The sequence below is a fragment of the Rutidosis leptorrhynchoides genome, chromosome 2, assembly GCF_046630445.1.
Source record: "Rutidosis leptorrhynchoides isolate AG116_Rl617_1_P2 chromosome 2, CSIRO_AGI_Rlap_v1, whole genome shotgun sequence".
Taxonomy (NCBI): domain Eukaryota; kingdom Viridiplantae; phylum Streptophyta; class Magnoliopsida; order Asterales; family Asteraceae; genus Rutidosis; species Rutidosis leptorrhynchoides.
The window spans coordinates 41103162-41175250 of record NC_092334.1 but is presented as its reverse complement, the minus strand read 5'-3'; the positions used below and the strand labels follow the sequence as shown (position 1 = coordinate 41175250).

Below are 72089 nucleotides of genomic sequence, written 5' to 3'. Positions count from 1 at the left end.
ATTATTATTAATATTAGTATTAGTATTATTAATTTTATCATATTAATTATTGTTATCATTAATATTAATATTATGAATGTATTATCATTATTACTAAAAGTATTATAATTAGAATTCAATACTTATTAGTATTATCATTACTAATATTATTATTGTTAATATTATTATTATCATTATTATTAGTATTATAATTATAATTATTATCATTATTAGCTTTAGTAATAAAAGTGTTACTTTTAGAATTATTATTATTATCATTAATATTAGTATTAGAAACAATTAGGAATTATTATTAATAAATGTATTATTATTATTAAAAGATTACCATTAGAATTAAGATTGTTATAATTATTATGATCAAGTATTAAGTACAAATATCAAAAATTATTATTTTCGCTACCATTATTATTAAATTATACAGTTTATCAAAAACTACTGATATTATCATTATGAGAATTATAATTAAAAACTATCATTAATATTATTATTAACAAAAATTATTAACTTTAATATACTTTATTAGTAACACTAAGTATTATCATGATTATCATTTTTACCCATATTAATATTATTTTTAGTACTATTATAAATACTATTATAATATACAACTGATATATATATTAAAAATATATTAATACACATATAACATAGCAAAAATTAATATCTTTATATAACAAAATGAAATAAATGAAACATATATATACTAATAATATAAAAAGACTAATAAATTTATATATATAATTGTTTGATTACAACTATGTATATTAATAAATATACAAATGATATAGGTTCGTGAATCCGAGGCCAACTCTGCATTGTTCAATATAGTCATATGTATTTTTACTACAAAATACATTAGGTGAGTTTCATTTGCCTTTTTACCCTTTATATTTTTGGGCTGAGAATACATGCGAAATTTTTATAAATGTTTTACGAAATAGACATAAGTAATTGAAACTACATTATATGGTTGAATGATCGAAGCCGAATATGCCCCTTTTAGCTTGGTAGCCTAAGAGTTAGGGAACATCACTAATTTTGAGAATTAGTGCACGCCTAATTGACGCGAATCCTAAAGATAGATCTATGGGCCCGACGAACCTCATCCAAAGTACCGGATGCTTTAGTACTTCGATGTTGTTTTATCATGTCTGAAGGATTTCCCGGAATGATAGGGGATATTCTTATATGCATCTTGTTAATGTCGGTTACCAGGTGTTCAATCCATATGAATGATATTTTTGTCTCTATGCATGGGACGTATATTTATGAGAAATGAAAATCTTGTGGTCTATTAAAATGATGAAAATGAATGATTATGATAACCTAATGAACTCAACAACCTTTTGGTTGACACTTTAAAGCATGTTTATTCTCAGGTATTAGTGAAACCTTCCACTGTGCATTTGCTCATCTCTAAGATATTACTTGGAGTCATTTATGACATATTTCAAAAGACGTTGCATTCGAGTCGTTGCGTTCATCAAGATTGTTATTAAGTCAATTATAGTTAGATATATTATGAAATGGTATGCCTGCCGTCAACTTTCGATGTAATGAAAGATTGTATTTTCAAAAACGAATGCAATGTTTGTAAAATGTATCATATAGAGGTCAAGTACCTCGCAATGTAATCAACTATTGTGAATCGTTTATAATCGATGTGGACTTCTTCCGGATGGATTAGGACGGGTCATTAGAAATTCCGTATTACATTTTATTTATCACAATTTTAATTCTCGCAATTTTATTTATCGTCATTTAATTTCTGTTATTTATTTTATGCACTTTAAATATCGTCGTATAAATCGGGACACATATACAATGTTTTGACATATCATATCGACGTCATATATATATATTATTTGGAATAACCATAGACACTCTATATGCTGTAATGCTCGAGTTCGCTATACAGGGTTGAGGTTAATTCTAAAATAATATATATACATTGAGTTGTTATCGAGTCTGAGACATGTATATAATGGGTCACGACACGTATTAATTAATTCGAATATTATATATTAAACTATACATGAATTGTTGAACTATTAAATTGTAGACTACTAACTGTGGACTAATAACATTGGACAATTAAAATGAATTAAAATATTGGTTATAACATATGAAACTAAACATTTCTTCAAGTTTGCCACTTGATTTCATCTTAAAACTCATTTGTATCTTAACGATTACAATCTGCGTTCAAACCTTTCATGATTCTTGAAAACACCTCAATCGAGAGGATGAACCAACCGCACTTCATCTACGGAAGGAAAGATTTATGCATATAGTTATGCACCTGAAAAACTCTCAAAAACTGAGTAAACGTTTAACACGTAGCTGTGCTAATTCCTTAGCGTTATTATTACCGAAAATAAATTTACAACTCCTGTTCAAGATAGCCAGTTTTGTCACAGCTTCAGCAAATCAACATCGAATTTTTGTTCGAAACAACCTTATTATTATAACCTTGATATATATGCGTGCTCTTTTATTGTTACCGGGGAACCTTTTATATTTCACCATATTACCAGCAGACGTACCAGCAACCTCGTTGCTCTTTGGCTTAAATCTTTCCGACAAATCACTATATTTATCTATTGAAGTCTAATCATGAACTCATCGGCATCTTGTAACGATAATTACCATATCAAATATCGAGAGGCATCAATCGATAATCTCGAGATGTACCAGCAACCTCGTTGCTCTTTGGCTTAAATCTCTCCGACAAATCACTATATTTATCTATTGAAGTCTTATCATGAACTCATCGGCATCTTGTAACGATAATTACCATATCAAATATCGAGAGGCATTAATCGATAATCTCGAATTTCGAAGAGTTCCTACTTCAACAGTTATATATCTATATAACGTATATCTTCGGGACTGATGAATTTATATTCATCATCATTCATCGATATTAGAAATTCTAAGATATCATCGTACCTCTCATTATAAATATCCTCGATATTTCTGAAAATATTTTCATAACTATTCTTATGTGAAATCATATATCTCTTCGCGTTATCTGTATTACATCATAAAGGAAACTGTTAGTTTCTAAATTCTGAAACCTTCAAGTTTAAAGTATGAATGCTTTGAAGTAGTGTTGAAAATTGATGCATGAGTTAGTATAATATAATAACACTTGATTAACGTGATTATATTACAGTAAATCATGCTGAGTTTCTAATGAAACGTGATGATTCACAGATTATAATGTCATCACGTGCCATGTTACACGACTCTTACATTCTATCTAATCTATAAACATATCAAGAACATATTTTCTTGAAAGTTCTATCTTTTCTCTTGAATTCTGGTAATTTAACCAATCAAGATCGTGCTATTACAATCTCTATGTTAGAACATTTTTCATATTCATTCGAAATTTCATACCTACTAATTCTGGATCATTATTCGCTTGACTTAAAGTCGGGAAGAGAAAACAAAGGTATGAAACTCCAAAATATAAAAGAAACGAAGAGGGTGGATTTATAGTGACATATCAGACAAAGCAATCAAGACAGATTATCGCATTTAATTAGAGAGATCCTAAATTCCTGAATTACCGAAGAATCAAATCTTATATAGATTCGAAGATTAGCTTTAAATCCCTTGACCTCCGAAAATCAACCCTATCTACATCAAAAGATACGACGAGACTTTATTCACTATTTTGTGATAGCTTCATTTGTGCTCTTCGAAAAATCAAATTATTTTATCCATATTACTCAATGATGATAAAACTCTAATTTATAGCTCATATATGTCATGAAAACATACTAATTGTCAGCCATAACCATCCCAATTAAATTTCGGGACGAAATTTCTTTAACGGGTAGGTACTGTGACGACCTGAAAATTTCCGATCAAATTTAAACTTTAATCTTAATATGATTTCGATACGATAAGCAAAGTCTGTAAAGTTGAAGTCTCAAAAACTTTGAACTGTGTCCATGTATTCATTTACCCTTTGACTATTCTCGACGATTCACGAACATTTGTTTGTAAATAAATATGTATATATAGATATATATAAATATATATGAATCCTATGTACAATTATTATCATATGTAATGTATATTGTAATATATATATAAAATTTATAAATAATAAATATTCAATAAAGGTCATCATATAATATATGATTATTAAATATTGCACAATTGATAATATATAATATAAATTAAAATATAATTATTATATTAATGTTATTACTTTCATTATCAGTATTAAAAATAAATATTAATATTAATATTAATCTCAGTATTATTAATAATATTAAATTTGATACATTTGATTTATTGTTGTTAATATCATCATTATTATAACTAATAGTAAAGTTCTAATGTTTGATATTATGATTAATAATAATAGTATTATTATTAGACATTAATATCATTAACATTATTAGTATACCATTATTGTTAATATTGGTATTAGTTAATATTATTATGAACATTATCATTATTAATTATTATTATCAGTATTATTAATTATTTGTTATTCTTATTATTATTAATATAATTAGTATTATTATTAAATTATTTAATTATTAATTATTAATTATTAATTATTTGAATTAATGATATTAATTATCATTATTATTAGTTTTATTATTATTATTATTTATAAACTCATTATTTGTATTAATATTATTATTAATACAAGTATACATTTAGTAATACAGATCTTAACCATATATGTATACATATACACATACCAAATATAGTACGTATATACTCAGATACATATATAAATACATATATATAAATACGTATTTTTACTTAAGAGAATCAATTTCATATTTACATCTCAATCAATTACTGTATTTAATTTTGTTTGAATCTCCTAATTTGTTAAACGTCCATATCGTTAGTACAAATCTGTGAGAATCATACTCATCTTTTATATATTTTTTTCTATTTTTCTGTACCAATTGATGCTGCTTGTCGAGACTTCCTTGCTTTAAAGCAATCGAATTTTTTAGTGTTATTATTTTAACTCACTAAGTTCCTTTCATCACCATTGTCAATTATCAGGTTAACTAACCCAATTTATCCAAATTAAATAGAAATAGGCGATGAACCCATTCAACTGCTCTGTTATTACATCTATTTTCCAATACCTCGATCACGAATCAAAATTCAAATTGTAATAATGCAATTGTGTTAGAAATCCTTTAGTAAATCATCCTGCAATATTCCAAGTTCCAATTCTTTATATCGAGCTTTAATTTTGAAGTCAAAGTTTAATTTTTAAAAGTTAAATAATTTGTTCATGGCTAAATTCGAGCGCATCGTAATGTTTTAAGTTTGATAAATGATCCAGATAGTTTTTAATCACCATTTATGATCTTTTTTATGTTATGATCGTGGTCTAAAACACTCTTAAAATTGATTTTGATGTTGGAGTTTGTTGTGTTCATCACGAGTATTTACTTTCTGCTGCTACTGCTATTTTAAATTTTTTTCTGTTATAAACCAATTCAAACCCTCACCTGGATCGTGCCTATTTCAAGTACAAGTCAAAAATCAAACAATCAAATTGAAGTTAGGAAGTTGCAAATCGATTGAATTATTAAAGAAGAAGAAGAATAAGTTATACGGGTTATATATATTTGCTCAGAGAATAAGAACAGAAAGACAGCATTGGAGCCATGGTTTAGGGTGTTTGCGTATTTGCGAGAGGTCTCGGGTTCGAGCCCGATCTTGGGCAATCTTTTTATAAAAAACGTTTCAAAAGGGTATAACCTCTTATTTTATTTCTATTATTATTATTATTATTATTATTATTATTATTATTATTATTATTATTATTATTATTATTATTATTATTATTATTATTATTATTTTAGTTGTTATTATTATTATTAGTATTGTTATTATGATTATTATTCATTGATATTATTATTATTATTATTATTATTATTATTATTATTATTATTATTATTATTATTATTATTATAGGTTATTATTGTTAGTGTTATTATTGTTATTATTGATATTATTACTAAGTATTAGTATTATTATTAGTATTGTTATTATTTTTAAGTATTATGAATATCATTTATTACTAGCATTACCAATATCAATATTGTTAGTATTAGTAACATAATGGTTATTATTACAAATATAAGAACTAGGATAAAATTTATTATTAATTTCAATAATATTAGTATTAGTATCATTTTTATTAGTATTATTAACATATTTAAAATTTGTAATATCATTATTATCATTATTATTATAACATGTATTATCATTAATATTATTATAACTATCATTTTTAATCGATAAATAATGTACATAGAATATACTTATTATATATGTTCTAAATATATAATCATATATCAAACATAATAACATTTTTATATAAATACTTATATATAACAAATTAGTAAATTTTAAATCTAATACTAAACATATAGATAGATATAGATATGGTAATATAATTAAATGTATAAATAATAATTATATATATATATATATATATATATATATATAGATACCAAATAAACAGATATAACATAAGATATAATATATATAAATAAAATATATATTTTTAAATGGAATTTAGTATAAAATTTATATAACTACAAACACATAAATATTATATAATTAATTAATGAAATTATGAAATTTCCATTATATGTTTTAATAGATATACAATTGATATAGGTTTGTGAATCCGAGGGCAACCCTGCATTGTTCAGTTGTTCAATGCCGTCATATGTATTTTTACTACAAAATACAGTATTGTGAGTTCATTTGATTCCCTTTTACTCTTTATATTTTTGGGACTAAGAATACATGCGCTGTTTTTATAACAATTTTATTAAATGCTTTTGAGATATATTTTTGAACTGAGAATACATGAACTGCTTTTATAAATGTTTGGCAAAATAGACACAAATATTAAAAACTGAATTCTATGATAGAATTATTTGGATTCAGAGGTTCGATTTCTATAAAGATTGTATTATCGACCATCGGTGAGATGATTTTGTCATTGCACGCAAGCATTAGCTCCCGACATGGTTCGATTTAGTAGTTAGTAACCGAGAGATGATTTTGCATTACACGCACGCATTAACTCCCGTTTTAGCTACCATCGGTGATATGATTTTGCATTGCACGCACGCATTAGCTACCGATGTATTTTATTGTATTCGATTTTGTAGTTATCAACGGAGAGATGATTTTACATTGCACGCACGCATTAGCTCCCATTTTAGCTACCCTCGGAGAGATGATTTTGCATTGCATGCACGCATTAGCTCCCGTTGTAAAATTATATTGTATTAACTACCACGGTGAGATGATTTTGCATTGCACGCACGCATTAGCTACCGTTCGTGAGTTGTTTTGAAAGGTTCCGGTGTTCTTCATATGAATGATTTTACAGCAGGAGTAGACCTGCACAGATTGTTTTCTAAATATGAGTACCTTGTGGTCTATTATACTATTGGGAATAATTATTTATGATAAACTAATGAACTCACCAACCTTTTGGTTGATACTTTAAAGCATGTTTATTCTCAGGTATTAAAGAAATCTTCCGCTGTGCATTTGCACATTTTAGAGATATTACTTGGAGTCATTCATGACATATTTCAAAAGACGTTGCATTCGAGTCATTGAGTTCATCAAGATCAATATTAAATCATTCATAGTTTGGATATATTATTAAAAAGGATATGCATATCTATCAACTTTCGATGTAATGGAAGTTTGTCTTTTAAAAACGAATGCAATGTTTATAAAATGTATCATATAGAGGTTAAGTATCTCGCGATGTAACCAACTATTGTGAATCATTTATAATGTATATGAACGGGTCCTTTCACAGTAGATTAAACGACTTCCGAATACAAAAGTACGACTTCAAACTCCAGACCACTCCTAATACAATCTTCGGCGTTCTTCTACGGGTACTAGGATTCTTGCACGGAGTCGAAGACCTTGAAAGTATGATTAATATTGTACAAGAGAGAAAGAAGTGAATTGAAGTGTGTGTTGGAATGAATGACAAAGACCCTTTAAATGAGCATAGATTTTGCCTGCAAACGGCTGGCAGGCCGTTTGGCAGGCCGTTTGCAGGGGCCGTTTGCCAGACCAAGCCGTTTGCAGGGACCGTTTATCATGGGCGTGTGGCAGGCCGTTTGTGAGCCAGGCAGGCCGTTTGGCAAGCCGTTTGGCTTGCTGATTCGCTGGATCGTAACTTTATTTCTTGTCTTTTACCGTTTTCGCTCTAGAATCTTCGTTTTAGCTCCGATTCTCTTGATTCTTTTTGCACCATCTTCAATTCTAACCGACAAAGTGGGTATTTTGCCTATAAAGTTTGAATCTTTCTTGTTTTTGGACCTTAATACTGGGGTGAAAACGTAACTTTTTAGCCGAGATCAGTCTCACTTAAGAATCTTACCCCCTTGTAATCCACATAATTAAATTTGGCCATCGGCTTAGCTGTACATCCCTTCAAGTCAATCCCCAAGTGATAAGTTATCCGGGTCATATAAACACCTCCCACCGTCCCCTTCTTTCCCTTGTTCCCATGTTTGTCACACAAATAATCGGCTAAAATGTACGGAATGTGAACATGGGCTTTGTTGTCAATTCGGCCAGTTATCCAAATGTCCAAATAGGACATTTTTTGTTGCTATGGTAACGTAAGTTAACCGTGTTAGCAACAAAATGAGCTATGACCCGAAGTAGGATGGTCCTTAAGGTGTTGGCTACGGTCTTTCCCAGGTTAAACGCTCTGGTGCTCATTCGGTGCCAAACACCGGGATAATCAAAGTTTTTGTGGTTAGTAGTGGGGATTTCACACCCATTAAGATAGTTCGTAAGGATCTCAGTGCGGTTCTTAAACTCTTTGTATATCCCCAAAGCTTTAATAAATTGAAGCATGCTCATGCTTCAGGGCTTTCCCGCAAGTTGGAATTGCATGTAGCTCGGATAATCAATTGAGCTTACCTGAAAGTTGACTCTCAGGATGGATGTGAATTTTAGGGTTGGGACAATGTACACTGGTTCATTAAGATCGAAAAGTGGGATCTAAGGTCTAAGTTCTAACCCATTGTAGTTAACCTTAAATAAGTTTTCACACTCAATATGCATACCCGCCTCGTCTAAAATGGACCAATCAATGTACTTTCCCAGGTAAAATTCATCACGAAGCCTAAGCTCAAGGCCTGCTCTATAGCTTTCATTCATCAAGATTTGCTGTAACCAAGGATCAGTTGAGAGCCTTTGGATATCCTCAGGAATCGTTGTTTCTTCATCCTCCTCATCATGTTGTTAAGAGGGTACTGGTCGCTTCCCTCTCCCTTTTGTTCCAATTATTTTTTTTCTTTTTCCACTACCGGATGTACCGTGTGTTCTTGGTGGTTCATTAGTCTACAAAACAATACAAGCAAGAAGAACATTGTGGAAAGGTAAAGGTTATCATATAAACAATTTGCGTTCAAGTCTCAATCATCATCACCAAGTTGATTTCAATAATTCACAATTAGTTTCACCATGCAAATTATGTGCGTAGATATTATACATGATTAAAACAATTGCAATTTGAACATGGTAAAGCATGAAATCAAACAAGGGTAACCCATGTGGTACAATCTCAAATTCTTCAAAAAGTTGCAAAATTTAGCTCATGCAATTGATTTTCAAATTATATGTAATATCATAAGCTAAACATGCTTTATCATTAATCATCAAGCTTCACTTTGTCAAACATGGTCAACATGAACCAATTGCAAAAAATCAACTCTAGTCAAAGTCTAATTTGTTCATAATTTGGCTAAGACAAGGAGTATTCATCAAATTATTGCAATTATGCATGTTATAACATTCATATGCAGTAAACAAGTATAATCATCACTAATCACGTGCTTAAATTGGTCAAACCAAGTTAAACCCTAACTTATGAACCCTAATTTGTAATTTCAATTCATACAAGCATGAAAGATGGTGTGATGACCCGAAAATTTTTGACTTATTTAAACCAATTCTCTATACGATTTATTATTTTAACACGCTAAACAAAGTCTGTCAGATTGAGTCTCAAAATTTTAGAACTGTTTCATATATACAATTACCTTTGATTACTCTCGATGATTCATGAACAATTATATGTATGTATATATATATATGTACAAGTAAAAATGACTTTCCTACAGTAAAACCCTATTTGCTACAGTAAAAATTACTTTGCTACAGTAAAACACTATTTGCTACAGTAAAACACTATTTGCTACAGTAAAATACTATTTGATGTCGACGAACTAGCAAACAAAACCGAAAAAGGTGGCCATGCGATCGCATGGCAAAAACCCTGAAAACTCATGCGATCGCATGAGCTACAGTAAATCGAAAAGTACTGTAAAAGGCCAGTTTGTTCGACGATATAATTCATATTTTATTTTCATATGTAATTTAAATTTAAATTTATAATTATAATTATAATTTTAATTTAAGTTTAATAATAATAAAGTATATTCGAGGGTGTTTTAATTCGGGTTTCAAACCGCTTTAAGCTAAGGAAATATTGGGTATTGTTCGGGGTATTGTTCTTGAATCCAAGGCCAACCATACAGTCGTCTACTATCATTACGTCTACGCAATTTGCCAACAATATTGAGTCTCAATATTGAACTGTGAGTTATAGATCCCTTTTTAAATACTTTAAATATTTTTGGGCTGAGAATACATGCAATTTATTTTAAACGCGATAAGACACAAGTACATACTAAATTCTACACTGAGTTAAGCCGAAAATCCCTTAGCTTTGGTAACTAGTAGCTGCCAGTACATAGGATATGGACTGGTGGGCGCGAATAATTGTATATGGATCCATAGGGCTTGACATCCCCGTCCGAGCTAGAGCGCTAGCCTTTTAACGGACGTATGTTATTTGAGTTTAAGACACGTTGGTTTGCATGTATTAAAACGAATGGGGTAATTATCACTATAGCGTTAAGTTTAGTTACCAGGGTGCTCTGTTACGTAGAATCTATTGATAAACTTTTGATGAAATCTTGTGGTCTATCTTTATATATGTTTATGACTCGAGCAATTAAACCTATAACTCACCAACATTCGTGTTGACTTTTTAGCATGTTTTATTCTCAGGTCCTTAGAATGCTTCCGCTGTGATGTGCTTGTTGCCTGCATGGAGTCTCTCATGCTTTGTACAAAGTTTATTGCATTCAAAATAAAACTGCGTTGTGTAATAAATAATTGGACTGTGATGTCAACCTGTAAATTAAAGACCTATGTATTTCGGGGTTTTGCTTATACCTAAGCACTCGCCCACATGTTTATAACTTTCTATGTTTAGAAAGTCACTTATTTTAATGAATGCAATATTTTATCAAAGCGTATCATATAGAGGTCAAAACCTCACTGTGGAATCAATGATTAACGTGCCGCGTCAATAGCGATTTTGACGAGTCGTTACAGATGGATTCAAAGCAAGAGAATCATGGTAAACTATCAATTAAGCATCAACAACATCAATTACAACTCTAATTTGGCTCAGAATCAAAAACCCCCAAATTGGATGAACCCTAGAATTTCAAAGTCAAAATCAATGTAACTAATCATGCAAATCATGTTAATAAACATCTATGTATACTAGATTCATTAACAATTTGACCATTAACATCATTAATCAAGCACAATCAACAAATTAAGAATAAAGAGAAAGATAGCAAAAATCAAAAGAATCATGTTAAAGATTGAGTTTAAGTGATGGATTCTTACTTTTCTCAAGTTAATAGTTGAAGATTTGCAAGAAAATTCAAGTAATTTGAAGTTTGGTGGTGATTTGGGTCCGTTAGGGTTGCTAAAGTGCCGTTATTAGAGTGGATGAGTTGTGGGTGAAAAATGAGTGGTTTGGTCGGGCAGAATTCTTAAGTAATCAGGTCCAGGAGCATCGCTTTTATTTTAAAAGCGCCGTTCCTTGTGATGTGTGCGAGGTGTACTAGGAAATAGTAATATTTTTACAATGAAATACTATTAAATACGATACAATTTTACACAAGATATTTATTTATTTATAGAATGGATATACCTAAACCTTGCTACAACACTTATAGGCAGTGTACCTAATCGTACAGTAGTGTAGTTTTTAGTAAGTCCGGTTCGTTCCACAGGGAAAATTAAACAAGCTTAACGCTATATTAGTTTTAAATTTATAAAAATACAAATATATATATATATAAGTAATATTATTATTATAAAAAGGGGGTTTTTACCATTTAATGACCGGTTTGTCGATTTTAAAACTTTAGTCGCAGTTAAAATCTAATGTAAAATATATAAATATAACTTAATTTTAAGCGTAAAGTAAATAACGATAATGAAATTGCGATAAAAGTGAGATAAAATAAAATTGCGATAATTAAACAGTACGAAAATAAAAAATGCAATTAAATACAATGACAATAAATAAAAGTGCGATAAATTAAAAGTGCAATTAAATATGAAATAAAAGAATTATGCTTATTTAAACTTCCGTAATCATGATGTTCGACGTGTTGATTTTTAGTTTATTCCCATGGGTTAATTGTCCTTTGTCCTGGATTATTTAATATGTCCGTCTGGTTTTTGTCCATAACAGTCCATCAGTCATAAATATAAAGTACGAGTGTCCTCGTCAAATTATCCTTATATCCAAAGTCAAATATTCCAACTAATTGGGGACTTAAACTGTAACAAGGTCTTAATACTTTGTTTAATAATTACACCAGGATATCGAATACGTGTAACCCAAGGTTTTAATACTTTGTTAACAATTACGTCAAGTGTCCTTGTACATAATTTCACCCCTGTTTTAGTAAATCTATTAACTATTAATCCATTCCCGTGTCCGGTTAAATGAACGATTATTCGTACATATAAATATCCCGCCCATCGTGTCCGATCGAGTGTATATGGTTATTTATAGGTACGTCCAATTGTAAATCTTTATATTAAATTAACAAACTATCATTTAGTTAAACACATATAAAGCCCATTAATAGCCCATAGTCTAATTTCCACAAGTGTCGTTCTTTTGTCCAAAACCCAATTATTGTACAAAGCCCAATTACCCAATCTTAATAATTTAGCCCAACATCATGATTACTTCGTCTTAAATAAGCATAATAATAATTTAGCTACGAGACATTAAATTAAAAATAACATTAACCATAACTTACAGTGATTAAAAAATAGCGTAGCGTTACACGGATAGAATTTCGACTTACACCCTTACAACATTCGCTAACATACCCTTATTATTAGAATTTAAAATTAAAATTAAAATTATAATATAAATATATATATATTTACGTTTGTAGATAGAGAGATGGATTGATATATGATGAACCAAAGCTGCGAATTTATAGGCCTGTGGACTGGATTTTAGGGCCATGTGATCGCATGGATTTTGTGCCTCCAGGCCATGCGATCGCATGGTGGTAGGTATCAGCTCAAAATTCTTTGTTTTCTTGTTTGTCGACGTTTATAATATATAATATAATATATAAATAATTTATATAATTATTTAAATATTATATTATATTCTTGTGCATAGTTGACTCATAATTTTTAGTCCGTTGCGTCGAGCATGGAGAGTTGACTTTGGTCCCGGTTCCGGTTTTTCGAACGTCCTTGCGTACAATTTAATATCTTGTATTTTGCGTTTCGCGTCTTGTACTCTTGTAATTTTGAGACGTTACCTCTTTGATTGTACTTTGTACTTTTGAGCTTTTTGGTCGTTTGCGTCTTCAATTCGTCGAATCTGTCTTTTGTCTTCACCTTTTATTATTTAAATGAATATCACTTGTAAATAGAACAATTGCAACTAAAAGCTTGTCTTTCTTGATGAATAATACTATGAAATATATGTTCATTTTTAGCATTATCAAATATTCCCACACTTGAGCGTTGCTTGTCCTCAAGCAATATAGTCTTGAAATAAAAATACTAGAATCACTTCTTTATTCTTCACACTTTGTACATCAGTGATTTCTATACGGCGGTATAAACAATGGTAGTAACGATGTGGTTTACAGTCATATATGACTATGAAAATTTAGATCCATTAAGGCAATTGGATCTTTATGAAAACATTTGATCTTTTGAAAATTAAATCTAGCTTTTACCCTAGATAAGTTTTCTGGAATAACCCTTCACCGGTGTTTGCAAATTGTTTTTGTGGGTTTGGTGGGTTTCAGATTTGAAAATTTAGCTCAAAACTTGTGATTTTGTGTCACCCACTTGCTATCCTTGTATTGGGAAAGTAACACGTCCAATATACTTGCTCCGTATATTACCTTTCGGTAAACTACCGTCCGGTTATAAAGGAAAGCGTTGAATAAGCAACTGTTAAGGCAATGTCCCCTGACATGCTTTTAATTATGGTCTATAACGTGTCGGATGCAATTACTATCCTTGGTAGGAGCAATAGTAAAGCTCACCCTATAATTTTTTGGTTTGGCACAAGATCCTGTCTTCGATCATACTATGCAACCACCGTTCTTACGGTTGACACCCGATTTGGTTCAGGTGACCTAATGAATTTCAGGTGAATTCTTAGGATTTTACTTCAATGGTAATGAACGCATTAAAAATGGGTTTTTCAGAAAATAAATTGGTTTGTAATTTTGATCAAAATATTTTCTCGTTCAAGCTCGAGTTTAGATATCATTGAATTCCATGAGTTTGTAATTCTCAATCTTTAAGGTCAATCTCAAGGATTGAGTAATATCAGTCTTAAAAGCTGATTTTTAATCTTTAAGGATATTATCCTTTCTGGGGGTCTGATTCATTAGTCTTATCAAGCTAATTTGCACGGCGTCCTCCCCATTTTACAAGACAGATCCTCTCATGGTTAGGATAAGTCTGACCACTTGGCGACCCTGTTTTATGCTGAGGTCCGTGGATTTCCTGCTGATTTTAGTGATGACTTTTCTAGATTTTTCGTCAACCTACAGCTGGTCTGGACGACAACTTCATGACCTAAATCAAGAAGCGCGTTTCTTTTTCAGAAGACTTTACTTCCTTTTAATGATGGAATTGATTCATCGTGTAGACTCATCTATTCTTTCAAATATATTATAGTAAATCGGGTGAAACTGATTAGTTTAGTCTAAAGCAAAAGCATATTCAGTTATTTGTTACAAAAATATGTGATAAATGTTCAAAATAACTTGGTAAATTTTTCCACACTTGGCTTTTATTTTCCTTTTTATTGTCCTCTATTCCATTTTAAATGAATTCTAACATTTTGATTTGTTTCTCAATTTATGTCCTTTCCGAGGTAACAATAATTTCGGTGTTTAACACCTAGTTTTATCGTTCATAAATATGTATAAACATGATTTTGAATTCATTTAATTGAAAATTTTGAAAAATTTTACTAGAATTGGGTAGTCAGTATATAAGACTAGGGTTGTTCTTTATTATCAGAGAGCACTAGATTCTAATACAACTACTGCTTTACTAGTATTTTTAATGGTAACCAAGTGTATAAGTTTAAATTTTAAAAATCCGAAAGAATTTAACCCCTTCCCACACTTAAGATCTTGCAATGCCCTCATTTGCAAGAAATCAGTAACAATTTAAATTATTGAGGGTAATTAGCGTAGAAAAATGATTAAATTTTACCAAAGTTTCCAAACATATTGGCGTTTGTTTGTTGAATGATAAATGGTGCACATCATTTGTTCATTCCGTCTTGTTGTTACATTACATTTCTTTTTCATTTTGTCGTCAAAAGTACTAGCTTTTGCTGAACTTAATGTCAGTCTTTGAAAATGCGCTGTTTTACCCTGTTTTGTACAATTGACAATATACATACATACAAATATAAACAAGCATGGCAATTTGAAATGGGACTTAAAATCCCACTTTCAAATCAAATATGAAACATTAGTACAACAAATAAAAATATTAAACATTACAATAAAAATATCATAATATAATGTGTTTAAACATAAATAAACAGAAATAATAAAAATTAAAAATCATATAAATTACCAACCGAAACTAAATCAATCTGGATAGGGGTTCCAGTTCATGTCGTCATCCGAGTTCCATGGTTGGTTATAGGTGTACTGGTATGCCTGGTTAGGGTCGTAGAGAGTATAAGGTGGTCTCATCTCGGGCTGGTGTTGAGGATAGTAAGCGGGTCGGGTCGGAACGTAGTGATCCTGAGGTGACAACCGGCTCATAATCTGACGCTGATGATAGTCCCATCTATCATGCTGTCGTTGCCTGGAATGTTCGTAATCATTCCGGGCTTGCCACTACTCCATCCATCTAAATCTCTTCGCGTTTGTCATATCTACCTCATCTACACGCTGGTAGACATCAGTCATAGCCTCCCGAATGACATCCCTAATGTCACTCGCTTCCTCCATCTCCTCATTTGAGCCTCTTTCTACCTGCAGATGACTACCTTCATAGGGTATTGCCTGGTTACGTCTACTCTTCAATACCTTAGCACCCGCATAAACTCTCAATCCTAAAAGCTCAACATGTTCCCTACATTCTAAAAGTGGACCCCCTTGGTCGTTATCTACACCTAAATACTCTCCAATGAGAGTAACAAAAATACCTCCTCCAATAATCCCCCCTTCCTGTATTCCTTCAACCATCTTAGATAAATAAAAACCAACACAGTAAGGGATATTAACAAAGCCTCTTGGGTCTCGAATACACTTTAGGTAAAATAAATCATGTAGGGTCAATTTTTCCTTGTTGTGACCTCTCTGTGTAATCGAGTTAGCCAAAAATCTATGAATTATACAAAGCTCGGCTTTGTTAATATGTAAGTAGGTATGTGTTCCTCCCCGCCCAAAAACATCATAATCAGACATACGCCTCCAAACGGCGTTCGCATCAAAATTCCTATCTACCCTTTCACCACGATAAATCAAATTCATACAATCGGGTAGTAGTAATTCAGCGGGCGTATATATCTGTAATGCCCTGGCCATGTCCAGCATGGACATCCTGTACATCCTACCGCCAAATATAAACCTAAGAAAACTTCTATCATCTAATCTATCTACATCTACATTTAATGCTATAGTACTCATCAGCTCAACACACCATTCCTTATATACAGGTCTACGAATAGTGAATAGACGTTCCCAATCGGTAAAAGAAGAACTGCCATACATTTGAATCAGATGCTCCCTAACACAGTCAGCTAGTTGGACCCTTTCCAAAGGATCCCAATCAATTACCCTAGGCACCTCTGCATCTTTCATTACTAATTTGAATTTATTACTTTGATATGCCGGGTAATCTCTCCATCGTCTATCGAATCTCATATTAGGATGCAACGTGTGTTCAGGAATCGTTGGGTATTCTACAGGCGGATGCAACGGAAATACTATGAATTCATTAACAAACTGTAGCGGATGTTGTTGTTCCTGTTGTGGTACTTGTTCAGGTTCATATTGCATTTTTGGTTCTGGTTCTGGAGCAGGTCGTCTAGATGATGATGATGATGAACCTCCAGTATCGGCTCTCTGCAAAACACATTAAATACAAAATTTGTCCATCCAAATATGCATTAGTATTAACAAAATAACAACTTAAAACAATCACAATAACATGTTCAATCAAAATTAAACTTATACACATTTTCATAATTTTTTTACAATTTTACACTTTTTCAAATAAGCACATATGAAAATGTATACAAAGTTCATAAGCATTTAACTCAAATAACATGTTAAAACAACCTTTACTAACAATTAAACAAGTCTCAAATGGTAATTATATCAAATTAATCAAGTTCATGAATTTTGCACCTAAAAAGTCCACTTTAATCTTCAAAAATCATGTTTAGGATTAAAGTTTGGATCATTTAGCTACCTAAACATGTTACACTACTCAATTTAGCAATAATTCATGACAAAAATCGGCCATAACCTGTTTATATCAAAAAGCCCCAAATTGCTCAAGAACACAAACCCTAGATTTCTAAAAATTTTGAAGTTTTTGGATTCAAATCATGTTAAATAGCATCAATCTAGGTTATACTTGCATAAAATACTATCAATTTAACACTAATTACACTAGAAATTAACAAAATTGCATTAGGTAAAATATTGGTAATTATTACAAAAACTAGGAATTTCATGATTAGAGCGAGAAATTTGACTAATTACGGTGAAAATTTGGTGAAATTTGGTGAGGTTTTGAGAGATTTTCGTGTATGTGTGTGTGTATTGTGGAAAGAGCAGAACACAGCTCGCTGAGCTTTTTCTATCTTGCCTGTTTTCCAGCTCCATGCGATCGCATGGAGTTGGAGTTCAAAACCCATGCGATCGCATGGGGGTCCGGGTACAGTACTTTGGCTTTTTTTTTTATAACCTTATACTTAATAAAACATAAAATTAATTAAAAATTAAAATTTTGTTTCTTTTTAGGATGAGGGTGTTTTGGATCGTTGTCCTAGTCCGTCCCTTGACAAAATTTTAAAATTTGTCAATTTAAAGCGCGGTTTTAAAAGTAAAGATTTTTGGGTTTTTTAAATGTTTTTGGCATACTTTAGTTCAATAAGATAAAAAATAATGATAATAAAAGTTCCCGTCCCTCCCTTGGGTAGAGCAATTTCGGTTCATCGACCTAGGGCCTGTTTACTTTATTTTCTATTAAGTCACATATGGATGTAGATGACAATATGGATAATGAATGGATATATGCAGTAAGAGAATAATGAAAATTTTTGTTTACTTTTCGTGCTGATTGAATTGACTGAATTGTGTCAATTACTTTTTTAACCTTAAGGATGAATAACCTGCAAACTAGCTAAATAGCTTGCGTTCGTTTAAAATTGCTAATTTGCTATTCGTAAACATTCACACAAATAACCCATATTCATAAATTCAAATCAGCACAAAATAAAACATTATTTAAATTAAAATCCCAACTCTTTTAATATACTACTAATATAATTTAACCAAAAAAATACAAAATCACACTATCCATCACTTCTATATTTATATTAATAATGAAATAAAACATTCATAATACAATAATAAATTGATTTGCTGCACTTAAATTGGTTGTGTTTCTCGATCTACAATCATCTACAATCATGAGTAATTACTACCATACATCAATTAATCAAAACTTTACCAAAATAGCAGTATCCTCTTCGGCCGTTTCCAAATCCCTAATATGTCTATCAATGCGAACCCTAATTTACTAACATCAAATATGTTTAAGATATCATCAATATAATTTTAATAATCGAAGCTTACTTGGACTGTGTATATTCATACGCATTCAATGTGTTGTAGTTTAATCGTAGCATATTTGAGATTGGTTGCAAAGATTTCGATTGTAGTTGCACCGTAATTCAACATCGTCAGTGGATATACTTTAACCAAAATTTATCAAGAGTAATAAAAAATGGATTTGTGTTGATGATGAAGAATAAAGACGAGAAAGAAGAAAAAAGGAGGTGGGAGGCAGGGAGGGTAATGAAGGAAATATGATTGCTGTATCTGGAGGACATAGCTTTTGAGGGTGAGCCAAACAACCCACCAATCAGTAGGTATTAATCAATGCGGTGTTAGTAAACAACCTCCAAATCTGACCGAATAATTTATGTGGTCTATTAAGCCCAATAATCCATAAGTAAACAGGCCCTTAGTCTTCAACTTACGACGAATTTTAAAGATCAAATTTTTAACTTAACGAAATAAAGTAAATTTTTGTTTTTAAATTCACACCAAACTTAAATATAAAATGCATAAAATTAAAAATTCATATTAAAAATTCACACCAAACTTAAATTATATTTTTATTTTTATACATACAAACTTATATTAAAAATATTAATTTTTCAAATATTTACAAACTTAAATATATTTATATTTTTTTTAAAAGGGTTTAAAATATCAATTTAATATTAATTTTAAAAACAAAGTAAAAATAAAAATAAAAATCTTTTTGGTCTTTTATCCCACTTTAATCAATCAAATATTATCAAAAACATACGCCCCTTTTTTCGGTAAAGTAATTTCGGTTTCATAACCTAGTTTAACTCATGACGAATTTTTTGAAATATTTTGGGTTGATTGATTAAAGATATTTATACCTTAAGAATAAACGGTAAATTTCGCAGTGATGTAGTAAATTTTTGTATGATATCAATAATTTCGGTCGCAAAACCTAATTTTATTGAGTACCAATTTAATACTTTATAGCGAACGATTTAGCGTTTATTATCAAAAGGTTAAAAATAAAAATAAAAATAAAAACTGAAAACTGTACAAACTTACCTGTGAAATAGAATTCTTAGTGACCTGCTTTAGCCCACTCATAAGATAGTCGGACTAATTGGTTTTCCATCGCTACATAGGTGTAACCTCGAGCATTTAATGTTTTTCTTCGAAACATATGAACGGTCCATCTTTGCATAAAGTAACGAATTCGGTATTGGAATATGTCTGATTCGTCGAGCATTTTCCTTTGTGTGACCATTTTCCGCATTTGTTACATCTTTCAAGGTGTCGTGCTCTTCTTTTAGCTGCGGATTTTGATTTTCCTTTACCAAACTGTAACTTATTATTTTCGTTTCTGGATTCTTTTCTTACTCCGTCCAATTTACCTCTGATTAATGATACTATTTCACTTGGAAGGGTGTCATTATTACGTTTAGTGATTAAAGCATGTAGCATTAGACCATGGTTTAGTTCACAGGAAGTCTTCATCTCGTAAAACCTAAAAAAAATAAAAAATTCAGAATGGGGGGAGAAGACTAGTTCTTTAGGGTCTGCTAGGGAAAGACCATTCGGGTTCCATTCTCGGAAACTACACGAAAACAGAACATCTAACTCTAACAAAAATACATATTATCCTTTAAAGACTTGGTTCTCCCCACACTTAGTTAGCTGTGGTGTCAAAATTGTGATTAACTTCGTTGTCAACTTCCATTGGACTATCTATGTAATATTTAACTCTGTGACCATTAACCTTAAATTCAATTCCATTTGAATTTATTAATTCTACCGTTCCGTACGGGAAAATTCTTTTGACTATGAATGGTCCAGACCATCTTGATTTCAATTTTCCAGGAAATAGCTTGAATCGTGAATTGAAAAGAAGAACTATGTCTCCTTCCTTAAATTCTTTTGAACTTCTGATTCTTTTTTCATGCCATTTCTTCGTTCTTTCCTTATAGATTAACGAATTTTTGTATGCTTCATGTCTTAATTCTTCTAATTCGTTTAGTTGACTTAATCGTAGACGTCCAGCTTCATGTAAATCAAGATTACATGTCTTCAAAGCCCAAAATGCTTTGTGTTCAATTTCAACTGGAAGATGACATGCTTTTCCGTAAACGAGTCTAAAAGGTGTGGTATCAATTGGAGTTTTGTAGGCTGTTCTAAAAGCCCAGAGTGCATCCTCCAATTTAATGGACCATTCCTTCGAATTTGATCCTACGGTTTTTTCTAGAATACGTTTTAAAGCTCGGTTGGTATTTTCAACTTGTCCACTTGTTTGTAGATGATAAGCGGTGGAGATTTTATGAGTTACTCCATATCTTTTAAGAACTTTCTCAAGTTGATTATTACAAAAATGAGTACCCCGATCACTTATTAAAGTTTTCGGTGTTCCAAACCTTGCAAAAAGACGTTTTAAAAAATTGACTACAACTCGTGCATCGTTAGTTGGGAGAGCTTGTGCTTCCGCCCATTTAGATACATAATCAATGGCAACGAGAATGTAGAGATTATTATGAGATTTTGGAAATGGACCCATAAAGTCAATACCCCAAATGTCAAATACTTCACATACTTGAATGACATTTTGTGGCATTTCATCACGTTGACTTATTTTTTCGGCCCTTTGACAAGCATCACAGGATTTGCAAAGAATGTGTGCGTCTTTGAAAATTGTAGGCCAATAGAATCCAGCATCGTAAACTTTTCTTGCTGTTAGTTAAGGCCCATAATGCCCTCATGTTGGTCATGTGTGACAATGGTTTAATATTTGACTGGCTTCATCCCCAAATACACATCGGCGTATTATTCAATCGGGACAACTTTTAAACAAATGTGGATCTTCCCAGAAATAGTGTTTTATATCACTAAAAATTTCTTTCGTTTTTGGTACGATAATCCTTTTTCAAGGAATCCACATACTAAGTAGTTTGCATAGTCTGCAAACCATGGAATTTCATTATAATCTATCTTCAATAGATATTCATCAGGAAAGTTGTCTTGTATGGTCGATTCATTTAGAACTTCTAATTCGGGATTTTCAAGACGAGAAAGATGATCAGCAGCGAGATTTTCTGCTCCCTTTTTGTCTCGGATTTCAATATCGAACTCTTGTAAGAGTAATATCCAACGGATTAATCGTGGTTTGGCATCTTGTTTCGAAAATAGGTATCTAAGAGTAGAATGGTCGGTATAGACCACCGTTTTAGCTAGAACGAGATATGATCGACATTTGTCAAAAGCAAAGACAATAGCAAGGAGTTCTTTTTCAGTAGTTGTATAATTCGTTTGTGCTCCTTGTAACGTCTTACTAGCATAATAAATAGGTTAAAATCGTTTTTCAATCCTTTGTCCTAAAACGGCTCCCATTGCAAAATCACTTGCATCGCACATTAGTTCAAACGGTAGATTCTGTAGTGACCCGAACTTTTCCATGTTTATATATATTAAATGAAATTTTTATTTACATGATTAAGTGTTTCCAACATGTTAAGCAATCAAACTTGTTAAGACTTGATTAATTGAAATAGGTTTCATATAGACAATTGACCACCCAAGTTGACCGGTGATTCACGAACGTTAAAACTTGTAAAAACTATATGATGACATATATATAGATATATATATATATAGTTAACATGATATTATGATAAGTAAACATATCATTAAGTATATTAACAATAAACTACATATGTAAAAGCAAGACTACTAACTTAATGATTTTGAAACGAGATATATATGTAACGATTATCGTTGTAACGACATTTATGTATATATATCATATTAAGAGATATTCATACATCATATTATTATGATAATATAATAATTTAAAATCTCATTTGATATTATAAACATTGGGTTAACAACATTTAACAAGATCGTTAACCTAAAGGTTCCAAAACAACACTTACATGTAACGACTAACGATGACTTAACGACTCAGTTAAAATGTATATACATGTAGTGTTTTAATATGTATTCATACACTTTTGAAAGACTTCAATACACTTATTAAAATACTTCTACTTAACAAAAATGCTTACAATTACATCCTCGTTCAGTTTCATCAACAATTCTACTCGTATGCACCCGTATTCGTACTCGTACAATACACAGCTTTTAGATTATGTACTATTGGTATATACACTCCAATGATCAGCTCTTAGCAGCCCATGTGAGTCACCTAACATAGTGGGAACCATCATTTGGCAACTAGCATGAAATATCTCATAAAATTACAAAAATATGAGTTATCATTCATGACTTATTTACATGAAAACAAAATTACATATCCTTTATATCTAATCCATACACCAACGACCAAAAACACCTACAAACACTTTCATTCTTCAATTTTATTCATCTAATTGATCTCTCTCAAGTTCTATCTTCAAGTTCTAAGTGTTCTTCATAAATTCTACAAGTTCTAGTTACATAAAATCAAGAATACTTTCAAGTTTGCTAGCTCACTTCCAATCTTGTAAGGTGATCATCCAACCTAAAGAAATCTTTTTTCTTACAGTTGGTTATCATTCTAATATAAGGTAACAATCATATTCAAACGTTGGTTCAATTTCTATAACTATAACGATCTTATTTCAAGTGATGATCTTACTTGAACTTGTTTTCGTGTCATGATTCTGCTTCAAGAACTTCGAGCCATCCAAGGATCCGTTGAAGCTAGATCCATTTTTCTCTTTTCCAGTAGGTTTATCCAAGGAACTTAAGGTAGTAATGATGTTCATAACATCATTAGATTCATACATAAAAAGCTATCATATTCGAAGTGGTAAACTAGTAATCACTAGAACATAGTTTAGTTAATTCTAATCTTGTTCGCAAATAAAGTTAATCCTTCTAACTACACTTTTAAAATCAACTATACACGTGATATATATCTATATGATATGCTAACTTAATGATTTAAAACCCGAAAACACGATAAACACCATAAAACCGGATTTACGCCGTCGTAGTTACAACCGGGGGCTGTTTTGGTTTGGATAATTTAAAACTATGAAAAACTTTGATTTAAAAGCTATACTTATGGGAAAATGATTTTTCTTATGAACATGAAACCATATCCAAAAATCATGGTTAAACTCAAAGTGAAAGTATGTTTTTCAAAACAGTCATCAAGATGTCGTTCTTTCAACGAAAATGACTACCTCTTTCAAAAATGACTTGTAATTTGTATTTTTGACTATAAACCTATACCTTTTCTGTTTAGTTTCATAAAGTCAAGTTCAATATGAAACCGTGGCCACTTAAATCACTCAAAACGGATTAGAAACGAAGAAATGGCGAGCAAAACAAAATTGGTAAAAACTACTCATTTTAGCTACGTGAAAATTGGTAACAAATCTATTCCAACCATAACTTAATCAACTTGTATTGTATATTATGTAATCTAGAGATACCATAGACACGTATATAATGTTTCAACCTATCATGTCGACACATCTATATATATTTCGGAACAACCATAGACACTCTATATGTGAATGTTGGAGTTAGCTATACAGGGTTGAGGTTGATTCCAAAATATATATAGTTTGAGTTGTGATCATTACTGAGATATGTATACACTGGGTCGTGGATTGATTCAAGATAATATATATCGATTTATTTCTGTACATCTAACTATGGACAACTAGTTGTAGGTTACTAACGAGAACAGCTGACTTAATGAACTTAAAACATCAAAATGTATTAAAAGTGTTGTAAATATATTTTGAACATACTTTGATATATATGTACATATTTGTTATAGGTTCGTGAATCGACCAGTGGCCAAGTCTTACTTCCCGACGAAGTAAAAATCTGTGAAAGTGAGTTATAGTCCCACTTTTAAAATCTAATATTTTTGGGATGAGAATACACGCAGGTTTTATAAATGATTTACAAAATAGACACAAGTACGTGAAACTACATTCTATGGTTGAATTATCGAAATCGAATATGCCCCTTTTTATTAAGTCTGGTAATCTAAGAATTAGGGAACAGACACCCTAATTGACGCGAATCCTAAAGATAGATCTATTGGGCCTAACAAACCCCATCCAAAGTATCGGATGCTTTAGTACTTCGAAATTTATATCATACCCAAAGGTGTCCCGGAATGATGGGGATATTCTTATATATGCATCTTGTTAATGTCGGTTACCAGGTGTTCACCATATGAATGATATTTATCTCTATGTATGGGATGTATATTGAAATATGAAATCTTGTGGTCTATTGTTACGATTTGATATATATAGGTTAAACCTATAACTCACCAACAATTTTTGTTGACGTTTTAAGCATGTTTATTCTCAAGTGATTATTAAGAGCTTCCGCTGTCACATACTTAAATAAGGATAAGATTTGGAGTCCATGCTTGTATGATATTGTGTAAAAACTGCATTCAAGAAACTTATTTCGTTGTAACATATTTGTATTGTGAACCATTATGTAATAGTCGTGTGTAAACAGGATATTTTAGATTATCATTATTTGATAATCTACGTAAAGATTTTTAAACCTTTATTGATGAAATAAAGGTTATGGTTTGTTTTAAAATGAATGCAGTCTTTGAAAAACGTCTCATATAGAGGTCAAAACCTCGCAACGAAATCAATTAATATGGAACGTTTTTAATCAATAAGAACGGGACATTTCAGTTGGTATTCGAGCGTTGGTCTTAGAGAACCAGAATTTTGCATTAGTGTGTCTTATCGAGTTTGTTAGGATGCATTAGTGAGTCTGGACTTCGACCGTGTTTACTTGAAAAATGATTGCTTAACAAATTTTGTTGGAAACTATATATTTTTAACATGTGAATATTATGTGATATATTAATCTCTTAATGCGTTTGATATTATGTGATAGATGTCTACCTCTAGAACAAGTCCCATTGACTCACCTAATAATAATGAAGAGTCAAATGTAAATTGGAATGATTCGTGGACCGATTCACAAGTTCCCGAAGAGGAACCGGAAAAAGAGTCGGAACCGGAAGAAGAATCGGAACCGGAAGAAGAATCGGAACCAGAAGAAGAAATAGAACCAGTGGGGGAAATAATAAAACGGTTAAATAGAAGAAAATCCTCAACCAACCGACCAAAGTTAATTATGGTCAATGGTGTTTCCGCCAAGGAAGCAAAGTATTGGGAGGATTACCAATTCTCCGATGAATCGGATCCCGACAAGGATTCCGATGATGTTATAGAAATTACCCCAACACAATTTAATAAGGCAAAAGAGAACAATAAGGGAAAGGGCATAAAAATAAAGAAATATGATTCCAAACCCGATGAACTTTATATGTATCGTCAACACCCGTATTTCTTAAGTTGTGACAATAACCCTGGAACCTCTAAACCACCAGGTTTTTCTAAACCAATGTGGAAAATGACGGCTCGTATTAGGGGAACATCATATATCCCTAGAAACTTGGCAAAACGAACCAAAACCGAAGAAGAAGAAGAAACGAGCGAGTCGGAATAAGATAGTTGTATTCGTATGGTGTAATATATGTAATATAGTGTGCTTATGCTTTATGATATATGTAAAAATTGCTTGTATTAATAAGTATTTTTTTTATGAATCTAACTCTTATCTATTTTACAGTATAAAAACACAAAATGGATAGACAACCCAATATTTTAAGAGACCTACCCGGAGACATGATTGATGAAATCTTGTCTAGAGTCGGTCAGAATTCCTCGGCACAACTATTTAAGGTGAGATCAGTTTGTAAGACATTCGAAGAACGTTCCAAGAATGCCTTAGTTTATAAAAGGCTTTCGTTCGAAAGATGGGGGATATCACATTGGGAAATCCATAAGTTACGATGTGTTTACTTTGACGCATATATTGCGGGGAACCCAAATGCTATTTTACGCAACGGGTTAAGAAATTATTTTGACTCAATATATCCGAATATAGGACTTCGTGATTTAGAAAAAGCGGCTAACATGCAACATAAAGAAGCATGTTATGCTTACGGGTTAGTAATGTTCGCTTCTCACCAAAGTGAGAACAAGAACATCGGGCTACAACTATTAAACAAAACATTCCCACAAGTGACGGAGTTGGTAATTGGGGTAAGAAATGAGGTTTTTAGATTGTTACAGGACTGTTGGACATTACGTAACCCTCGTCCCTTTGACGACGTTAAACACGCTGTCTTATCAACGGCCATAACGGTTATGTTCCACAAGACCAAGGATGGGAAGTAGTCCTAGTAAAACCAGAATGCATGACTTGTTTCTGGACGTATGAATTACGTGTCTTTATTGCCTTTGCTGAACGACTTGTGTACTAGCTAGAATTATCTTCACAACCATCTTGTATCAAATTTATTGTGTGCTATATTTCATGATATATGTAAAATAAGCGGTATTGTAAGTTTGTAAAATATTGTGTAAAAGTTTGAACGCGAAATATTATTATAATCAGTTTTTCATATAGAATTGTAGTAGTTGAATTGTATATTAGCTACTAAGTATGAACTTAACGGGTAGGTACTACCCGAATTTAAACTTATAAAACGCTAATATGAAGAAAAAGCTTTTATAAATGAGTTCATATTATGCTACGAGATACTATTGACTACTCTTAATATTCTGTATGATTAACTTGTTTCATTTGACTATTTTGAAGGAAATGGCACCAACTACTCGACACACCTTGAATATGAGCGAAGCGGAATTTCGTGCCTTTCTTGCTTCAAACATAGCCGCAGTACAGGCTGCGCTACATACCAAAAATAACCTTGGATCTAGCCGTACAGGAAATCGTGTAGGATGCACCTACAAAGAATTCACTGCCTGCAAACCTTCGGAATTTGATGGAACCGAAGGACCGATCGGATTGAAACGGTGGACCGAGAAGATCGAATCGGTTTTTTCCATAAGTAAGTGTACTGAAGAGGACAAAGTGAAGTACGCTACGCATACCTTCACAGGTTCTGCGTTAACATGGTGAAATACCTATCTAGAGCAAGTGGGACAAGATGATGCTTACGCACTACCGTGGTCAGCATGCAAGCACTTGATGAACGAGAAGTACCGTCCCAGAATCGAGGTCAATAAGCTCAAGACAGAACTTAGAGGGTTACGAACCCAAGGATTTGATATTACCACGTACGAAAGACGATTCACAGAATTGTGCCTATTGTGTCCGGGAGCGTTCGAAGATGAGGAAGAGAAGATCGACGCGTTTGTGAAAGGATTACCGGAAAGAATCCAAGAAGATATAAGTTCACACGAGCCCGCCTCCATACAACGGGCATGTAGAATGGCTCACAAACTAGTGAACCAGATTGAAGAAAGAATTAAAGAACAGACTGCTAAAGAGGCCAATGTGAAGCAAGTCAAAAGAAAGTGGGAGGAAAACGGTGATAAGAATCACCAATACAATAACAACAGCAATTACAACAATAATCGCAACAACTATCCCAACAATCACAACATCAATCGCAACTACAACAAACGGCCCAACAACAACAACAACAACAACAATAACAACAACAACAACAACAACAACAGCAACTACAACAATCATCCCAACAACAATAATAACCACAACAACAACAACAATCAGAAGCAACTATGCCAAAGGTGTGAAAAGTATCACTCGGGGTTCTGCACCAAATTCTGCAACAAGTGTAAAAAAAATGGTCATAGCGCGGCGAAGTGTGAGGTCTACGGACCAGGGGTTAACAGAACGAAAGGAACAAATGGTGTCAGAACGAGTAATGGCGGAGCAAGTAGTGTCAGAGCAAGTTATGCCAATGTAGTTTGTTATAAATGTGGAAAACCGGGCCACAATATTAGAAATTTCCCGAACCAGGAGAACACGAATGGACAAGGCCGTGGAAGAGTTTTCAATATTAATGCGGCAGAGGCACAGGAAGACCCGGAGCTTGTTACGGGTACGTTTCTTATTGACAATAAATCTGCTTACGTTTTATTTGATTCGGGTGCGGATAGAAGCTATATGAGTAGAGATTTTTGTGCTAAATTAAGTTATCCATTGACGCCTTTGGATAGTAAATTTTTACTCGAATTAGCAAATGGTAAATTAATTTCAGCAGATAATATATGTCGGAATCGAGAAATTAAACTGGTTAGCAAAACTTTTAAGATTGACTTGATACCAGTAGAGTTAGGGAGTTTTGATGTGATAATCGGTATGGACTGGTTGAAAGAAGTGAAAGCAGAGATTGTTTGTTACAAAAATGCAATTCGCATTATACGAGAAAAAGGAAAACCCTTAATGGTGTACGGAGAAAAGGGCAACACGGAGCTACATCTTATTAGTAATTTGAAGGCACAAAAACTAATAAGAAAAGGTTGCTATGCTATTCTAGCACACGTCGAGAAAGTACAAACTGAAGAAAAGAGCATCAATGATGTTCCCGTCGCAAAGGAATTTCCCGATGTATTTCCGAAAGAATTACCGGGATTACCCCCACATCGATCCGTTGAATTTCAAATAGATCTTATACCAGGAGCTGCACCAATAGCTCGTGCTCCTTACAGACTCGCACCCAGCGAGATGAAAGAACTACAAAGCCAATTACAAGAACTTTTAGAGCGTGGTTTCATTCGACCAAGCACATCACCGTGGGGAGCTCCTGTTTTGTTTGTCAAGAAGAAAGATGGTACATTCAGGTTGTGTATCGACTACCGAGAGTTGAACAAACTTACCATCAAGAACCGCTACCCACTACCGAGAATCGACGACTTATTTGATCAACTACAAGGCTTGTCTGTTTATTCAAAGATTGACTTACGTTCCGGGTATCATCAAATGCGGGTGAAAGAAGATGATATTCCAAAGACTGCTTTCAGAACACGTTACGGTCATTACGAGTTTATGGTCATGCCGTTTGGTTTAACTAATGCACCAGCTGTGTTCATGGACCTTATGAACCGAGTGTGTGGACCATACCTTGACAAGTTTGTCATTGTTTTCATTGATGACATACTTATTTACTCAAAGAATGACCAAGAACACGGTGAACATTTGAGAAAGGTGTTAGAAGTATTGAGGAAGGAAGAATTGTACGCTAAGTTTTCAAAGTGTGCATTTTGGTTGGAAGAAGTTCAATTCATCGGTCACATAGTGAACAAAGAAGGTATTAAGGTGGATCCGGCAAAGATAGAAACTGTTGAAAAGTGGGAAACCCCGAAAACTCCGAAACACATACGCCAGTTTTTAGGACTAGCTGGTTACTACAGAAGGTTCATCCAAGACTTTTCCAGAATAGCAAACTCCTTGACTACATTAACGCATAAAGGGAAGAAATTTGAATGGAAGGATGAACAAGAGAAAGCGTTCCAGTTATTGAAGAAAAAGCTAACTACGGCACCTATATTGTCATTACCTGAAGGGAATGATGATTTTGTGATTTATTGTGACGCATCAAAGCAAGGTCTCGGTTGTGTATTAATGCAACGAACGAAGGTGATTGCTTATGCGTCTAGACAATTGAAGATTCACGAACAAAATTATACGACGCATGATTTGGAATTAGGCGCGGTTGTTTTTGCATTAAAGACTTGGAGGCACTACTTATATGGGGTCAAAAGTATTATATATACCGACCACAAAAGTCTTCAACACATATTTGATCAGAAACAACTGAATATGAGGCAGCGTAGGTGGATTGAATTGTTGAATGATTACGACTTTGAGATTCGGTACCACCCGGGGAAGGCAAATGTGGTAGCCGACGCCTTGAGTAGAAAGGACAGAGAACCCATTCGAGTAAAATCTATGAATATAATGATTCACAATAACCTTACTACTCAAATAAAGGAGGCGCAACAAGGAGTTTTAAAAGAGGGAAATTTAAAGAATGAAATACCCAAAGGATCGGAGAAGCATCTTAATATTTAGGAAGATGGAACCCGGTATAGGGCTGAAAGGATTTGGGTACCAAAATTTGGAGATATGAGAGAAATGGTACTTAGAGAAGCTCATAAAACCAGATACTCAATACATCCTGGAACGGGGAAGATGTACAAGGATCTCAAGAAACATTTTTGGTGGCCAGGTATGAAAGCCGATGTTGCTAAATACGTAGGGGAATGTTTGACGTGTTCTAAGGTCAAAGCGGAGCATCAGAAACCATCAGGTCTAATTCAACAACCCGAAATCCCAGAATGGAAATGGGAAAACATTACCATGGATTTCATCACTAAATTGCCAAGGACTGCAAGTGGTTTTGATACTATTTGGGTAATAGTTGATCGTCTCACCAAATCAACACACTTCCTGCCAATAAGAGAAGATGATAAGATGGAGAAGTTAGCACGATTGTATTTGAAGGAAGTCATCTCCATACATGGTATACTAATCTCTATTATCTCTGATAGGGATGGCAGATTTATTTCAAGATTCTGGCAGACATTACAGCAAGCATTAGGAACTCGTCTAGACATGAGTACTGCCTATCATCCACAAACTGATTGGCAAAGCGAAAGGACGATACAAACGCTTGAAGACATGCTACGAGCATGTGTTATTGATTTCGGAAACAGTTGGGATCGACATCTACCGTTAGCAGAATTTTCCTACAACAACAGCTACCATTCAAGCATTGAGATGGCGCCATTTGAAGCACTTTATGGTAGAAAATGCAGGTCTCCAATTTGTTGGAGTGAAGTGGGGGATTGACAGATTACGGGTCCGGAGATAATACAAGAAACTACCTAGAAGATCATCCAAATTCAACGATGGTTGAAAACTGCCCAAAGTCGACAAAAGAGCTAAGCCGACATTAAAAGAAAAGATATAGAATTTGAAATTGGAGAGATGGTCATGCTTAAGGTTGCACCTTGGAAAGGCGTTGTTCGATTTGGTAAACGAGGTAAATTAAATCCAAGGTATATTGGACCATTCAAGATTATTGATCGTGTCGGACCAGTAGCTTACCGACTTGAGTTACCTTAACAACTCGCGACTGTACATAACACTTTCCACGTCTCGAATTTGAAGAAATGTTTTTCTAAAGAAGATCTCACTATTCCGTTAGACGAAATCCAAATCAACGAAAAACTTCAATTCATCGAAGAACCCGTCGAAATAATGGATCGTGAGGTTAAAAGACTTAAACAAAACAAGATACCAATTGTTAAGGTTCGATGGAATGCTCGTAGAGGACCCGAGTTCACCTGGGAACAATAAGATTAGATGAAGAAGAAATACCCGCACTGATTTCCACAAGATACGTCAACACCTCCAACTGCTTAAAATTTCGGGACGAAATTTATTTAACGGGTAGGTAGTGTAGTGACCCGAACTTTTCCATGTTTATATATATTAAATGAAATTGTTATTTACATGATTAAGTGTTTCCAACATGTTAAGCAATCAAACTTGTTAAGACTTGATTAATTGAAATAGGTTTCATATAGACAATTGACCACCCAAGTTGACCGGTGATTCACGAACGTTAAAACTTCTAAAAACTATATGATGACATATATATGGATATATATATATATATATATATATATATATATATATATATATATATATATATATAGTTAACATGATATTATGATAAGTAAACATATCATTAAGTATATTAACAATGAACTACATATGTAAAAGCAAGACTACTAACTTAATGATTTTGAAACGAGACATATATGTAACGATTATCGTTGTAACGACATTTAATGTATATATATCATATTAAGAGATATTCATATATCATATTATCATGATAATATAATAATTTAAAATCTCATTTGATATTATAAACATTGGGTTAACAACATTTAACAAGATCGTTAACCTAAAGGTTCCAAAACAACACTTACATGTAACGACTAAGGATGACTTAACGACTCAGTTAAAATGTATATACATGTAGTGTTTTAATATGTATTCATACACTTTTTAAAGACTTCAATACACTTATCAAAATACTTCTACTTAACAAAAATGCTTACAATTACATCCTCGTTCAGTTTCATCAACAATTCTACTCGTATGCACCCGTATTCGTACTCGTACAATACATAGCTTTTAGATGTATGTACTATTAGTATATACACTCCAATGATCAGCTCTTAGCAGCCCATGTGAGTCACCTAACACATGTGGGAACCATCATTTGGCAACTAGCATGAAATATCTCATAAAATTACAAAAATATGAGTAATCATTCATGACTTATTTACATGAAAAACAAAATTTCATATCCTTTATATCTAATCCATACACCAACGACCAAAAACACCTACAAATACTTTCATTCTTCAATTTTCTTCATCTAATTGATCTCTCTCAAGTTCTATCTTCAATTTCTAAGTGTTCTTCATAAATTCTACAAGTTCTAGTTACATAAAATTAAGAATACTTTCAAGTTTGCTAGCTCACTTCCAATCTTGTAAGGTGATCATCCAACCTCAAGAAATCTTTGTTTCTTACAGTAGGTTATCATTCTAATACAAGGTAATAATCATATTCAAACTTTGGTTCAATTTCTATAACTATAACGATCTTATTTCAAGTGATGATCTTACTTGAACTTGTTTTCGTGTCATGATTCTGCTTCAAGAACTTCGAGCCATCCAAGGATCCGTTGAAGCTAGATCCATTTTTCTCTTTTCCAGTAGGTTTATCCAAGGAAATTAAGGTAGTAATGATGTTCATAACATCATTCGATTCATACATAAAAAGTTATCATATTCGAAGTGGTAAACTAGTAATCACTAGAACATAGTTTAGTTAATTCTAAACTTGTTCGCAAATAAAGTTAATCCTTCTAACTACACTTTTAAAATCAACTATACACATGATCTATGTCTATATGATTTGCTAACTTAATGGTTTGAAACCCGGAAACACGATAAACACCATAAAACCGGATTTACGCCGTCGTAGTTACAACCGGGGGCTGTTTTGGTTTGGATAATTAAAAACTATGAAAAACTTTGATTTAAAAGCTATACTTTGAACATACTTTGATATATATGTACATATTTGTTATAGGTTCGTGAATCGACCAGTGGCCAAGTCTTACTTCCCGACGAAGTAAAAATCTGTGAAAGTGAGTTATAGTCCCACTTTTAAAATCTAATATTTTTGGGATGAGAATACATGCAGGTTTTATAAATGATTTACAAAATAGACACAAGTACGTGAAACTACATTCTATGGTTGAATTATCAAAATCGAATATGCCCCTTTTTATTAAGTCTGGTAATCTAAGAATTAGGGAACAGACACCCTAATTGACGCGAATCCTAAAGATAGATCTATTGGGCCTAACAAACCCCATCCAAAGTACAGGATGCTTTAGTACTTCGAAATTTATATCATATCCGAAGGGTGTCCCGGAATGATGGGGATATTCTTATATATGCATCTTGTTAATATCGATTACCAGGTGTTCACCATATGAATGATTTTTATCTCTATGTATGGGATGTATATTGAAATATGAAATCTTGTGGTCTATTGTTACGATTTGATATATATAGGTTAAACCTATAACTCACCAACAATTTTTGTTGACGTTTTAAGCATGTTTATTCTCAGGTGATTATTAAGAGCTTCCACTGTCGCATACTTAAATAAGGACAAGATTTGGAGTCCATGCTTGTATGATATTGTGTAAAAACTGCATTCAAGAAACTTATTTTGTTGTAACATATTTGTATTGTAAACCATTATGTAATAGTCGTGTGTAAACAGGATATTTTAGATTATCATTATTTGATAATCTACGTAAAGATTTTTAAACCTTTATTGATGAAATAAAGGTTATGGTTTGTTTTAAAATGAATGCAGTCTTTGAAAAACGTCTCATATAGAGGTCAAAACCTCGCAACGAAATCAATTAATATGGAACGTTTTTAATCAATAAGAACGGGACATTTCAGATTCCAATTTGGAGTTATCATGATCGGCGCATTAGTGAGTTTCTCTTTAAGAATATTAAAAGATTTGATGCGTTCATCTGAAAAGATGAATGGAGCATCCTTTTCTAGGAGTTTATTCATAGGAGTGGCAATTTTAGAAAAATCTTTTATGAAACGTCGGTAAAAACCGGCATGCCCTAGAAAACTCCTAACTCCTCTAACATTGGTGGGATGTGGAAGTTTAGCAATTACATCTACTTTAGATCTATCCACTTCAATTCCTTCCTTTGAAATTTTATGACCAAGAACGATGCCTTCTTTAACCATGAAATGGCATTTCTCCCAATTAAGTACTAGATTTGATTGTTCGCATCTAATAAGCATTCGTTCTAGATTAACTAGACATGTTTCAAAAGTATCACCGAAGACTGAAAAAAGTCATCCATGAAAACTTCCATGCATTCTTCTATCATGTCGTGAAAAATCGCCATCATGCACCTTTGAAAGGTTGCAGGGGCGTTGCAAAGTCCAAATGGCATGCTTTTGTAAGCAAAAGTACCATAAGGGCACGTGAATGTGGTTTTTTCTTGATCCTCGGGTGCTATTGGAATTTGAAAGTATCCGGAAAAACCATCAAGGAAACAATAGTAACTATTTCTGGTTAATCTTTCTAACATTTGATCAATGAAAGGTAAGGGAAAGTGATCTTTTCTGGTGGCGTCATTTAATTTTCTATAATCAATACAAACACGCCATCCTGTTACAGTCCTAATAGGAATAAGCTCATTTTTCTCATTTGTGATGACAGTCATGCCACCCTTCTTAGGCACGCATTGAACTGGGCTTACCCATGGACTATCAGAAATTGGATAAATTAGACCTGCATCTAGCAGTTTAATAATTTCTTTCTTAACAACATCTTGCATATTCGGATTTAGTCTTCTTTAGCGTTGCACATACATTTTATGACCTTCTTCCATAAGGATTTTATGTGTGCAATACGAAGGACTTATTCCTTTAATATCATGAATTTTTCATGCAATGGCTGGTTTATGAGCTTTTAGCACAGAAATGAGTTGAGATTTTTCATTTTCAGTAAGAGAAGACGATATTATTACAGGTAATTCAGATTCACCATGTAAATAAGCATATTCCAAATGGTTTGGAAGTGGCTTTAACTCTAATGTTGGTGGTTCTTCTATCGATGATTTGTATCGATATCTGTCTTCTTCTTTTAGCATTTGAATTTCTTATGTTGTTGGTTCATATCCATTAGCCATAAGTGTGGCTATCATTTCAGTTTCATCAATTGGTTCAGTTCCTTCTCCTAAAGAACATTCTCCTGTTCCTTGTAAGTCTGGAAATTCTTCTAACAATTCTGCATGTGATTCTATAGTTTGAATATAATAACATGTATCATCTGCAGATTGCGGTTGTTGCATGGCTCTATCAACTGAAAAGGTAACACTCTCGTCCTCTATACTTAGGGTCAGTTTCTTACCGAACACGTCTATCATTGCTTTAGCCGTGTTTAAGAATGGTCTTCCTAATATGAGAGGAACTTGAGAATCTTCTTCCATGTCCAGAATAACAAAATCTACTGGAAATACTAAAGTACCAACTTTAACTATCATGTTCTCCATTATCCCTCTAGGATATTTTACTGATCGATCGGCTAGTTGTATGCTTATTCGTGTTGGTTTCAATTCTCCAAGGCCTAGTTTAGTGTATAGTGAATACGGCATTAAATTTATACTAGCACCTAAGTCTGCCAATGCTTCTATTGAACTAAGACTACCCAGAAAATATGGAATTGTGAAACTTCCTGGATCAGATAGTTTTTCTGGTATCTTATTCAACAGCACTGCAGAACAATTAGCATTCATAGTAACAGCCGAGAGTTCTTCCATTTTCTTTCTATTTGTGATTAGATCTTTCAGAAATTTTGCATATCTAGGCATTCCTGAAATCACATCAATGAAAGGAAGATTAACATTTATCTGTTTAAACATATCCAAGAATTTGGATTGCTCGGCTTCAAGTCTCTCTTTTCTCATTTTACTCGGGTAAGGAAGTGGTGGTTGGTATGGTTTAACATAAGGTTTAGCCTTAACTGTGTTATCTTCATTAACCTTTTCAACTACCGGTTCTTTTTCCTTATCTTGATCAGATTGTGGTTCTTGTGGAATAGGAATAGCGTCATCGGAAATTACAGGTATTTCAGGTGGTTTAAGTGTGATACCACTTCTTGTGGTAATGGCTTTAGCAGTTTCATTCCGGGGGTTAGCATTAGTATCACTAGGTAGACTTCCCGGTTTTCTTTCACCTATCAACCTTGCTAGGTTGCTCACTTCTTGTTCCAGATTTTGAATAGAAGCTTATTGATTTTTAAATGCTTGAGCATTTTGTTCATTGGTTTGTTTCTGAGATGTGAAAAATTGAGTTTGAGATTCAACTAGCTTCGACATCATGTCTTCTAAATTTGGCTTTTTATCATCGGTTTGTGGTGGTTGATAATTATTCTGATAATTATTTCCAGGCCTTTGGTTTATGTATGAAACATTCTCTCTTTGTTCCATTGTTAGTTCAATACTGAGACAATCTTTTGTCAAATGTGGTCCTCCACACTGCTCACAACTAATTCGTATTGAGTGAATATCTTTAGTTATCTTTTCCATTCGTCTCTCAACAGCATCTATCTTTGCGGAAATGGAATCTAAGTCATGGCTAGAATCGGCTCTAGCTGCTTTAGATGATCTAACGATATCTTTTTCTTGGTGCCACTCATGTGAGTGGGAAGCAGTGTTATCAATAATTTTATAAGCATCAGTTGCGGTTTTCTTCATAATGGAACCTCCAGCAGCTATATCGATGTCTTTTCGTGTAGTGATGTCGCATCCTTGGTTGAATATTTGTACTATTTGACAGGTGTCTAACCCATGTTGCGGACATCCTCTTAATAACTTTCCAAATCTTGTCCAAGCCTCATATAGAGTTTTATTTGGCTTCTGTGTGAACGTAACAAATTCTCCTTGAAGTCTTACGGTTTTAGATGCCGGAAAGAATTGTTTAAGAAATTTTTCAACTAAAACGTCCCATGTATCAATCACCCCTTCAGGTAACGATTCTAACCAATCTTTGGCTTCTCCCTTTAAAGTCCAGGGAAATAACATGAGATATATCTGTTCATCCTCCACTTCTCTTATTTTAAATAGTGTGCAGATCCTATTAAAGGTACGAAGATGTTCATTTAGATCTTCCTTCGGCGCACCACTAAATTGGCATTGATTAGTTACCATGTGTAGAATATGTCCCTTGATTTCATAATCTGACGCATTTATGTCAGGTTGAGTAATTGCGTGACCTTGGCCAGTGCGTTTAGCTCTCATTCAGTCTTCCATACTTAGAGGTTCCAGATTCTTCATGATTGAATTTGTTGAATCTGAATCACTATAGGATTCTGATTTAATGGTAGGTTCCTCTACAATCTCTGTTTGAAAGATTGGTGGTTCCGGAGGAAAGATTAATAGTTCAGGATCTATGAATTGTCCCTGAATATTCTCCGGATTCTCAATTGTGAGGTCGGGTTCAAAAAATGGATTATCGGAAATTTGAATCGGAGTACTTGGTCGACTGGATGACGATTCTAAAGAAAAATTAACGGTGACAATATTTGCTAGATGTCTTGATCGAGTTACAGGTGGTGAACGTACAAAAGGTAGTGAACGTTTTACTCGGTGCATTCACTGAATATCCTATTAGTTATAAAAATAAGAAAAATTATATAAGTTATCAAATTAATAGACTTTTCTGATTTTGCCCACGTTTCGAATAGTCAAAAGATGCAGCAGAGGGGCAGGATTCGTTTGGTCTCAATATAATTGAGTACTATTTGGCTCCAATAACCCGGTCCACGTACAAATCCAACTATTACTACGAACCAGAAAATTTTGATGTCTATCAATTTAACCACTTAAAATAATTTTTCGTTAAAGTTTAAAGAAATTTAGAGAGAAGAAATAGAAAAATTCTATGTCCTAAAAACTAGAATGTCGAGAAATAAGAAAGAAAAAGAGCGCGTCGAAAAACGTCGAAAAATAAAAAGTCAAAAAATAAAAATAAGAATGTAGCGCGTCGAAACTTAAAAAGGAACTAAAAACTAAAAATTAAAAGTTGCGTCTAAAAATATTAAAGCTTAAAAGAAATTCTATATCCCAAATGGCAATAACTTAAAAATGTACTAAAATATAAAAACGGCGTCGCAAAATTCTAAAACACTTAAATCTTAGTCTAAAGAAAAAGCACTTAAAGGGATTTTACGGCAAAGCCTAAAAATCTAGAAGTAAAAATAACTATGGCAAAAACTATGACTTGAAACTAAAAACGAGCGAAAAATACAAATATTACGCTAAAACGAATAAAAAGGTACAAAATATAAAAATATACTTAAAGTTGTAAAAAGTACAATTTTTATAAAAATATTATTTTTATATTATTTATTTTATAAAACTATTAATTTTATAATTTATTAAAACTTATTAAACTAAATAAAATAAATTAATTAAATAACACTAAACTAAATAATAAATAAATAAAACCTAATTAGGGTTTAAATAATAATAATAAATAATACTCCGTAATTAATGCTTAATTAGGTCAACAGTTGGCGTGTCAGACAGGGCCATGCGATCGCATGGTCCTCACATTAAAAATTCATGCGATCGCATAGATAGAGATTTTGGGCCAGGCTTTGGGCTGTAACAGTACCGGGCCTCGAGTAATTTTATTTTATTTTATTTTTTCTGTTTTATATATTTATATAATATATTTATATAAATTAAATAAAACTTATATTTTTACAAAATAAAGATAAAGAAACTTTATAGAACTTATATATTAAACAAACTCTTAAAAATATTTATATTTTTGTTTTTCTTTTTATATTTTCGTATATTTAAAATGTATTTTTACAAAAACGTATTTTTATAAAAGTAAACTAAAAATAAAAATCTTTTTTTAAATTAGCGTTGCGCTTCTGGCATTTAAGCAAGAATGTCCCCGGCAGCGGCGCCAAAAATATTTGATGTGTGCGAGGTGTACTAGGAAATAGTAATATTTTTACAATTAAATACTATTAAATACGATACAATTTTACACAAGATATTTATTTATTTATAGAATGGATATACCTAAACCTTGCTACAACACTTATAGGCAGTGTACATAATCATACAGTAGTGTAGTTTTTAGTAAGTCCGATTCGTTCCACAGGGAAAATTAAACAAGCTTAACGTTATATTAGTTTTAAATTTATAAAAATACAAATATATATATAAGTAATATTATTATTATAAAAAGGGGGTTTTACCGTTTAATGACCGGTTTGTCGATTTTAAAACTTTAGTCGCAGTTAAAATCTAATGTAAAATATATAAATATAACTTAATTTTAAGCGTAAAGTAAATAACGATAATGAAATTGTGATAAAATTGCGATAATTAAAGAGTACGATAATTAAAAATGCAATTAAATACAATGACAATAAATAAAAGTGCGATAAATTAAAAGTGCAATTAAATATGAAATAAAAGAATTACGCTTATTTAAACTTCCGTAATCATGATGTTCGACGTGTTGATTTTTAGTTTATTCACATGGGTTAATTGTCCTTTGTCCTGGATTATTTAATATGTCCGTCTGGTTTTTGTCCATAACAGTCCATCAGTCATAAATATAAAGTGCGAGTGTCCTCGTCAAATTATCCTTATATCCAAAGTCAAATATTCCAACTAATTGGGGACTTAAACTGTAACAAGGTCTTAATACTTTGTTTAATAATTACACCAGGATATCGACTACGTGTAACCCAAGGTTTTAATACTTTGTTAACAATTACGCCAAGTGTCCTTGTACATAATTTCACCCCTGTTTTAATATATCTACTAACTATTAATCCATTCCCGTGTCCGGTTAAATGAACGATTATTCGTACATATAAATATCCCGCCCATCGTGTCCGATCGAGTGTATATGGTTATTTATAGGTACATCCAATTGTAAATATTTATATTAAATTAACAAACTATCATTTAGTTAAACAAATATAAAGCCCATTAATAGCCCATAGTCTAATTTCCACAAGTGTCGTTCTTTTGTCCAAACCCCAATTATGGTACAAAGCCCAATTACACAATCTTAATAATTTAGCCCAACATCATGATTACTTCGTCTTAAATAAGCATAATAATAATTTAGCTACGAGACATTAAATTAAAAATAACATTAACCATAACTTACAGTGATTAAAAATAGCGTAGCGTTACACGGACAGAATTTCGACTTACACCCTTACAACATTCGCTAACATACCCTTATTATTAGAATTTAAAATTAAAATTATAATATAAATATATATATATTTACGTTTGTAGATAGAGAGATGGATTGATATATGATGAACCAAAGCTGCAAATTTATAGGCCTGTGGGCTGGATTTCAGGGCCATGCGATCGCATGGCTTTTGTGCCTCCAGGCCATGCGATCGCATGGTTGTAGGTATCAGCTCAAAATTCTTTGTTTTCTTGTTTGTCGATGTTTATAATATATAATATAATATAATATATAAATAATTAATAAAATTATTTAAATATTATATTATATTCTTGTGCATAGTTGACTCATAATTTTTAGTCCGTTGCGTCGAGCGTTGAGAGTTGACTTTGGTCCCGGTTCCGGTTTTTCGAACGTCCTTGTGTACAATTTAATATCTGGTATTTTGCGTTTTGCGTCTTGTACTCTTGTAATTTTGAGACGTTTCTTATCAATAATTGGAACCTCTTTGATTGTACTTTGTACTTTTGAGCTTTTTGGTCGTTTGCGTCTTCAATTCGTCGAATCTGTCTTTTGTCTTCACCTTTTATTATTTAAACGAATATCACTTGTAAATAGAACAATTGCAACTAAAAGCTTGTCTTTCTTGAGGGATAATGCTATGAAATATATGTTCATTTTTAGCATTATCACCTGGCAAAGAGAAGCGCCGCTTTTCACAGAAAAAGCGTCGGTCTTGGGGAAACGAATGCGCCGCTTTTGATAATAAAAGCGTCGTTCTTGCTTACTGCCCATTTTTGGTCCAAAATCACAGGTTAAAGCATCGCTTTTAGAAGCAGGAGGGCCGCTTTTGAAGATCAAAAGTGCCGCTTCTAGGACAAAAGTGACGCTTTCATACCTGAATGCAGTTTTTCAATTTTAATTCCATTTTGACCCGTTCACAAACTATTTTTGGTATTTTCCAGTTTACCCATATGCATGAAATGCAACTACATGAAAATGCAATTAACAAAATAAATATGATACAAACCTAAATGAAATGCAACTAAAAGAGGTTATGTACACAATTGTGGAAAAATATTTAACGAGTCTATCACCCGACTCCCATCCCCTTGAAATTTCAACTAATACCGGGGTGGTAAACCTCCTCTCCCTTTGAACTAAGGGAAACATTTTCATGACCACCATCATCTAGCATTAACATCAACCAATCATTTGTTACTTTAGCTTCGTTAATTAACTCCTTGAGTTTGACTTTTTCATGTTTTGATAAGTTCGAAATTAGGCGTTTTCTCAAATGTTCATCCTTCTTGGATGAAGCCCGATGCACCCGCCCATACAATTTTCTCATGTTCTTATCAATATCTTTGTGTTTACTTGGGTTTCCCTTGGACAATGCCCCGCCACATTTAGTTTGTGAGCCAAGTTGTTTTGTGCTTGTGATGCAGTGCACACTAGCAATAATTTGTGGTGTGGTCAAGGGTGTGGATGACGATTTAATACACTTGGTTCGTATACTCATGCATTTACCCTTATCTCTAAGCATCAATTTCCCGGTTCTAAAGTCAAAGAAAGAACCCACAGTTGCTAAGAATGGTCTTCCCAAAACAAGGGGTACCACCGGGTCTTCCTTAATATCGACAATGACAAAATCAATTGGAAATTCCATGTTACCTACCTTAACAATTAGGTCCTCGACAATCCCCACACTAGAGCTAACGGATTGGTCAATTAACTTTACTCCCATTGTAGTGGGTGAAAGGTCACCTAAGCCTAACATTTTATAAACGGAATAGGGCACGAAGTTGATACTTGCTCCCGAGTCGGCTAAAGATGTAAACATCTTTGACCCGTTTACATTACAAGGGATCAGTAAAGGTCCGGGATCACCCATTTTTGGTGGTAGGTTACACTTCTTTAAAATCCCATCACACTCCTTTTTCAAGAAAGCGGTGGATGTTTGCTCAACATCTCCCTTTTTGGCCATGAGTGTCTTCAAAAATTTCCCATAATTGGGAATATTCTCAAGCACCTCCGTCAAGGGGAGTTTAACATAAATGTTTTCATTATCGGTTAAAGTTGACTTACAATCCACATCCTTTAGATGTGGAAGAGGCAATGGTTGTAAATGTGAGACCGGTGTCTCATTTTTCTCCTTAGTTGTTGTAGCAAGAACCTCGACCGCGTTCTTTTGCTCTTTAGTATTTAAGACATTTTTGAACTTAAGCTCTTTCTCAACCTTTTCCAACTTGATTCGCTCAAAATTACCCTCTAATTCCTTGTATGTAGACTCGGTAGCCTCCATGGACATTACACTTTTAACTTGATAGGGAATGGACTTTGCATCTTTCGAATCATCCGAAAATTTGAAAACCCCTAGATCCATTGTATCGCTTTCCAACGCTTCATCCAAATCAAACTCATTCTCTTTAACGTCAAATGTGAAAGCATGATGATATTCGGGTTGATCCTCCTTGATTGAAGCTATTGAGTTCACTTGAGCATAAGTATTATTGGGATTTGATGAACTCGCTTGGTTGTTGTTTGGATTGGTAGTGTTGCTCTCTATTGAAATAACTCTCGTGTTATTGTGATTTTGGTTTTGTTGATGTTGTTGATGTTGTTGGTTGTGTCGGTTATTGTTGTAGTTGTTATTAGGGTTGACTTGTGTGTTGGATGGTAAGGTTCCTTGTGGTCTTTCAGCAACTTGGTTTAAAAGTCTTCCAACGGTGCTCTCAAGGTTTTGAAATGAAGCTTGTTGGTTTCGTATTTGTTGTTTCAATAAATCATTCTCTTTCAATAAGAGTGCTTTGGTCAATTCTACCTTCTTCGTATAACTTTGCATCAATTCCTCTAAACTCTTCAAAGGTTGAAATTGTTGGGTACTTTGTTGTGGTTGTTGATTGTAACCTTCGTTATTTTGCGGTTGACTATAACCTTGGTTGTTTTGATAATTCGAATTGGATTGGTTATTGTAAGATGGATTGTTATAAAGTTGTTGGTCAAAGTATTGAAAGTTGTTGTTTCGGTTTTGGTTATAGTTGTTGTTGTAACATTGGTTTCAGTTTTGGTTTTGGTTTGTAAATCCAGGCGGTGTATTGGTTTGATTGTTGAATGAGACTTGCTTTTGGTTAGGATTGTAGTAGCCTTGGTTTGATGTTCCACCCCGTTGATAGTTTTGATTACTCACGTAGTTGACATGAGCATCCGAATTCATAGAATTTCATCTAGATCAATATGTTTGCATTGACTAATTTAGGGACAATTTTTGATGAGATGTGGCCCTTAGCATCTTTGACAACCTACTTGCATCGCGACGATCGATTATTGTAGCTTTTTCAACTCTTTCCCATACATTTGAAATTGATTATTTAAGCTTGCAAGCGTGACTTGCCCATTATCGCTCTCTACTTGTGCTACACTTTTCCTTGTCAAATCTCGCGGTGAAGGTGCCCACTCGTATGTGTTAACCGAGATGTCCTCTAGCAATGTTTCAGCCGCGTTTGGCGATTTATACATAAATACTCCCCCCGAAGATGAATCAAGATATTGCTTAGTCAAAGCATTAGTACCCCGGTAGAATGTGTTGATGTACTCCTTCTTAGTCAAACCGTGTGGTAGGCAAGCTCTTCGCATCTTCTTGAATCATACTCACGCATCATACAAAGGTTCATCACCCCATTGGGTGAATCAATTGATTTCCATTCGAAGACGTTCTACCTTTGACGGTGGGAACAAGTGATTTATGAACTCATTGGTTAAATCTTGAAAAGTCCTAATAGAATCGGGTGGCAAATTCCTTATCCAAACTTTTGCATCTCCTTGAAGTGTAAAAGGGAATGCCCTTAACTTAAAAGCGTCATCGGTGACATCTTTGGTTTTGAAGAGATTACAAATATCGTTAAAGTGTTGAATATGCTCGAAAGGATTTTCTTCTATAAACCCATGGAAAAACATATCTTTGATCATCGTGAAAAAGTTACCCTGAATCTTCCAATTATTGGCTCCAATTGGTGGTTTTGTAATAGCCGGAGCTATCACTGTTGGTGCCACCAATCTAACATTCCACATCGGTGTATCATTCAGATCATTTAGTTGCTCTTGATCAACCGATGCACCTTGGATGATTGGATCACCTTCTTCATTGTGAATTGGTTAACCATTCGGATCCATATCTTCTAAACAAAATGGCAAAACCTTAAAAAATTTCCTTAATATCCGTTCTTCTCTACGCTTATAAACCCCGTGCACGTGTTTCCCCGGATCTAACAACGGATTTGTAAACTTCTTGATCCTTGTGGGACCTTGTTTTCATGCACCAAAATACTTATCCTTCAATCACAACACAAACACAAGCGATTTTCCAAATAAACAATAAAAATATAAAAGCAAGAAAAGTAACTTTTGTAAGGGTGAACCCTTACAAAAGGATCAGACGATTAAAAGTTTAAACCAAATATCCCACTAGCTAACCGCTCCTCGGTAGCGGCGCTAAGAAATTGATGATGCGTGCATAACAATACATCATTACCCTCTAAATTTATACAATAATCAAACACTACAAATATGCACACACAACTAACGAGCAATTAGAACCCGGTTATTATAGCACTTCAATGTAAGTAGTTTTTTCAAGTTCGTCCCAAGAAAGGGGTGTAAGTAGAATAATTGAAACTATTAATTGTCTTAGGGTTTGTTTGATTGGGGGTTTTGCGACTGATTTTAACTATCAACTAAACTTTCTCAAATAAGCAAAATTAAACTTAACAATTATACTAGCAACAAGTAACAAGTAACTAAGAATTGAGATTTAATCAATAAACAAAGAGTGTTCACTTACCTAATCCTCTCTATGCTTGGATTGCCCTATTTTGCCCAAATTGATATCGCATTAGTTGTTTGAACTATTATTTATTTAACATTACTACCAAACCTTAATCAAATTATACTTTTGCAAATTCACATAAGCATGATATCCTAAGATCAAGTTAAGTATGAGTTGGTTATTTAGATTATGCTTGGGTTGAAATCACTTAAACCCCTTCAACTATCAAAATCAGTTAAGATAGTCAAACACCACTATGTTGAACAAATGTCAATTGAAAACCAACTTAAATTATAAACACAATCACTTGAAATCCCTATTCTAGTTATCTAGTTCACCTAAGGTGTTGAAGCACAAATTGATTCACTTATCAAATCACTAAGAGAGCTACTCAATCTATGTAATCAAAGTAAAACCTATATCAAATCATAGCAATGGACCTCATAGCTAACACAATAACACTTGCTCATGTATTTTCATTCAAAACAACTTTATTCAATTGATTAAGGGCTAATCCTATGCATTATAGATTCATAGATAAGCAAACACAAAAGATTTAGCCAATCATGGCTAAAATAATAAGCATAGAAACATAAATAATCATCATCTTAGAGTTATTACAAGTAATAGTTTCAAAGTAGATAAAGAAAAGTGGAGATTACAAGCCAAAATGATAAAGAGAAGAAGATCTAGAGCTAATAATGATAAAACTTGAGCTTGCTTCCTTCAGTTCACCTTCAAACTCTAATGGATGATGAAATTAGGGTTTTGTGTGTGAAATTTGGACTAAAAACTGCAGCTCTCAAACAACACACCCAAAATGACCTCTTCTCTTTCCTTTTATAATGCTGAAAATTCTGGGCTGAATCAGCGTCAGGAGCGCCGCTTTTGTGTCAGGAGCGGTGGTTTTGGCTAAAAATCAGGAGCGGCGCTTTTGTATTCAGGTGCGGCACTTTTCTTGGTAAGAGTGGCACTTTTGACAATAAGGAACGACGCTTCTGGCCATTGGTGGAAATTGGTGCCAAAATGTGCATGAGAGCTCCGCTTTTCTCTGAGGAGCGACGCTTTGGATTATCAGGAGCGGCGCTCTTTGAATGGGAGCGGCGCTTTTGGAGCTGTTTCCTGCACTTGTCATTTTCTTTGCAATTTTTGATAAGGATTTGGTCAATTTTACACCAAATCAGGCTTTTAGCCTTGAACCGACACTTTAGTGAAGAAAAACAAATTTTGGGCCCAATGATCCTCTAAAACGAATGAAATGAGGGAGATATTGCGAGATAAAACTTGTATAATTGGAGCAATATCAGCCTTATCCACCTCAATCCCCACACTTGAAATTCGATGTCCTAAAAAATGCCTTCATTAACCATAAAGTGACATTTCTCCCAATTTAGAACCAAACAAGACTCCTTACAACTCCATAACATCCTTTCGAGGTTAGAGAGACATGAATCAAAGGAGTTCTCGAAGACCAAAAAGTCATCCATGAAAACCTCCATAAATTCTTCGACCATGTCATGGAAAATTGCCAGCATACACCTCTGGAAGGTGCTGAGTGCATTGCACAGTTCAAACGACATTCTCCGACATGTGAAAATTCCAAAGGTGCATTCTCTTAGTCCTTAGGACCCATAGGAATTTGAAAATAGACAAAAAAAAAAAAATCCATCTACGAGGTAGTAGAATTCTTTTCCCGCTAAACTTTCAAGCATTTGATCGATAAAAAGAAGCAGAAAATGATTCTTTCTAGTGGCTTCATTGCATTTGTGATAGTGAATACAAACCATCCAACTGGTAACAGTTCGGGTTTCATCATTCTCATTCTTCACCACAGCTGTGCCTCCCTTCTTAGGCACACATTGTACTGCACTCACCTAAGGGCTATCAGAGATTGGATAGATATGTCATGCATCCAACAATTTCACTACTTCTTTCTTTACATCTTCTGTCATATTTGGGTTAAGCCTGTGATGCCTTTGTACCACTGGTTTAGAAGTATCCTCTAAAAGAATTCCATGAGTACATTAGGCTGGATTTATCCCAGGAATATCAGTGTCTTCTAAGCAATTGCTTGCTTATGCCTTATTGCCTTTTCAACATATCCAGAAGTTTATGCTTTTAATCTTGAGATAGTTTAGATGAAATGATCACATGTAGATCCTTATCATCTTGTAAAAACGTATGCCCCAGATGTGAAGGTAACTCTTTCAGTTCCAACATTGGCAGTTCCTCTAACTAACTCTTAATCCTTAAATCATCATCCTCGTTGAGTGGTTGAAATAACTCTTCCTCGATTCCTTCTTCTTCTTCTTTTACATCTTCTACCCAGTCAACAGCCCAATCTAATTCTTCTTCATCTATGAATTTAACGAATTCATTACCTAATGATGAGGTTTTCGTTTTCATTGGTAAGAACTCATGGTGTTCACCTTTCATGGATGAATCAACAATGTCAGCCTGGTAATCTATGTCACCTCATCTCTGCGTATTGTTCATTACCTTCTCTGCATTAATATTCATTCACTGATCTCCAATATCCAGATCAAGTTCCCTTTTCTTAATGTGCAAAATATCATCTGCAGTATTAAGGAAAGTTCGTCCTAAGATCAAATGTACCTTGAGATCTTCCTCCATTTCTAACACCACAAAGTCAACGAAGAAAGTAAAATGATGGATTTTTACTAGAACATCTGCAGCCACTCCTACAGGATAGTTGAAAGATCTAATGGCTAATCTTATCCCCATTTTAGTAGGTGTAAGATTCCCTAATCCCAACTTCTTGAATGGAGAATATGACATAAGATTTATGCTAGCACCTAAATCAACCAGTGCATCATAAACTTTGTTATTCCCTAATATACATGAAATGTTGATACTCCCTCGATCTCCTAACTTTGGTGGTTCACTTACCTTAGAGAGTATTGTAGAGCATTCCTCAGACAAAGAGACTGTAGATATGTCATCATAATTACCCTTTTGTGCAAGCAAGTATTTTATAAACTTCCCATAGTTAGGGATCCCTATAAGGGCATCCACTAAACGTACAGTTTTATAGACATCTCTCAATAACTTTGCAATATCTTCAGCTTGAGCCTCTCTCTTTTCCTTTCTCATCCTTTAGACGGAACGGAATATGTGGCCTCTAACTAGCCTTTTTCTTGGTTGATCGGCAGTGCGTGCAGTCGTGTGCGTGTGCGGAATCAACAACTTTAGATTTATAAACCTATACTACTACGACTTTAGCATTAACGGTCAGAGTCTCGATCAGTGTAGATTAGTGTGTGTAAGTACCAGATCGTCCCAAAAGAGGTAGGCCAGAAATGTAGTCGGTAGATTTGTATTATCTATTCTAGCTCAATTTATTTTATATATATATATATATATATATATATATATATATATATATATATATATATATATATATATATATATATATATATATATATATATATATATATATATATATATAATTGGGGGCTTGTATTGTAGGAACAATGGATAATTTTGAATTTAATTCAAATAAAGGAAAGGAAGGATGCTGATTCGGTTGAGGATTTTATATGTAAACACATCTTATATTATGAGAGTTTTCTCGAATGACACCTCTTTTTCAGTTGGCGGTTTTGGATCTTTTGTAGCTAAGCCACTTCGCGTGGTAATAACACTAATCATTTGTTGCCCCCGTGGGTTATCAAAAGTATTTACAGGCAGTGTGCTTGGTTCTCTAATGGCTAACGGTAACGAAAGGTATCCCTTGTTCCTCTCAATGTTTTGTATTGCCCCTTGTGGCTCTAATTGTAACTGTGCTATCTAGCGTTTTATGTCTGTTGTTTTCTTGTTTTGAAACTTCATGAATTCTACCAGAACTTCTTTGATAGATACTTCTTTCTTATTCACATATCCCAAATAATGGCCGTGTTCTTCTCCCATTTTACCATGATATTTAGTGGAATGATCCTCCTTGCATTCCTTGGGGATTTCTTTCTTGAGGTTAGCTCTTCAATCTTCTTTTCTAATGCCAAGATCTTTTCTTGTACACCTTTAGGTAGACTACTTTCCCCCACACTTGACACTTGTTGAGTCTCAGATGACTCTGCTTCTTGGTACCATTCATGTGCATGTGCGGTCAAGTTAGAGATAAGTGAATATATCTCTTCCGGTGTTTTCTTTAGGATTGTACCTCCTGACACTATATCTAATTCTTTTCTATGTGTTACTAAAATACCATTATAAAGGAATTGTATGACCTGTAGATTGCTTAAACCATGTCAAGGAAACAATCCCAACATCTTTCTAAAACTAATCCATGTTTCATAAAGGCTTTCTGTTGACTCTTGCTTAAATCATTCTTTCTCCATAGTCAACTTCATTACCATTTAAGAGGGAAAAAAGTGGCTAAGGAACTGATCCATCATTTGGTTCCAAGTGGAGATTTCTCCTTCAGTCATGGCTTCGAGCCAATCCATGCTTCTTCGGTGAGTGTCCAGGGAAACATACGTAAATAGACTAAATAACAGTCCAAATTTTTGAGTTAAAAAAACTACAAATTTAAACAAAATTTTAGAGGTGCTTTTTAGCATCCTCGGTAATTTTACCACTAAATTGGCAACTATCCCTGATGAGGTCGAGAAACTGACCTTTGATTTCGAAGTCCTCATTGGTCTTGGGTTGTGAAATTGCATGCTCATTCCTTTTTCTAGCGGCTTTCATCATCTCTTCCATAGTAAGTTCCTCCATTTGAATTAGGGACTACACACACTTTAACACAAACCAAGTGTAAAAATAGAAAAATTAACTTTCGTAGGGTTTTTAGCCTACGGAAGGATCGATCAATTACAGTAACTAACAATTCAACTAGACACTACTCTCTAGAAGTGGCCTCAAAACGTTGATTTGATATTATATACCCTTAAAATTTACCACTAATTATTGTTAATTATCACACTACGTGCAACTAGGCCCGACCAGTGTAGTAATGTGAATAACAATAAGTAAAGTACGTTTCACAGGGAGAAGTGTGTTGGAATAGTTAATCAATTGAATACTAACATGGATTTTGGTTGGGAGCTTTGAAAATTGTAGAATTGTTTAATAAAAATTCAATAAATAAAAAGGTATTCCCTTAAATTTCATACACCCTAGCGCAGACTGTCTTTTAATTAAAGTACTAAGATATTGAGTTGATCATGCAATTACAGTTGTCGACCAATAACCTATAACTGACACTATCTTCCTAAGCTTAATTAGTTGGCCAAACTAATCTTGAATAGTTAAACAGCTCATAATCAATTAACTAGAAAGTATGACTTAATCTTTAGTTCAGTTTGTTAACTTCACCTAACCTAGTAGCGGGTAACTAACAAATTTACACCATTACTAAATTTGATAATGGATTGGCACAAGTTAATGATTAAACCTGCCAGGTTCATAAGTCTAATCTACATAACCATCTCAAGTAACAATTCAATAAGAATAACCTAGTAAAAGCAAAAACCTAGAACTAATGGTTCTCGGTTCATGTTAATGCCCATGCAACCAAACTAATCATAAGATCTAATATAACAATGTTAAGTGATTAAGCATACAATCAGTTATGTCACAATAGCCTTATATCATATGATGACAATCTTTTCTAGGGTTTACTACATCTAAGCAAATACTAACAAATTTAGCTTATGATTAAAAGTAAAGTAAACGTGCAATTGAAATATAATAAGACATTAAAGAAACTGAAAGTGAAATAAGAATTCGTACAATTAATGAAGATGTAATAAGCCTTGAAATTTGAATCGAACTAAGTAATTAAATAGCGTAATTGAAACCCTAATGTACTAAAAGTTCTAAACTGGCAAAAATTCAGAATTAAAAGTGAGAGAAAAAACTGTATATCTTCTGTTTCAAATGGTCTCTTATTTATAGGCTTCACCTCGAAATCACATTTAGCCTGCGACTGTAAAGCATAGCCGGCGACTCTTTTGATCCACCGACTTATTACACAAATTTCGTAATTATTTCGAGCCGACATCTCTTTTTTAGCCGTCATCTATCATCATGATCTACGACCAAAAACCCAGAAATTCTTCATGATAGCCGGCAACTATTCAACAGTCGACATCTCTTTCTTCATTCAACTGGCCCTTTAATAGCCGTCGGCTGTGTTGACTGTTTCTGTTTCTTTCTGAATTCTTTCAATCTTTTGCCTTCTTTTTATCTTCTATCAAAAAATTGACCAATTCTTCCTCAAAATACGACGTTTTCTACATTCAGACAATAAATCGCCTTTTATCAAGTTTTACTCTTAAAATACTTAAAACATTACTTTTAACCTTAAAATTAGACGGATATTTCCAACAATTGACGTGCGAAAACATGTATAATTTTGGTGATATCAAGTACGCAGATGATACATTACTTTTTGGTGAGCGGAGTCATGAAAATGTCTCGAGTATTATGAAGCTGCTTATGTGTTTTTGGGATCTTTCGAGATTGAAGATTAATTTTCATAAGAGCAGCCTATTTGGCATCGCATCAAGAGGTCAGAAGCAGCGTGGGCCATAAATAAATTTGGTTGTTCATGTGGTGATTTGCCCTTCACCTACCTGGGACTGCTAATCAGTATCAAGATGAACAAAGTAATCCGTTCGCAGTCTGTTGTGGATAAATTCACAAACCGGTTATCAGAATGGAAAGCAAAGTCACTCTCATTTAGAGGTTGATTAACGTTGGTAAAATCAGTATTAAGCATCTTGCCAATTTATTTATTTTCTATTTTCTGAGCTCCAGCATGTGTGCTCAAACTTCTTGAATCCCTATGCATTTTTTTTTTTTTTTTTGGGTGGGTTCGGTCAAGAAAAGAAATTATGTTGAGTTAAGTGAGATCATGTTATTTTACCTTATCGGGAGGGGTTGGATATCTCGAGTTTAATCTCAAAAAACCTAGCACTTCTGAGGAAGTGGTGGTGGAGATTTAAAACTAATCAAGATGCTTATTAGGTTAAAGTTATCTCTAGCTTTTATGGGGATGAGAGTTTTTTTTATTACTAACATTAACAAGAATACAAAAGCTTGGGATCGACATGGTCACAAATCATTTAAGCGAGCAGATCCATGGATACACTTGGGGTGGATTTTACAAACTCATTCCAAAAGAAAGTTGGAGACTTGCTGGTTTGCATTGAATTAGATAAAAGAGTAATAGATATGGATTCTGCTATATGTCCGTTATGTAATGATGACTTAGAGTCCGTGAAACACGCTCTAGCTAGTTTGTTGTAAAATGGTTAATAATCTATGGGAAGCTATCTCTCGTTGGTGGGGGATTGATGTTAGCACAACCTCGTGTAGTTCAGTGTCACTTGAAACTCCGGCTTCCATTAAATATGTAAAAGGGAAACTAATTTGGAACGCAACAATGTGGTATCACCTATATAATGTGGCATCACAGGAACAACAAAGTCTTTTGAAATGTGGCTTGGATTCCAATATCGATTGTCAATGTTATACAAGTTAAAAGTTATCAATTGATTAGTAAGAAGTTCAAAAAAAAGTTGTCTCGATTGGCTCATCAATCCTAGCTTCAATGTTCTGCTACAAAATAGAGGCGGCACCGGTTGATTAATCATAGAGATTAATGATTATTTTTCTGTATATTTTTGCTGCAAAAGTTTGTATCTTTTAATTTGCTCCTGGCTAAAACTATGTACATATATAGTGGTGTTAATATACAAGTCTAATCTTGCTTGTTAGAATATTTAAAAAAAAAAAAAAAAAAAACTCGCAAGATGCTATCGACAGAGGCATATGCAACCTGTATTCCCTTTAATTCCAACCAAGTGAACCGAAAGAAACTTCGTGCCATCTAATTAACAGGTGATACTGGCACGAATCTATATAGTCATATAAAATTTTAAAATGATGATGTTATCATTAAATTAATTACCCTTTAATTTTTATAATGATGATGTCATAATTTTATATTAATTTAATTAAAAAATAATACAAAATCTTTTATAAAAGAAAATACTAATATCTCCTAAATTGTAAAATCTTCTACAGAACACCCAAATTTTAAAGCATATTGTACAACTTCTATATAATAATTGTATTTTAATTTAAAAAAAAATAAAAGGCATTTATTATTACTAATTATTATTATTATTAAAAATATAAATACTCAACTTTGAGCGAACTTTATTATTATTATTATTATTATTATTATTATTATTATTATTATTATTATTATTATTATTATTATTATTATTATTATTTACTTTTAATATAATAATTATATTACTAATATTTAAATATGGATTCTTTTTACTAAATTAATTACGTTACTATGTCTCTATATATTTGTAAAAACAATGACAAATTTCTTAGTCAAACGGGTCATTAATATAAATGACTTTAGCATTTACATTCACTTAATACCTAAAATATGTCTTTAAATTGTTTATTTAAACAAACCCGTGATTTTACGGGTCATTTCACTAGTTGTATATGAAGTACGGAGTATAAGTTTAATATTTGTAATGTAATTACATGTATACATTTAGGAACGTAATAGTAATTATTTGTCCAGTAATGTTTTTTCTTTTTATTTATAATTTAACAACATTAAACGTATATATATCCTTTCATAATGCATAATGGGTGTGTTTGACAAACAAACTTTTAGAAGCTTATGAGAGCTTAAACTTATTTTTTTTCATAAGTTCCGGCTTTTAGACATGTTTGACAGACAAATATTTAAGAACTTACGAAAATTATAAGCTCCGAAAAATTAAGCTGCTTGAAGTAGCTTTTGAAAATGAGTTAGGAGCTTATGAAAAATAAGATTACATTATTACTCCTTAAATCATTATACATAATTTATTTTGTGTTCTTTATGTCATTTTACATACATAAGCTCCAACTAATTTACTAAACACTTATACGACATAAGCTTAAGGTTCTCGCTTAAAAAATAAACTCCAACTACAAGCCAATTTCATCCAAACACACTTAATACAAACTAAATAGATTTTATATGGATGATAAGTTTAATATTTAATATTTAATATATATATATATATATATATATATATATATATATATATATATATATATATATATATATATATATATATATATATATATATATATATATATATATAATAGGCAGGATCAATGGGGAAGTAACCAATCGGGGGGAAGCGGGGGGAAACTAAAAAAAAAATATTTTCATTTTTTGAAAAAACTTTATTCACCAACATTATAGATTGGATGAAAATAAGAACATTTAGAAAAGACACTTCGTGATGAATGTTATTATTTAGGCGGGAAAACGATCGACAAAAATAACCTTCAAGATAATATTGTTCGTAAAGAATGTTAACGTTTTTTTTTTCATGTTTTGTGAAGTAAAATTTAGCCCGATTTAGAGTTTAGAGTTTAGGGTTTAGGGTTTAGGGTTTAGTGTTTGGTGTTTTGGGTTTATTCCATAAACTCAAAACAGCAAACCCTAAACCCTAAACTCTAAACCGTTCGTGTTAAAAACTCAATCTAAATCCTAAATCTAAACCATAAACCCTAAATTTCTAAACCTTAATATCTAAACCCTATAAACCCTAATATCTAAACCCTAATATCTAAACCCTAATGTCTAAAACCTCAACATACGCTCGAAAAACACGATAATTGTTATATATTACTTCTTCGAGCGTTTTCCCGCCAAAATAATAACATTCATGTAACAACCCTGCTTTTTCCGTTACTTTCGTTAACCTTCCGTTAGTTTATTTAACGACGATTATTTAACTTTTATGTGTTTATGTGTAATAAATGCGTACTTAACCTTTGGAGGGTTATAATAATTAATATGGGTTGATATTAATTCAAATAAATATTTCGGATAATGTAATACGATAAAAACGATACGATTTTGATAACTGCTTTTTGAGCAACGAAACGTTCGGGTTTATTTTAATAATTAATTTATTAATTTTTAACTTTTTAAAAATAATTAAATTATTGGGTTTGTAATAAATTAACGTTTGGTTGCGTTTAACGATCGGTTTAGCATTCCGGGCCTTCGGTACGACTAAACGACACTTGAAACGAGCCATGATTATACGAAATTGCAAAACACGAGCCCGGGAGTACCCCATGGGCCATACTCCGCCGAACCACCCCCTCCCCACCCTTTTATGTTTAATTTTGATTACTTGGTGGACTTATGTGCAATTTAAGAGAACTAGGGTTGGTATAAATAGAAGTATTAACAAAACTTAGGTAAAACCCTCACTAGAAAAATTGTGCAGTCGATCCTCTCCCTCCCTCTCCTACTCGTCGACCACCATCACCATACCATAACCCTCAATTTTCAATTTTTGATAAAACCTTCAACACGAAAGTTGCAATTCACGTCGATAGCTACGCGTTGGTATAAATGATTTGTTGATCTAAGGTATATTTGCATGAACCCTAATCTTAAAAATCTCATTTTCAATAAAGTTTCATAGTTATGTTGTCAATTTCTCAAGTCTATACGCGTACGTGTTAATCGTTATCGTTATTTTGATTGTTTGATGCGCTAGGGTTTAAAAATGAATTTGTTTTTGCATGATTAGAAAAATTAAGTTTTTCAAATGTTAATTATTATGTTATATTCAGATTCCTTGCCAAAAACTATTGAGTTTAGGCTTTGGATTCGCTTGATTTCGTTTCCGGATGATCAAGTTATGCTTAATTGAAATTAACGTTGTGTTTTCGTGATTGATCAGAAATCTGGAATTGTTAGATAACGAATTGGCATGTGAAACTTATACCATTGGAAATATAATTTAAAAACACTCAATTTAGACTAGGATATCATATCGTTTGCTTATGTATAACCAGAGATATGCATGAATTAGTGTAAAAGTAGTTTTATAAAGCACTTGCATGAATATAACCTTGTATGATAAAATGTTTTAACTTCTGTGATTAAAGCTTTGCATATTTGAAATCTACACAAAAATTACTTCACTTTTCATGTAGATATAATAGGCTAATTGTATCTAGATCTTCGGATAATCGCGTGCGAATGTGACTAACTAATCTAGAATCGAATCTGTAAATTGCTCTCTGTTTTATACTCTGTGGATTGTGTTTATTGAATGAGCATGTAAGCTTCTGGAATATGAATTTTAACATGATATGTGACTTTTTTTTAGCTTATTTAAATCTCTGAAACCTTACGCATTGGGCACAATAGAGCCGTACTTTATGTGGATTCTGATTTGAGCTGAAAAACTGAACATCCAACTTGCATAAATAAACTGTACAAATTAGCTAAACAAAATTTACTATATTTTTTATATGTGTTACGTTGACTTGTACTTGAACTATGTCCACTAGTATTGTATCAATTTCATGTTTCTAACTCCGGTTATATCCAAAACGAAATCAGTGCGCGGTCAGAAATTGACTGGGCAAACCCCAAATGTACCCCTTCTGATTCCTGACTTTGAATTATCGTATGAGTCCTTGGCTGGACTTTTTGGAATCGATTTTAAGTATATTTATGATATGGAGTTTTCCATATTTACGTAAATTTTTTACTATGAGATATTGTGCTAAGGATGCTACGTGTTCATGAACTTTGTGCACAACGATAAACTGAAATTGTGAAAACGATCATTCATGACCTGAAACGTATTGTTTGACTTAGGTTTGATATGTTGACCAACATTTAACATGAACCTATCGATGTTGACTTTAGTTGACTACTTTGACCAAGTTTGACTTTCGGTTTGACTTTGTTGACTTTGTTTGACTTGCATGATATAGTTGACTTTTACTTTGAAACGCGTCGAGTCGAGCAATAAGACAACTTATACTATGAAACCACCCTTATTTAAGATACATATATTAACCAACCTATATACGTATACTTAGGTTGCCTTACTAAGCTGTAAACCGTACAAGTTTTTGTCTGTCATCCAAGCTTATTCAAAGGTGAGTCTACAGTCCCGCTTTTTACATGTTTTCAAAGATGAGAATACACGCTGTTATATTTACATTTTAAATGCTTTTGTATTGACACGAGTACTATATATGTGTACTGAGTTTGTTCACAAAGCCTCTAGCTTGAATACTTTTAATTCCATCGGTGTAAGCACAATTTAGATGAACGGATCCGTTAGGTTGACAACCTCACCCGCTATAATAACTGTGGTGCATTTATTTTGAACATTAGATACTCTCGAACAAGTGTATAACATTTTAGGAGGTAAATACGGGTATAGTGGCTTCTATACTCGGGTCATTGCTAGTATTCAGGTGCTCAGATTATGCAAACGTTAAAATCTCATGGTCAAGGAAACTAAACTATTTTTCTGATAACTGTTTTTTAGATACTGCTACATTACTTTAAACCTGTAGATTCACCAGCATTATTGTTGACCTTTTTTTTCATGTTTTTATTCTCAGGTCCTTAAGAGGTAGGTTTCCGCTGTGTTTGCTGCATGTCTGGCCGTGGAGTCAGCATTTGATTTAATGAACATTATTTACTTTCGCATTTAAAACTTTTATAACTGTTTAAATACTGTTGGCTTGTGGTTATGATCACAACAGTGTTTCTATGTTAGGAATATTAACTTATGTTTTTGAAAGTCAACTTTTATCAAAATTAAATGTTATTGCTTTAAACGTCTCATATAGAGGGCGTAACTGTTAACTGTGGGACCTGGATTAATGCACCGTCAGATGGAAATTTGGCGGGGTGTTATAGTTGGTATTAGAGCTGGTCTAACTACGACTAACAAAGGTAGTTATCGGTTTGACGTTCTGCGGGAGTCGGGCACATAAACGGGCTACGCTTTGTTGGTCAAGTTAATTGTAGAGGGGGTTCTCATAGTGTTACCTGTGACGAAGCATTGGATCTTACCCCTTGCGATCCCTTTGTAGTAGGGTTGGCAGTTTGGCGGAAACGCGGGCCGTAAAATCAGTGTATGAGGAAGGCTCAGTGGTCACCATGTTCGCAGGAAAGGCACTGGGTGGGTATTTACCCAATCTATAATGGTATTATAGTTGGTATCAGAGCTAACGATTCGTAGGGAAACTAGGACTTGCATTAGAGTGTCTGATATGGTCATTAGGACAACTTGACGAGTCTAGACTACGAACAGGACTTAGTCAGTACATGAGTACTTTGTGACTAACGTTATTTACTTGGCTAATCCGTTCGTTTGTGTTCTTGCATTGTGAGCCAGATGTCACAGGATTCAGGAAACAGTAGCAACGACTCGAGTGTCGCAGAGGTGAATGCACCTGCTCCTTCCCCAGCACCAGCACCTGCTCCGCATCAGATACCCAATCATCCCGTGAACCTTTATGCATTGGATTTGATTCATACTAACCGCAACAGGGATGTAGTTGATCGTGTTAATGCTTTGAGTGATATTGCTAGGACATACCCGCACCCCGATGATCTTGATAGTTTGGACGAAAGGGTCACAAGTATAAATACTTATACGTATGAGGCAGAAGTGAGGTTCGCTGAGATGGCGAGATTGATAGCAGCCTTGACTGCCAGGGTAGCTGCGTTGGAGGCGGAACGTGATAGGTCGAGGAATTATGGACCTGCCTCCCGTACCCGACAGAAGAGGAAGTGAAGGGTCATTGATGTTATGCGAGGTGTATACGAAATAGTTATATTTTTATTGTGAAATACTATTAAATACGATACAATTTTACACAAGTTATTTATTTATTATTAGAGTGGATATACCTAAACCTTGCTACAACACTATAGGCAGTGTACCTAATCGTAGAGTAGTGTAGTTTTTAGTATGTCTGGTTCGTTCCGCAGGGAGCTAGCCAAGTTTAACGCTATATTTTTTAAAACTATATTTGTATAAATATATATAAGTAATATTATTATTATTATAAAAAGGGGGGGTTTTACCGTTTAATGACCGGTTTGTCGATTTTAAAACTTTAGTCACAATTAAAACCTAATGTAAAATATTAAATATAAAAATAACTTAATTTAAAGTGTAAAGTAAATGACGATAAATAAAAATGCGATAATTAAAAGTACGATAATTAAAAGTGCAATAAATAAAATGACAGTAAATAAAAGTGCGATGAGATATAATTAAAGGAATTATGCTTATTCAAACTTCCGTAATCATGATGTTTGACGTGTTGATTTTAATTTATTACCATGGGTTAATTGTCCTTTGTCCTGGATTATTCGATATGTCCATACGATTTTGTCCATAATAGTCCATCAGTCATAAATATAAAGTGCGAGGATCTTCGTCAAATTATCCTTATACCCGAAGTCAAATATTCCAACTAATTGGGGATTCGAACTGTAACAAGGTCTTAATACTTTGTTTAATGAATACACCAGGTTATCGACTGCGTGTAATCCAAGGTTTTACTACTTTGTTAACAATTACACCAATTACCCTTGAATGTAATCCACCCCTGTTTTAATGAGTCCATTAACTATTAATCCATTCCCGTGTCCGGTAAAATGAACAATAATTTGTATTTATAGATATCCCGCCCACCGTACCCGATTAAGCGTATGTGGTTATAAATAGATACGTAAAATTTTAACCTTTATATTAAATTAACGAGGTATCGTTTAGTTAATATAAAGCCCATTAATAGCCCATAGTCTAATTTCCACAAGTGTCGTTCTTTTGTTAAAACCACAATTATGCTCCAAAGCCCAATTACCCCGTCTTAATATTTATTCCAACATCACGATTACTTCGGCTTAAATAAGCATAATAATAACTTAGCTACGAGACATTAATTTAAAAAGATTGAACATAACTTACAATGGGTATTAATAGCGTAGTGTTACACGGACAGAATTTCGACTTACAAACTTAGAACATTCGCCACTATAACCTTATTATTATTAATCTTAAATTAAAATTAAAATTATAAAATATGTATATATATATATATATATATATATATATATATATATATATATATATATATATATATATATATATATATATATATGTTGAGAGAGTGCAGAGAAAGGAAGGAAAAAGATGTGTAAAACTCGGCTGAAAATGTTGCAATTTATAGCACTTGGCCTGACTTTTGGCCCCATGCGATCGCACGGAAATTGTGCTTCTAGGCCATGCGATCGCATGGCTTCAGATTCCAGCTCATAATGATTTGTTTGCTAGTTTGTCGACGGTTTTTAATATAAATATAATATATAAATAATTTATAGAATTATTTATATATTATATTATATTCGTGTGCATAGTTGACTTGTAATTTTAGCTCCGTTGCATCGCTCGTTGATAGTTGGTTCATGTCCCGGTTTCGAATTTTCGAACGTCCTTTCGTACGATTTAATATCTTGTACTTTGCGTTTTGCGGCTCGTAATCTTGTAACTTTTAGACGTTTCTCATCAATAATTTGAACCACTTGGATTGTACTTTGTACTTTTTAGCTTTTTGGTCGTTTGCGTCTTCAAATCGTCGAATCTGTCTTTTGTCTTCACCTTTTATTATTTAAACGAATATCACTTGTAAATAGAACAATTGCAACTAAAAGCTTATCTTTCTTGAAGGATAATGCTATGAAATATATGTTCGTTTTTAGCATTATCAAATATTCCTACACTTGAGCGTTGCTTATCCTCAAGCAATATAGAACTTGAATATAGCTTTACTAGAATCAATTCATTATTCTTCACACTTTGTACATCAGTGATTTTAATACGGCGGCATGAACAATAGTAGTAACGATGTGGTTTACAGTCCCACATAAATATAAAAATTTAGATCCTTTAGGAAATTGGATCTTTATGAAAACATTTGATCTTTTGAAAATTCAATCTAGCTTTTACCCTAGATAAGTTTTCCGGAATAACCCTTCACCGGTGCTTGTCAAATTGTTTTTGTGGGTTTTGTGGGTTTCAGATTTGAAAATTTTAGCTCAAAACTTGTGGTTTTGTGTCACCCACATGCTAACCTTGTATTGGGAAAGCAACACATCCAGTATACTTGCTCCGTATATTACCTTTTGGTAAACTACCGTCTGGTTGTAAAGGAAAGCGTTGAACAAGCAACTGTTAAGGCAATGTCGAATGACATGCTTTTGATTATGGTCTATATCGTGTCGGATGCAATTACTATCCTTTGTAGGAGCGATAGTAAAGATCACCCTGTAGTTTTTTGGTCTGGCACAAGGTCCTGTATTCGACCATGCTGTGCAACCACCGTTCTTACGGTTGACACCCAATTTGGTTCAGGTGACCTAATGAATTTCGGTGAATTCTTAGGATTTTACGTTCAATGGTAATGAACGCATTAAAAATGGGTTTTCAGAAAACAAATCGGTTTGTAATTTGATCAAAATATTTTCTCGTTCAAGTTTGAGTTTAGATATCATCGAATTCCATGAGTTTGAATTCTCAATCTTTATAGTCAATCTCAAGGATTGAATAATATCAGGCTTAAAAGCTGATTTTTGATCTTTAAGGAGATTATCCTTTCTGGGGATCTGATTCATTAGTCTTATAAGCTAATTTGCACGGTGCCCCCCATTGTACGAGACAGATCCTCTCATGGTTAGGATAAGTCTGACCACTTGGCGACCCTGTTTGATGCTGAGGTCCGTGGATTTCCACATGATTTTGGAGAAAATTTTTCAAGGTTTTTCGTAGACTCTACAACTGGTCTGGACGACAACTTCCTGACCTAAATCAAGAAGCGCGTGTCATTTTATCGGAAGACTTTACTTCCTTTTAAATTCCATTTATATTACAATAAACTGGGTAAAACTAATTAATATCGTCCAAAACAAAAGTAATTTCAATTATTTGTACAAAAATATGTGATATATATTCTAAATAACTTGGTAAATTTTTCCCACACTCGGCTTTTATTTTCCTTTCATTGCCTTTTTATTCTCCTCTATTCCATTTTAAATGAATTTAAGCATTTTGGGTTGTTTCTCAATTTATGTCCTTTCCGTGGTAACAATAATTTCAGTGTTAACACCTAGTTTTATCGTTCATAAATATGTATAAACATGATTTTGAATTCATTTATTTGAAAAAAATTTAAAAATTTTACTAGAATTGGGTAGTCAGTATATAAGACTAGGGTTGTTCTTTATTATCAGAGAGCACTAGATTCTAATACAACTACTGCGTTACTAGTATTTTTAATGGTAACCAAGTGTTTAAACTAAAATTTTAAAACCCGAAAGAATTTAACCCCTTCCCACACTTAAGATCTTGCAATGCCCTCATTCGCAAGAAATCAGTAACAATTTAAATTATTGAGGGTGATTAGCGTAAAAAGATGATTAAAATTTTACCAAAGTTTCTAAACATATTGTTGTATGCTTTGAATGATAAATGGTGCACTTCATTTGTTCATTCCGTCTGTTGTTATTTCACATTTATTTTGCATCTTGTCGTCAAAATTATTTGTTTTTGCTGAACTTAATGCCAGTCTTTGAAAATGCGATGTTCTACCCTGTTGTGTACATGAGATAGAATACATACAATACAAATATAAACATGCATGGTATTTTGAAATGGGACTTAATATCCCACTTTCAAATTACAAAAATAAAATATTAGTACAAAATAATAAAAATATTAAACATTACATTAAGGTATTAAAATGTTAAATGTTTAACATAAATAGATAAAAATAATAAAAGGGAAGACATCACCAATGGAACACTATTGATTTGGATAGGGGTTTCAGTTCATATCATCGTTCGGGTTCCATGGTTGGTGATAGGTGTTCTGGTAGGCTTGGTTGGGGTCGTACAGGTCATAAGGTGGTCGCATGTCAGGCTGATGTGGTGGATAGAAGCAGGTCGAGTCGGGATGTAGTTATTTGGTAACTGATATGATAGCTGACTCATGATTTGGTGCTTATGAACTTGCCAGCTATCGTGTTGGTGTCGCCTAAAAGTCTCATACTCATTCGCAGCTTGCCACTGCTCATACCGATGATGCCTATCCTCATTAGTCATTTCTACCTCATCTATACGCTGGAAAACGTCAGTAGCACTATCCCTAATGACATCCCTAATGTCATCCGCTTCCTCCATCTCCTCATCTGAACCCCTCTCTACCTGTGGATGGCGGCCCTGATAATGTATTGCCTGATTGCGTCTCCTAGTCAATACCTTTGCACCTTGATAGACTTGCAAACCTAAAGTCTCGTCCTGTTCCCTACATACCATCATCGGACCCCCTTGATCCCTATCTACACCTAAATACTCTCCAATGAGAGTAACAAAAATACATCCTCCTATTATTCCCCCTTCCTATATACCTTCCACCATTTTGGACAGATAAAAACCAACACAGTAGGGGATATTAACAAAGCCTCTAGTGTCTCGAATGCACTTAAGGTAAAATAAATCGTGTAAGGTCATTTTCTCCTTGTTGTTACCTCTTTGTGTAATCGAGTTTGCTAAGAATCTATGTGTTATACAAAGCTCGGCTTTATTAATATCTAAATAGAAGTGTCTTCCTCCCCGCGTAAAAATATTATAATTTGACATACGCCTCCAGATGGCGTTAGCGTCAAAATTTCTATCTACCCGCTCACCATGATAAATCAAATTTGTACAATCAGGTGATAGTAATTCAGCGGGAGTGTAAATCTGTATAGCCCTGGCCATGTCCAGCATGAACATCCTGTACATCCTACGGCCAAGTAAAAATCTAAGAAAACTCTTATCGTCTAACCTATCTACATCCTTATTAAAAGCTATAGTACTCATTAGCTCAACACACCACTCTTTATATACAAGCCTACAAGTGGTAAATAAACATTCCCAATCGGAAAAAGAAGAGCTGGCATACCTTTGGATTAGATGCTGCGTAACTGGGTTAGCTAGGTGGACCCTTTCTAAAGGCTCCCAATCTATTACCCTTGGTACTTCTACATTTTTTGTCCAAAGCTTAAATTTGTTACTTTGGTACGTCGGGTAATCTCTCCAACTTCTATCAATCCTTAAATTGGGATGCAACTGTTCTTCATGAATTGTTGGGTTTTCTATTATATGGTGAGCGGGAAATACTACGTAGGTAATAAAAAATTGTGGTACGGGTTCATAGTATGGTACTTGCTGATCATAATGTTGTTGTTGTTCAGGTTGTTGTTCCGGTTGTTGTTCTAGTTCGTGATATTGCATCTCTGGCTGTGGTTTCGGATCAGGTTGCCTAGACGATGATGCACCGTCCGTATCTGTATTTCTCTGCAAAACACATTAAACACAAAATTTGTGCATCCAAATATGCATTAGTGTTAGCAAAATAACAAATTAAAACAATTACAATAACATGTTTAATCCATATTAAACTTATACTCATTTTCATATTTTTATCAATTCTACAATTTCTCAAATAAGCACATATGAAAATGTTTACAAAGTTCATAAGCTTTTATCTCAAATAATATGTCAAAATAATCATTACTAGCAATTAAACAAGTTTCAAATGGCATTTATATCAAATTAATCAAGTTCATGAATTTTATACTTAAAAAGTCTATTTTGATGCTCAAAAATCATGTTTAGGATCAATGTTTGGATCATTTAACTACCTAAACATGTTACACTACTTAATTTAGCAATAGTTCATGACAAAAATCGGCCATAACTGAAAGGACCCGTTCATATACATTATAAACGATTCACAATAGTTGATTACATCGCGAGATATTTGACCTCTATATGATACATTTTACAAACATTGCATTCGTTTTTAAAAGACAAACTTTCTTTACATCTAAAGTTGACGACATGCATACCATTTCATAATACATCCAACTATAATTGACTTAATAATAATCTTGATGAACTCAATGACTCGAATGCAACGTCTTTCGAAATATGCCATGAATGACTCCAAGTAATATCTTTAAAATGAGCTAATGCACAGCGGAAGATTTCTTTAATACCTGAGAATAAACATGCTTTAAAGTGTCAACCAAAAGGTTGGTGAGTTCATTAGTTTATCATAATCCATCGATTCCATAATTTTAATAGACCACGAGATTTCATTTTTCATAAACAACCTTACACTCGCAAGTGTATAAAAATCATTCGTATGATGAACATTGGTAACCGAAATTAACAAAATGCATATAGAATATCCCCCGCATACTCGCAAGTATGCCATAAATATTGGCAATCGCAATCACCATTTAAATCGGAGTACTAAAGCATTCCAAATTCCAGAATGGGATTTGTTAGGCCCATAGATCTATCTTTAGGATTCGCGTCAATTAGGGGCCATTTCCCTAATTCTTAGGTTACCAGACTTAAAGGGACGATATTCGGTTTAATAATCCAACCATACAATGTAGTTTTAAGTACTTGTGTCTATTTCGTCAAACATTGATAAAACAGCGCATGTATTCTCAGTCCCAAAAATATATATTGCAAAAGCATTTAAAAAGGGAGCAAATGAAACTCACAATACTGTATTTTGTAGTAAAAATACATATGACGTCATTGAACAAGTGCAAGGTTGGCCTTGGATTCACGAACCTATATTAATTATATATATTTATATGTTTGATCAATATCTGTCTAACAATTTAGGTCAAGTCGTAGTGTATCACAATCCTAATGCTCGAAACTAAATATGCAAAAGTCAACAAAAGTCATATTTACCAAAATGTCTTCCAAAATTTATACATGATTATTATATAGTTTAAATATAGTCGTTTTATATATTTAAATATTTTTAACAGATTTTATTAAAGTAAATAATATAGTTCTTTTATTAATAAATAAAATTTTATATTAAAATTTATATAATAAAAATATACTTTTATATATCTTAAATAATAAAATTTATAAAGTTCATTTAATATCAAAAAAATAATATGATAGGTATTATTAATGTAATTATATTATACGTAGTAAAATATCTTTGTATCACATATTTATTTGATAAAATAATATTGATAATAATAATAAAAAGTAAAAGTTGTATTATTTTGTAATAATTATTATTATTCTACTAATAAAAATAACAATAATTATATTTTCTAAAAATAAAAAAATGATAATTTTTATTAATAATAGTACTAAAATGATAATAATAATAATGATGTTTCATATTAACAATGATATTTTTATTAAAAATAATAATTTTAGTAAAAATGATAGTTTTAATATTAATAATACTTTTAATAATAATAATAATAGTAAAATAATGAAAACTATATTTTTCCTTTAAATCAATATCTTACAATATCTTAATTTCATCATGATACGCATACTCATTATTTCCTAATCGCTTCGTTTAATAGCTTTTAGTATTCTTTTATATCACGTTCATATTAATAATAATAATAGTAATCATAATAATTAGATGTTACTAATATTAGTTTTAATTATAATAATACTAATAATAAAAATATTAATGATAATACTAATAACTATTTGAATGATAATAATAATAATAATAATAATAATAATAATAATAATAATAATAATAATAATAATAATCTTAATGATAATAACGATAATAATAATAATAAAAATAACAATAATATATTTTATTAATAACGACAATGATAATAATAATAATAATAATAATAATAGTAATAATAATAATAATAATAATTATAATAATAATAATAATAATAATAATAATAATAATATAATAATAATAATAATAATAATAATAATAATAATAATAATAATTAGATTATAACGACAATAATAACGACGATAATAATAATCATTTTTACAAAAATTCAATTGACTATAACTTCTAAATCGTTCATCGAAACCATTCGATATCAAAATGAAAAGTTCTCAATTTTTCGCTAGCTTTCCAACGACATGCATATCATATACCTTATCTTAATAGCATATGTATTTAATTCAAGATTCGACATAACCTATCTAACGACAATAACGAACGTATAAGCATGCATAATCCTATATACTCGAGTACTAGTCAGGGATACACTAATAATATATAAAAGTTAAGTTATGAGGGCTCACGTATCAATATTTGGATTCAATATTGCAGGAAAAGTACGTAGACGCAACGGAGATGATAAACACTAGTTTGACTCACGAGCAATACTCCCGAACCATACCCATAACCTCCATAGCTATAACCCATAATTTTCTTAGCTCAATCTCGCTCGAAAAACAATTTCAAAATCACTCGGACAGAACTCCGTCGTAATATTTTATGTATACTAATAATATCTTGAAATAATACGGAGTAAATATATATATGTAAATCGATTGAGAGAGTTTAGAAAAAAAAATATTTTCAAGTTTCTATGAAATAATGAAATCTATTGAATTCTATTTATAATAGATTTTTGAATTATTAAAGTGAATTATTAAAGTATGAATTATTAAAGTGAATTATTAAAGTATGAATTATTAAAGTGAATTATTAAAGTAAATTATTAAAGTATGAATTATTAAAGTGAATTATTAAAGTTAAAGTAAAGTAAAAATAAAGTAAAGGTAAAGTTTAATTATAGTAAAAGTATAAAACTATGTACGTATAATACGCGGATAAATATATATAATATTAATTTAAATCGTTATATATATTTAATAAAATAAAATATAAATATCGTTATCTTTATCATACTAGTTAAGTAATGAGTTGTCAAAAGTAGTTCTAGATATTTATAAAAGTTATATACATTTTAATAATAAAGTTCTTTTTTAAACTGGAAACGTTTTTGGACGTTTGAAACTAAATCAATTAAATATGATAATTTTGTTTTCTAAAACTAAATATATTTAAGAATCATTTTATTTAAAGGTTAAAATAATGGAAATCATTATATCATAAAACGTTTTAGAAAAGTAGAATCATATATATTCATAATAGGTTTCAAGTTTTTAAATTCCAGTCTATTGGTGAAGCATGTGATAAAGTCCAAAGGTTAAATAAATGTATGAAATCATCTTAATGAAAAATGTCGAGTTACTTAACTTGTCGATATCCAACATCTAAGTTATTTACACTCCACGTTCTTACTTATAAATCACTTAACCATTTTCCGAATGTTGTCAAAAAGAATAGATTTCTTAAATTACAGTGGACCTCATAATATGGACCCGTAATCATATCACAATGTATCTGATAATTCAATCATTTGATATTTTCTTCTAATTCCATCGATAAACATATTGAAACAAATACGTTCGTGTAAAGTATTATATGTTTAATACTTTATTAATATTCTCAAGTTATAATATATATATATACATATCTATTTATATATATCGGTTCGGGAATCGTCGAAATTTGGTCGAGGTTATAATGAATGTATGAACACAGTTTAAAATTCTTGAGATTTAACTTAACAAACTTTGCTTATCGTGTCGGAATAATATAAAGATAAAGTTTAAATTTGGTTGGAAATTTCCAGATTGTCACAGTACCTACCCGTTAAAGAAATTTCGTCCCAAAATTTGAATAGGATGGTCATGGCTGACAATAAGTATGTTTTCATGACGTATACGAGTTGGAAATTAGAGTTTTATTATCAAGTAATAAAGCAATTTGATTTTTGTGAAGAGTACGAGTGAAGTTATCACAAAAGAGTGAAATGAGTAAGCGTAGATTCGTCATATCTTTTGACGTAGATGGGTTGATTTCTGGAGTTCAAGAGATTTGGAGAAAATCTTCGTAATAAGATTTGATTCTTAGGTAATTAAGGAAATTTAGGATCCGCTTTAAATGCGATCATCTGTTTTGATTGCTCTGTCGGATATTTTACTATAAATTCACCCTCTTCGTTTTCTTATTCTCACAGCTCACACGTTCTATTATTCCATCCTCAATTCATATTTTAAAACATTCGTTAATATGCTCCATCCCATTCTGATCCTTGATATACTCCTAATTTTCATATCTGTCATTCTTCTCTTTCATCTACCACCGGAGGATTTTATTTATTTTTACTATTACCTTGGGGTTATAGTAATTTTAATTCTCCCGTGTCTTTACGTGGCGATACATATTGATATGCATGGTTTGTAATTTATGTGTTGTTGTCGAGCTTTATATTTTCTTTTATATTCAAGAGTTCTATACTTTTGTCTCCTCTTCTCGACTTCAAGTCAAGCGAATAATGGTCCAGAATTCGTAGGTATGGATTTTGAAATGAACATAGTTAATGTTCTAAGAAGGGAATTGTAATGGCACGATCTTGATTTGTCAAATTACCAGAATACCTCGAAAAAGGCCGAATCATCAAGGAAAATATTTTCTTGATATATTTAGAGTTTAAGAAGAATACAAGAGTCGTGTAACATGGCACATGATGATGTTATGATCTGTGAATTATCATGTTTCATTTAGAAACTCGGCATGACTTACTGTAATATAATCACGTTGATCAAGTGTCATTATATTATACTAACTCATGCTTCAGTTCCCAACACTACTTCAAAAACATTTATAATTTAAACTCGAAGGTTTACAGAATATAGAAACTAAACAGTTTCTTTTTTGATGTAATACAGATAGTGCAAAGAGATAAATGATTTCAGATAAGAATAGTTATGGAAATATCTTCAGAAATATGGAGGAAATTTATAATGAAAGATTAGAATATCTAAGATCAGAGGATGATGAAGAATATTGTCCACAAGAGTTTTAAAGTGAGGAGTAAGATATTCGCTAAAGACTTCAGTAGATACTTAATCATTTGGATTCTTTGAAGGCAGGTTTAGTCTTTGTGATTTGTCCACAGCCTCCTTCATAGTTTACTTAATCTATTTTCCAGTTCCAAACCTTCTCTCTTTCTGAGCTTTTGCCAACACACTACTCTTTATCATCAACTTTTTACTGTTAAGGTCGTTTATAGTTTTTGCTGCTTCATCAGCATTTCGAGAACTAGTTCGCAGTTCAGGGTGTTTTTCAGAAACTTCACATTCGCAGTATGTAAGTCGAAGAGATAGACGTTATATGTATAACTGTTGGCGTCGACATGCTGCGAGATTTTAAAATACTGATTGCTATTTCCCAATGATTCGTATGGCAATTCTCGTTACAAGATGCAGATAGGTAAATGATGGGGTTTTGATAATTATAATGATTTTTCAGAAAATCAAAAATCAGTGAAGTTGTTGGTAAGTTTATTGCTAATGTGATGGAACATAAATGGTTCCCCGGTAACGATAGCGAAAGGGCAACGTATATATCAAGGTTATAATAAGGTTGTTTCGACTGAAAAGTCGAAGTTGACTTGCTGGAGCTGTGACAAAACTGACTACTTTAGAAAGAAATTGAAAAGTCATTTTAGCTAATAAATGCCAAAGGGTCTGACACGGATACGTGTTAAACTATGACTTTGGTTTTATAAGTTTTTCAGGTACATAATTGTGGGTAACATGTGGTTGGATCATCATCTCGATTGTTCATTATTTGAAGTGTCTTCAGGAATTTCGGAGGGTTTGAACACAGATTGTAATCGTTAATATACATATGATGTTCTAGCACAGTTTTGAAGTCAAAGTATAACTTGGAAAGATATAGGAATCTAAGAGTGATGATACTGGTTATATTTCGAATTGAATTCTGCGATTTCAAGATCAGCATATGTAATTGAATTTGAATGAGTATGGTTGTTTTGATTTTTATAAAAGAATGTGTATTGTTGAGAAAATAGTGTGTATAGTTGTTGATTGCTGAATCAGATTCGAAGAATGTACCATATTAATTGTGTAATATATATCTCTCGGGTATTACCTACCCGTTAAAAAATTTTTCCCCAATTAATATTTTGTACAAAAGAATTTTATTACAG

The 72089-nt window shown here is 32.7% G+C and overlaps 1 protein-coding gene across 1 annotated transcript; it reads right to left on the bottom strand.

Moving 5' to 3' along the window:
• Positions 1–48806: 48806 nt before the first annotated feature.
• LOC139887817 (uncharacterized) lies at positions 48807–49400 on the bottom strand. Its single transcript, XM_071870870.1, has one exon. It carries the CDS (start codon positions 49398–49400, stop codon positions 48807–48809), a length of 594 nt encoding a protein of 197 aa, XP_071726971.1.
• Between the last annotated feature and the right edge of the window lie 22689 nt (positions 49401–72089).

Bases quoted from the DNA above. Each gene is read 5' to 3' on its own strand.
- LOC139887817 (XM_071870870.1), bottom strand. From the start codon at position 49,400: ATGAGAAAGGAAAAGAGAGAGGCTCAAGCTGAAGATATTGCAAAGTTA.